Raw genomic sequence first — 72089 nt, 5'->3', positions numbered from 1 at the left:
TCTCAGTCCTTAAATATTCTATGAATATAAACTTAAGCAGTTCTTTACAGCTTTAGAAGCAGCCTAACAATCGCTCTAAGATTAAAGACATACATCAGGTACATTTGTATAGTTTGACTTAACTTAAATAACTAAATAAATAAATAACTTAAATTAAATCTAAAAGTACTAAGTATCTATTTATATGTAATTCTCATTTGTATCGCATTTTTAATTAATATGTAATTTTTAATCCTTACTATTTTCAAAAAGTATTTTTATATGTCTCTTCCAATTACCATTGGATATGTTATTTTTTCTTATACTTTTATAACAGAATAATGTTGAAGGTTTCACCGATACATAATTAGGTGGATGAACCACAAAACAGTGGCTCCAAATATTCCAATGCTCATTACTGTCCTAAAATATATCACTTCATTTAATTAAATTACAAATGAGGGAAAGAATATGTACATATAAAGTAAACATCAACTGTGGGTTTATAAATCAAAAAAAATTCAACCAATATGAGATTTTTATTTCTTTTTAAGACTTACCTGTATTCCAAAAAGTTTTTAATTTGTTTTCCATTTTTATGGTGAACTGTCTTTTTGTTTACATCCTTAAAATTAAAAAACGTTCACTGACTCATCATTTCAATTACTATTTCGTTATAGACATTATATCACAAAGTCTTCAAAATAATTTGAGCTTTGAATTATTTCCGTCAAAGATAAAATGAACGGACTATTTTGCTTAATTCTGGAAACTGCAAGCCAAGAAGATGAGCATGAAAGAAAAAATCCTTTGATATATTACAATAGTATACTATCGTATCGAATGAAATACATACAGACTTGTGGATTTTCATTTTACTTTAACTCGTTTAACTAAGATTTCTCTTATAAAAGCTAAAGATAAACAATCTTTTAGAATCTGGCCTTTGTGAGGGATTGACTGAGCCCTGCACAACTGCAGCACTCTTAAATTTTATCCTTCTTGCGTCTGTCTATACATTTTAAGGCAGACAAATAAACCAACTTACGTACAAATTAAAACATCAAATTTGAAGATTGCAGCAAAATGCAAAGTAAAGAATAGAAAGTGAAATTCAAACAAAAATTCCGACATCAGTGCACTTGAATCATTGCAAAAATTTACAAAATTAAATTTACAACGTTTACTTTAAAATTAAGAACTAAAATCGTGCAATTGCTAGGGTGCCTGCCTGTCGGGCAGGAACTAGCAATGATGGATTTTCATAAGACCGCTAAATTATTTAGTTTAAACCAAGGGTCGAACTCTGTTGTTGCTGACGTTTATATTGATGGCTTTTTAGAAATTTAGCGAAACCAATTTAGTTTGATTGCAGTTTAAAAGCAATTTCCATTGAAACTAAAACTATTCTATTAACTTAATGAAAAATTTATTAACTTCAGTAACACAGCAACTTTGCCGGTAAAAGGAAAAAGTCACAACTTGCAAAAAGGATTTATATTAAATTGATTTTTATGATTTTGATTGAAGCAATTGAAATTGAATTTCATTTAAGTTTGTTTTCAATAAGCAAAGTGCAACTAATTCAAATTTTTCATAATAGAAAAAATCCCATCAATTTTTATACGAAACGTTATGATCCTCCTTCTCTTCTGTAAGAAAATTAGACGCATTTGTTCGGTATGTAAAAGTCAACTGCCTATTTTCAGGCGCAAAATTAACTGAGTCAACTTCAACTGATGATGTGACATTATCTGCCTCACTGTTTGCTTCATCTGCACTGCATGTGCTGTGCCAACACATATGGGCTGTCATAACATAACTACTCAATTTTTTTAAGCTTTTCCCCCTTCTCCTACAATCACGCGCACACATACACGCACAGTCGCTTTATGAAAGTAACGACAAATGGTGGTGTATGTACGTTTAAGTATGTTAGTGTGTGTTTATCTGTATGTTGGATCTGCATTATGACAACAACACATTTAAGGTTACAAGTAGTTTGCTGTTAACGCACTTCAGACGTTGTCGGAGTTTACCGTTGTCAATGCATAACTCATCTGTTCAGAGTCAGTTCATCAGTAGTTGGTGTTAGGCCTATGCATAACCAGTTACAGCGCTTACTAGGAGCTAACTGGGGCCCTTGCTAAAATTATAGACTTGCACTGAGGCAAACTAGGCGCAGTCAACACTGCAGTTGAGCGTAATGAGACAATGACAAATGATGGTACAAAAATGTACAGCTTCAGCTTCTTCCGCGATGCCGTCGCTGATAAGCAGTATTGTTGCATGACTGGTTGGTTGCTGGTATAGATGGTTGGTTGGTTTGTTGGATGACTGGATGAATGGATGGATGAGTGATTACATAGTTGTATGTATGTATGAAGTTGCTGTCTCTCGTTGACTGAACGAGCTTCAAAGTGTGACAAAAGGGTTTTAACTGATTTATCACTCTCGTCGAGAACTTAGAGAAACTTTTAATAAGTTTCCATATCAGTATTTATTTTGAGTTGTGAAGTATTTGTGATGGAAAATTTTTACAAGTATGAAAGATGAAGTAACATGTATAGTAGATTCATTAAAAATTAAAATATTAAAAAAAATAATTTATTAAATTTAAAAAACAATGTAATTTATTATATTTAAAAAACAAAAACAATTTTAAGTATATATAAAAATTTTAAATACACATTTAAGAAATTCTTAAACTTTTTCATTCTGAAGAGTTTTAATAATACAAATGGAGGGTTTTAAGAGAGGTTAAAATGAATAAAAATGTGACAAAATTGGAAAAATCATATGGAAAGCTGCAGAAATTTAAAACTTAACAGTTATTTTGAACATATATTAACATATATTATTATTATATTATTATATTATACATATATATTAACATATATTATTAAAAAAGTAAAGTAAACTTGTTTAAATATAATCTTTTCTTTTTTTCAGGTAAGAAAATTTTTGTTGAATATAATCTGTCATGATCGCTAAATATCTTGGAGTGCTTAAATAAGGTACAAAAAATAAATATATTTTTACTTGGATGTTTATAATCTTTATACCGTTTTGGATTGAATGTTCTTATAAGTGATTTCGATTAGGATCTCTCTGGTAGGTTATACCAATATAATTTTTTTTCACCCTTTCTTTCTAAATGGGTGAAAAAAAAATACCTAAGTAGCGTGGCTACCTCTTTCCTATCAAGGTTGTCTACAACTGCATTGCCGAAAATTCCAGCTTGACCCGGAACGCATACAGACTTGTCTACAATTTATACTTGGTATATAATTAAGTTTTTTCCTAGTATTTCTGAGTTTTTAATTAAGGCCTATTACCATTTATTCGATCAGCTTCTTCCTATTTTTAAAAAATTTTATTTACTAAGAACGCAGCTGAGCAATCAAAAAGTTGAGAAATACTAAATATTCTATGTAATTGTAATAAATCGATATTTTTGAAAATCTGTATAAGTGAAGACTCTATCATTGAACAAACGTTCTTATAATAACATATGATGGAAAATTTTTTTGGCAGGTGGCAATTTGTTTTGCAGTCAGAAAGGTTTCTTTTCTTTGCCAGCATTACTATAATATGTAGAAAATACCTATTATTAAAATGTGCTTGAATTTTTCGTAAGGCTTTTATAATACGATCTTGTTGAACACTTTGTTGTCACATAGTAATAGCTCAATTCCTCGTCAGAATTTTACAGTCAGAGAGGTTTCCTTTCTTTGCCAGCATTAATATATCAGTATAATATTTAGCTTTGAACAAATATCTATGTCTGAAACATGCTATTTATTGTTAAGCTCTTATAATACAATCTTGTTAAGAAGTTTAGTACTATGTGGAAACAACTCAATTCATCTTCAGTGCTCTAGGTATAGTTAGATAGATTTTATTCTTTGTCAGATTTAGTATATAAGTATAGAATTTTGTATAATTGTCTGTTATTAACCGAACTCTTTATTAGTGTATGGCTCTTATAATACGATATTGTGGAAAAATTTTTAGAACATGCCGATAAGTTTAACGTCAGTGTTTATATTCGGAGCGGTTTCCTTACTTTACCAGTGACAGTATGTTACTATACAACATATCTTTGGGCAAATATCTACTTTTAAAACTTGCTGTTTATTATCATAAGACTCTTATGATAGGATCTTGTTAAAATATTTTGATAGAATATGGCAATAGAATATGGAATATGGCGATTCCTCGTCAGTATTAGTATATCAGTATAGAATCTGTCTTTCGATAAGTATGTATTATTATAACTTTCTGTTTATTACCGTTGGGCTGTTATAGTATGATATTGTGGAAAATTTTTCTGGCATTTGGCAAAAACTCTCTTCCATGTTAATATTTTATAGTCAGAAAAGTTTTCTTTTTTTTCGACAAGCTTTAAAATTACTGACTCGTTCCAGCTCTATGCAATCACAATTTATAATTAATGAAATGTGAATTCAGTGAGTATAATTACAGTCATATTTGATTCCATTTTTAGTTTAAACTTCTACATTTTTTATGTCTTAATAAGCTAGAAATTTATCTATTTTATTGCGAGGAACGCGTTTTGAGACCATAGAGGCCATAAGGTAAAAATCGCCACACGAAAATTTATATATACGCCAAACAAAAACTAATCGTACGATATGCGTTAAACTTTGACAGAATGTCTATAAAAGTGTTGCCAGCGTGAAAATAAAAAAAACCTACCGATTGGATAAGCACAGAAATTCAAAAATTAAAAATTAAAGTTCTTCTTTGATCAGCTGGTACAAAGCTTTATTAAAATAAGAAATAATATTAGATGTCTTATGTCTAATTAAACAAAGGTAGTTTTAGTGCTTTAACAGAAATAGATGTAATAATATTTAATACTCAATGAATAGCCTCTGGCTGAATATTTCAATCTATCTGATTATTTTCTACTTAATTGCTAAAACTTAGCAACTAGCAGTTACAGTTGTTAAGTCAGTAGCTTAGCAACAATAAAATAATTTTTCCACTTTCTGACCTGCTGTACTTAAAAGCGAAAACATTAATTTAATTATCAAATCATCATTTTGTCTGCAAAATATTTCAAATAACTTTTGCCTTAATTTATAGTTTATTTAATTTTAAACGGTCTATAAGTGGGCATGAAAAAGTTTTCAAACTTCAAATACGTTAATTGAAAAGTTAATGAAGTCAGTCAGAAGGATTTAACTTTGGCATATAATTTTCTGTTTGAATAATTATTGAAGTAAAAAATAAGAACATTATAACTATTTTGCCATTAACTTTACGACCTTTGTAGAAGCGGTAGGAATTGAATGGGTGGCTAAGAGGCTGAGAGGCTGAACCGAAAACATTACGTTGATTTTCAGTATTTGCATGTCAAAATTTAAATAAATTAAATTATAATAATTTTCTTAATTTCACTAATTTGTTTGCATTTGCAATTCAGTGCGTTTTATGAAGTAGAGAGATATTTAAAGCACACAACAACAAACTTAAATTGCGGATTATACTTGGACAACGTAAAGAGCCAACAGACTTTCATAATTTATATGTTTTGAGCATAAGTACACTAGAAAGCTTATTTCTGTGTCTACTTTTTCAATTTGTTTTAATTTTTTCGCAGGATTCCATAAGTTCAAAACTAAATTTAACTAAAAAGTGTACAAAAAAAAAAAAATTCTACTACAACTGAAATCATAATGAAGCGCAAAGTAGCACAAAAGTGGCATTACCTCAACTTGTTAAGGAAAATTAGCCCAATGCCTTGGCAAACAGCAATACAAGTCATGTTACATTTAACGCTCTCTGGCAGCACCGATAGCAGTCAAATACGTACTATACGCAATAGCTTAGTTTTTATAGTGAATTGCCGCCGCCTGCTCCTTTTCACTTTTTGGCAAATTAAAACGAATTTCATTATTAAGTATTTTAGCAAATGGCTGGAAAAAGTTGCACATTTTCAAGAAAATTTTCGACACGCAATAAAAGTGTCGCCCTTATTAATTTGCGCAACGTGGCACTAAAACTTTTTCACAAGAAAAACAACAACAAAAACTCGAAAATGTCAAAATACAAAAAAAAAAAAATTCTATATTTTAAGTTATGAAAATTGGTACTAAAAATAATTTAATAAAACCAGCAATGCGCGTCACTTGAGCACTTCCATTTCATGACGTTTCCACAAGCGCAACAATTCAATTTTTCTCAATTAAATAAATTTTTCCATTTTCTCATTATTGTTGTTGTTTTTTGTTATACCATTTCCTGCCCTAACACAACACAGTCAGTCAGCACGCCAACAAAAAAATAACAACTTTTACTTAATTGCATTACATTTTTGTATATAGCGTGGACAAACTTTTTTATCCTTAAAAATACTCATATAAACTTTAAATCCCCTAAAGAAACCTACAAAATCACCTAACAAACGTGCCTATGCAATTGTTTTTCGCTTTGCCGCCGCTCTTATTTGGTGTGGCTAGTACGCGTCCATTGGCTACGAACTACGCTTGCAAAGCACGCATACAAAATAAAAACAAACGTGAATTGGGTTATTGGCAACACTGTTATTCTAGTTGCCAGAGTTGACAAAAAGCACAAGACTATGATAGAATAAAAACAAAAACAACATTTCATAACATAGAACGACAGCAGTTACCCTTTGATGCCAAACTCTTTCTCTTCTACAGAAAACTACAAAAAAAATAAACTTCACTCAAAGCCAGGTAATCGCACTTGCAATCATTGCCTTGTGTTAAGTATTCCTTTCACCTCTACACTTTTTTGTTGTATTTGGTAACACTACCACCACCACCACTACTACCAATACTACTACTACCGCTGCTACTACTAAAACTCTCATCTCATACTTATTCGTATGTTGTAATTTAGCGACAGCTGACCAAAGCGCCTCCACTCTTTATTGTCGCTTTAAATATATAATTGTTCTTGTTCTTCTCTTGATTGGGAGCACGTATACATTTGTTGTTGCTCTTTTGCTTTTTCCGTGTTTTTTTGTTAGTGTTTTGTATGGTTTGAAAAATGCTCTTCTTCAGCACTTTCGGCAAATTAAATGCTTTTTTTAGTGTTTCCAATTTTTTTAGTGGATTTTAGTTGTAATAAAGTTTGTAAAATTTATTGCTTTGGATATTCAATTCGCTTTAGTTTTTAATTTACAAAAATAAAGTTAAATTCATTACATTAAGGAACCGTTGCATCCACAAGAACATATAAAAAAAAATAGTTAATCAATTTTAGATAACATACATATATGTTCAGTTTGTAAAAATGTTCTTAAATGAAAAAATTATACATTGTACTTTAGGTTCTTATAATGATTGCAGAGATCTACTAGAACCTAATAGCTGATTAGTACAATTTAAATCTTTTCGAAAGTAACATGTTCTGCAAATTAAGGTCCTTTAGTTGAGTAAGATACTCCTGAATATGATTGGATTATTATTCAATTCTGGAATAATATTTATATTTGTTTATTTAAAACATCGCTTTTCAACATAAGGGCTAGAATATTTCCGAAGTAAGACATGTCCATCAGTACACCAACCGGTACTATAAGGAAAACTGTTTCTAGTAAGAGAATTTCACTTGCGGCACGCGACTTTAGGGGTTCGGCTTCTAAACGAGTAAAGATTGGCTTCTTAAAATGTCAGAATATAAGAATGTTAGAATATTTCTGAAGTTAGGCATGCCCATCGAAAGAGGCGACGAAGTCCCACTAAACATTAACCTGTAGTGTTTGTAATATTGCTGATAGTGAGTGAGTTTAACTTCCGACACTCGACTATATGTGTAAATGTACTGTCACAGGGGTTAGGGCTCACAGTTTCAGCTATTTGAACCAATAAATGTGGGCTTCTTGAGAATAATAACGTGAAGCTTTGGTCCGTATATAATTTGTTTGGATTGCAAGTTCCAAGCTTACAACTGGTGCCAGTCAATTTAGAAGCGGTGACAAATCGTGTTTTTCTACAAGTAGTCGAGGCTGCACAAACTTTCAATGCTCTAGTTCCAGGTTTTTAAATATTAATGATAGCCTTTTTTAAAAATGTGTAAATGTGCTGTCACAGGGGTTAGGGCTCACAGTTTCAGCTATTTGAACCAATAAATGTGGGCTTTTTGAGAAGTATAACGTGGAGCTTTGGTCCGTATATAATTTGTTTGGATTGCAAGTTCCAAGCTTACAACTCGTGCCAGTCAATTTAGAAGCGGTGACAAATAGTGTTTTTCTACAAGTAGTCGAGGCTGCAAAAACTTGTAATGCTCAAGTTACAGGTTTTTAAATATTAATGATAGCCTTTTTTCAAAATGAAAATTGTATAAATTTCATAAAGCCTCACTTTTATTTTAAATTAATCAGAAATTTGTTTGTATTCTATACATTGTCTGTAATGTGAAATTCTTCGTACTTGACTACTTTTGAAATTCAATTTGTATATTTCACAATAATTGTTTGCATAAAATTTTAAGAAATGAAATTTGATTTCTACAATAAATAAAAAGCAACTTCACCGGCAACAAAAGCGAAAGGAACTAAAATGTTACAACTTCAATAGTTTTCACTTCAACGAAAGTAGTTTTTATAAATTTTTGATTTCAATATTGTTTCACATCAAGTAGGAAAATTTTTACAAAAAGGAAACAATTTTAGTTGAATTTATGTTATCCTTACTATATTCTGACAATATTCACACAACAATTTAGATACTCAAATACGGAAGCTTCAAGTTCTACACGAAAAAAATTGTAGAATCCGATAAGTTTGGTTGTGAAAATAAAAATAAATAAAATGAAATAAAATAAAATTATAAAATGGAAAAAAAGGATATCGAGTGAAGTAAAAAAAAATTATATTTCTTTAACAAGTTGGAGAAATATGAAAAATAAACTTTTCAAGTTGTTGCTTGCTTATTGCACAAATTCACTACTTCAGACGATTGCAGATACGAATGTGCTTATGTTTTTTAAATGGCAACATGGATATACAAATTGACGCAGATACTCGTCCTCATACGCATCTGAAACATTTGCAACTTTTGACTGAAAGTATCTGTAATTATGAACATGTGCTACACAGTGCTACACAGTCAAAAGATTGCGTCTGCGAATATAAAGTACAACAAATAAACGCATCCTTAAGATGTTTGCATATTTGGATTTTGTTGTTATTGTTTTTAATAAGAGTGGCGCACAGAGAAAGTTCCAAAAGAATTATTTGTAAAATAAAAAATAAAAAACACCAGTGCAAACGATAAGTGTTATAATGCTAAAGCAAAATAACGTGATAATGCGCTGCAAATGACCTAAAAAGGATATTTGCTTCGAACCAGATTCTCTTCATAAAAAATACAAACAGTAATTTAGGATGAAGGCAATCTAACAAATAATTCTTGACGGCACTATGAATACGTCAAAAAATAAAATAAATCTATTGAACCGCCTTTTGTTTGTGTTTGGTATACCTAACTTCATCTGAATGGAATGAGAAGAGTTAGAAATCTGTTAGGACTTTTCTCATTTATAAAAAAATATTGTTAATGGCATAAGATCTGAATAGGATGAGAAGAGTTAGAAATCTGTTAGGACTTTATTCATTAATATAGAAAATGGTCAATGGCATAAAATCTGAATGGGATGAGAAGAGTTAGAAAACTGTTATAACTTTTCTTATTTATAAAAAAATATTGTTAATGGCATAAGATCTGAATAGGCTAAAGGAGAGTTAGAAATCTGATAGGACTTTTTTCATTAATAAAAAAAATTGTCAAAGACGTAAGATCTGAATGGGATGAGAAGAGTTAGAAATATGTTAGGACTTTTCTAATTATTAAAAAAATATTGTCAATGGCATAAGATCTGAATGAGATGATAAGAGTTAGGACTTTCTCATTAAAAAAAATATTGTATAAGCATATAATCTTGAAGAGATGATAAGAGGTTACAAATCTGTAAAGTTTTCTTATAAAGCAAAAACTTCGTCAATGGCATAGAGGTTCAGAAAGAATTACCCTAATTCTTACGATCCGATTGTTTGAGCGGTAGCATTCATTTTCATAGGATTAGGATATTGAACGTCTAAGAAACATTTAGTCTACATATTGTGTGAAGAAAATGTCCTAAATTATTGTAAGTGGTTTTTCGAAAGTCGTGAACACTTTTAATTATTTAGTCGAAGTAGCGTCGTGCACTCGATCTAAAAAATTATGTCCACTTTGTCGGGTTAGAGATTTCTCCAAGTCCGAGTGTCTTTAATGAAAGAGCAGTATGGATCGATCTGCCCTATTGAATCTTATGAGCCATGAAAGTCCCTCCAAATGAGGTGTCAATACCCTGCATTTGTGATCTTGAAAATAATTCTGGTATTTAATTATTATTTTTGAAACTAAAATTAACAGAGATTGAATTATTATTATTGTTACTAAATTATTTAATAAAAAAAATTAGTTCAATTTGTTAAAAATAATAAAAAATTTTTGTTGTTGCAATTCACTACCGTTCGATAAAAACCTCTCTATTGAAAAGAAAAGGTCTTATTTTGAATTTAATTTCTTTCGTCAAAACGTTCGTCAAAAATCAATACAATAAAAAATAAAGAAAAATCATAAATAAATTAAAATTTATTTTATTTCCTTCAAAGTATATCCCATCAATTGCAGCGAGTGACCAAATCTTTCATGCTAATGAGAGTTCTTGAATTAGTCGCAGACTTCAATCTCTTTAACGAATATATCTTTATAACCATTATCGTTATAATGATATATTGAAATAAAAGGGGAAATATTAGATCTAGAACCAAAAAAAATTAAGCAGAAAAATCTATTTATTTACAAAGATGAAACGCACAAGTGAAAAGTCTCCAAACAAACAGAAGGTTAACTATTGTAACATTAATATAAATTTACATTATTACAAACATTATTATGTTGGGGCTAGTTGAATCAGTGCACTTTAGCACTTTTACTCGCTACTAACTGCGAGATTTCTGCATAACCTCTCTCTACGCCTTGACTGGATTATTGTTTATCACTTCATCAGACTAAGCAATAATTAACCTCAGATCTGCATACCTCCCTGAGGAACCTGTAACGATTCTGAGATTCGGTAACTCAATTTAAAAAATATATTATATATGTACAAAAAAATGTACTAATTAATGAAATCAATTTTATTTCAATTTAATTTTAACGCATTAACAAATATATGTTATGGTCCAAAAATATTTAATAGTCCACTTATGCTCTCTTTAATTCTTCCTGGACGTATTCATCAAATAACTTCTGCGTAGATACGGTGTCAAATTCTACATCAGCGTTCCATTCTCCAGTATCACGTGCGGTACAAATGATTTGTATCAGTTTAAAGACATCCTCACTGTACTTATCTTCCATAACTTGAATTTGTTCATCTGTTTTATGCAAGTACTCTTCTATCTCTTTTAATAACAATTTATTATTATTATCTAATATGAGATTATTTATTTTAATCAATTTATATATCCACTCCTCGTATATTTTCATTTTAGTTTTCTCACTAACATTCGCATCATCTAAACGATTTTTCAAGATTTGATGTAGATGAGAAGTTAGCAAGGGTACTTCAACAGAGTGTTCCTCTTTCAAGATATTTTCATTCACTTCGGCAATACGTCTGCGTTTTTTAATAGGTTCAATGTTTTCCGAGCAGCAAGCCTGCTCTAATACACCTGGTTCTGTACTGGTAACATCAATTTTAACTGCAATAGTGATGACACTGTTATGTTCTGCATTCAACTGAACTGTGTGAGCTTGTTCATTCATTGTTAATTTTTTTTTAAAAAGTTTTTACTAAATCCCGTGGGTCTCGAAATAGGAATTAAGTTTTCTAGTTTGGAAAAATTTTTAGAATGTATTTTACAATGTCAATAGAACCTAATCTATTAAAACAAATCATGTTACTATAATTTGCAGTCAGTTTTTATAATGAACTGTCAACACATAGTAGAATGTAAATATGTAATAATTTTTTAACAGATTTATGAGCATAAATAATAATTTACGTTTTATAGAGACTATAGGTTGAAAAAAGTCCTCTAATGTCAGATTCGCAGCCTGTTGTGCTGGCGACCAGATCTTGCAGTTCCATTTTTGTACATGTAATTTGTGTTTACTTCATCAGAAGCACTATATCTTCCACACACGCTAACAATCATGTTATGTGATTAATCGCGAAGTTGTAGCAGGCAGAATACGGGGTCCAATGTACAAGAGTATAAACCAGTGCTATAGAAATTAAAAATCATGACTGTGAAAAACGGACAATTAATACTTCCAGTAAAATATGTTTAAGGTCAGAGCATTGGCCAATATATCCGTTGCTTGCCCAATATTAATATGTGAACTATGTCGTGTTGACAACTTTTTGTGAGGAAGCCAGATCGAGCGCATTATTATCCTACCCGCGTTGAGTTTATTGAAGAAGTGTTTTTATTTGTTATATTTTATAAATGAGAGAGTAAAGAATGGTCGCATATGACACATGAAGTAAATAGTAAAAAACGTAGTAAATATATTTTTGTAATAATAGAAATTTTATTTAAGATTATTTGTATGACAATTAAGTGATGATCAATATTATTTTTAAGATAGTCTATCGTTTTATTATGCAAGATAACAATAGTTTTGGAATTTTATATTTGTACCGTAATTCAATTTTGAAACAAGTCTTAAAATTTTAAATTATTTTGATTATTCCATCATTACTTAATGATAAATTCATTATTTATAGTATTGCACAAAGCAGATTTTAGTTATGAAAGGTATGTAGTAGCGCCTTCATCTTAAAAAGTAAGTTTGGATGTAATCCTTGTGTTATATTTTGAAGTATTATTTTTATGTTTCGCGTCTATTATTCAAATAAAATTGGGTAATGGGTAATGTGGTGTTCTTTACTTTGTTCTTTATAACTATGGCGTTTTTACTATAAATATCAGCTTGACTGTACTATTCCTGAAAAAAATTAATTTGATGTATTTAATATATATATTTGAATATGTTATATGAACTACTCTTACCGTCCACTGCGATGCATGGGCTTGTATTACACATCTTGGGTTCTGTAAGTAAATTGTGTATACATAATTTATTATGAGTAACAAAAAATATTTAAAACTTTAAGAAACTAACGCTGAACTTATAGCCGCAAATCGGGCATCGTTTTTCCAATAAATTCCGGTTTGCATAATTCTTGTATTCTTGTAGACATTGACGGCAATAGCTATGACCGCACGCCAAATGTGTTGGGAATATTTTTTCACCTAAGCAAATAGTACAATGTTCAGTGCTAATCATTTTTATATAAGTTATTGATTCTGGATAGCCAAGAGTTTGTTATAGCCAAATCTAATTATTATTGAAGACAATTTTTTGTTCTTGAAATAGTATTAAACTTTATTTATTAAACTTGGACATTTTGAATATTGAAGTAAAATTCATATTTAAACTATTATATATAAAAAAAGTAATTGCTTCGATAACTTAATAATATCAATATCATTATTATGGCCCACTTTGTGGTTTGTAACATTTAATAACAGGACGAGTTCCACTATTAGTGATCTTTAAACTTGTCAAAAACTTCTTTTGAAGAATTTTGTAAGAGCTTCATGGTATGATTCCAGTGTTGTCTAGCGTTGGTAGCTGCCTATGAAAGCTTAAGACCACGGTGTCTTAAGCCATAGCGAGTTCCACTATTAATGATCTTTAAACTTGTCAAAAACTTCTTTTGAAGAATTTTGCAAAAGCTTCATGGTATGAATCCAGTGTTGTTTAGCGTGGGTACCTGTATATGGAGGTTTAAGACCACGGTGTTCTAAAAAACTTACGTATCAAAATAATGCGCAAATAAACACTCCATTGGAAATTTTAGGGAATTTCCTTCGACACTAACTGAAGTAATGTATTTGGCATAACATCCTTTTGGTAAGGAGCAAGGCCCATTCTACATCTGCTGATCTTTGTGTCACAGCACCAGGTGTGAAAACACAACTCCATGCTTAATGATTATAAATAAATAATGATTATATAAATTCTATCCGTGTAAGTTTAGGTATTAACCACAGCCATCACTATACTATCAACCTCAGTATGTCAGAACAGAGGAAACTGTGAGCACCTGACACCCGTGGTATTAGATTTACACCTCCGGTCGGGTGTTGCAATTAGTGACCCTGATTTACTACCATTCAGACTCCAATAATATTCTAAGCCCTTTACTCTTACATAAACTTAGCTGAAATCAATAAGAACTTTCACAAGCATTAAAGGACATATGAAAACCTCTATAGACCTCTCTACAGTCAAATAACAATTTTATTGTCTCTGTTAAATATGTGAAACTTCAAAGCATACTCTAAGTAAAAAAGAATGAAATTCAACACTATATTTAAAACTGCTTCACGAGGGATTCATAAGTGATTCATAAATCTACTCAAATTTAATAAGAGAGTGTAAGTGCTTAAAATGACTAACTTGAGAAACAAAACAAGGGAGAATTATTGTTCTTTTATTATAGAATAGCTATTATTCTGACTAGTACTATAATATTCGATGAATATTACTGTAGATTTCTTAATTAATCATAAAATAAATATAACTTAATTAAAATGATTCAATAAAAATTGCCCGAATACACATATTCTTTAAATAATATACAGTTTTTTATATATATTTTTTAAACAATCCTACAACTAGTTTTCAAAAATATTTATCTAAAAATAAAAATTTGACTATAATTAACATGAGTATAATTTTTATAAGTATTTAGGTCGTTTGCACAGGTGCAAACATGCTGTTAAAAATATTATCATATATTGGCTTGGATATAAGCATTTTTAATTTAATATTATAAATACTTTCAAATATTTAGCTAGATCTAGTAACACTTTTTTAGTTTAACAGATGATACATCCACTGATTACATTATACGATGTCAGATTCTCCTTTTTCGATTTTAATTTTTAATTTTACTATTTAAAGTTAAGAGGTAGTTTTTTTCTACTGCTCATTTTAAAAATATTTGGAAAACTTTCTTTTTTTTTGGAGAGGTACGGAAGGAAGTTTGTGGAAGGATGTCTAACGTAAAACTGTTTATCTATTTATTTGTAGCAAGAGTGGGAAAGTCACGAAACTCGTATCTGTTAAAATACAAAAAAAATTTTTGTTAATACAATAAATCTTCTATTTTTGAACTTTAACCCTTTATTTTCTTAAACTCACGTGTTTGATAAATATTTTTTTGGTACTGATGCGTCATGTAAAAGTAACTATAAAGCAAGATATCATGAAATTTTCGAAAATGTTTCATATATTTCAAAATTCTTTTTTAGTAAAATGAAAAAAGCAAAACAGGGTTGTAGTTTATCCACTCCACTTCTACCGTAGATGTAGTTTAATTAGCCTACCACCATAGCACCACTGTCTGATAATAATGCCAATTCCAATATAGCATACTATTAAAAACGTTTCGGTTTGCTTGAACTAATGGATCACCTTTGCCACCCATTCTTTTTCAATGTCATCATCATTTACTATCAGTTTAAAAAAAAAATTAAATAAAATTCCACATTTGTCATATTAAATGGAAGAAACACATGTAAATGAACACTCATAGTTCCACCTTTAAATTCTTTAAAATTCCAAAACTGTAATTTATCTTAATTACTGCAAAGCTTTTTAATATTTTTATATACAAAAATATATATGTATATAAACATTTATGTACAAATATTTTTTTTTTTTTTGGTTAATCCATAATGGAAACAACTGCTTTGTTCATTGCACATTTGTGTTACTCACAAACTATAAAGCTTTCAACAGATTGAATAGCTTTTGTATTATTATTAGTCCATGACGAATTTTTGAATGTGAACAAAAAAAAATTTTCTTTTTATTTTCTTTTATTTTATTTTATCTTCATTTCAATATATGAAAATGAAAGCATCGAATGTGTATGTCTCCCACATTGTGGACACATTATCTCATTTTTTATCGTCAGACTATATAAAAATCCAAACCGAAGTAGTAATTTAGTTGGTTTAAGTATGCTTTCTAATGCACTATGCTCAATTGGATATAATAATAATAATAATATTACTATTATATTGTAATATAATATAAAAAAAATAAATAATATTAACATAATATAATATAAAATACATTTGAAAGAAAAATAGTTCGCCAAATCTACGGGCCAATCCAAATTGATGCAGACGCTTTTCAAAGACGACCAAATAATGAAATTGAAGAAACAATGCTTAGAAATGAAAATATAGTGAGATGCATTAAGTGGCATATTTAACGCAAAGTGCAGAGGTAAGCCAAGAAGAAGATGGGATGAGAACGTGTATGGTGATGCAAGAACGATTGGAGTACTGAACTGGAAGAGAGTATCAGAAGATAGGGACAGATGGAGGCAGATCGTGAGGGAGGCCAAATTTCATACTGGACTGTAGTACCAAATAAGAAAAAAGAAGAATAATATAAAATAAATAATAATAATATAATATAACATAAAATTAATTATAGTGATATAATATAAATATGTTGAAATAATTTTGGCAGCCCAAGCTAGTCTTATCTCTTTTTATATTTATTATTATATTTCTATAATATAATACTACTAATCACATCTTTTCACAATATACTATTTTCTTTTATAATATTATTAAAGTTAAAATAATTATAATGATAATTACGTACTTTTTTATATAAATATTAAAGTTATTCTTGTATTGTGATGTAAGTAAATTCAAACTAGTTTTTTATTATAACATTTCCCAGAAAAATTTTTTAAAAAAGAATTCTTCCATTTTTTGAGTGCTGTTAGTTGTCAATTATTTTTTATATTGGTGTTAAATTTGAATGCATTTAGTTAGTATGTTGTCAGTTTATTTCTAAATATTGAATTCAGCTCACTTGAGCTTTGACTGCATGTACGAATGAAGTAAAAGGCTTTAAGCCTCGAAGTGAATTGTGAATATAAAATATAAAATCTTAATGCTATTATTACACGAAATTGAAAACTTATTATTGTTAATACTGTTGAAAATTGTATTTAAATTATATACAAAAATAATTAATATATAATAATGTATGAGTCATGTATAATATATATAAGTATGCTAGTTCAAATTATAATGAGGTTATTTTCAGTATTTATTATGAAGTGCGTGATTTTATCACAAATCAATTTTATTGAAAATCTGTAAACGTAAACAGGTATAATGTTAGAAAATGTTGCCAGGCCATACAATAATAGCTTAATCCATTTCTAGAACCAAGTTTTCTAATGAACTATGCTACACGATAACTATAAAACGCAAAGCACAGAACAATTCTTCATTAATTAAAATTAAGTGATTTTTGGAGTTCAATCCCTCAAAATAAGGATGTAGTTCTTACACTTACATACTTGTGAACAAAATTTTTTAAGGCACTTGCCCAGATAAAACTTTCTGACCCTTTCATTAACCCTTCTAGAACTAGGACGAATCCAAACTGACAGTATTATATTCATTGCAACTGCTCATTGCTTAATAGGTTAGTATCCGCAGTGACTTGGAATTTTAGCAGATCAACTTAAAAGTTTTAAGAAAGAAACTTAATTGTTAACATTAGGAAAGAAAAAGTAGTCATATATTATTAACATGTTGAAAAATTTGGTACTTTAGGAATAGATAATATTTCTCGACAATATCTTATTATTGTATATTAATATTATTAACTCAACAATATTTTATTATAGTGGCGGTCACTATAAATGTTAATTTGAAGCACTGTCAATGGACTTATGGATCAATGGTGAACGGGATTTGTGTCACCACAAACACATTTTGTGATTTCTATAGTTTTCTTTGATACTAAATCGAATTTACTTACTCGTTGTTGGCACATAATGAATATATAAAAAACAAAAAAAAAATGGAAGTTACATAATATAAAAGATATAAATAATAACAGACAAGAACGGATAAAGGAAATCAGCGGAAATATAAAAGAAAATTAAATTAAAAAACTTAAACCAGGTCTCAATTTTTTTTTTAATCTCTTACTCTCATAGAACTCTCTTGCAACTTTGTCGACACTTATTTTGTGTTGTGACCACACTATTACTTGTATTTCGAATTTGGTAATTATTATACCAACCAATAAGTTATTTAACCAAATCCTGTAATCGTATATTGCTTGGATATATCAACGAAAATATCAAACATATTTTTTCATCATTATAAGAAAAAAAAGGTTTCAGCGGGAAACCTTTTTGTCTGTATTTCGAAGAGCTGAGGGGTTTCTGTTCGGTTGTGATTGGTTTATTGCATAAAAGATCTACCATGGTCGCAGTTCTCAGTGCGGTTAGTAGCCAGTACTCCATTTATTTATTTATATACTTCTATTCACTCCGTTTAATACTTTATAAATATAAACTCATTAATTTTTCACATTAAATATTTTATATTGACACTTTGATATCCGCATATATACGATAACTTTGTTAAAAATTTTTAATAGAATTTTATAGATAAATTTCGAATTAAATCAAATATTTAATATTTATTTGTTAGTGTAGGGTATTACGTTGTCGAAAAATGTGGTGAGTTAATCTGAGCGATTTATGTAGAATTTTCATCAAACGGCTGACAATGTACGACGACTAAAATCTGTTTGAATAATAATGAGAGCATTAAATGCGGAAAAACTTGCATATTTCCACTCTCGTGTATATTTTTAAATACTTAATATTAATTTTTTTTCTTTTAATTTAATATTCAAGCATATTATTTGTGAAAAATAAATAAATTTTAGTTTAAAATTAATTTTTAAGTGTGACAGTAGTGATTTTAGAACAAGTTAGAAGGTGCGATATATATATTAAATGTGTTGTCCTCATTTAAATAATAAAAAAACAATTATTTAAAATAATTTTTTTATTATTCTACATTAAGTAAAATAATAAAATATAAAAAAAAAATATTAATTATTGAAAAGATATATAATTGTACATATACATATATACGTATGAGTAAGAATAACTGCATGTTATTGTAGTACTTTGTGTATATAATTAATAACAGTCATATAAGAAAATCTCAAGTGCTATAAAGTTATACATTTTATATGGAAATATTTTGTGCAAGGAAAATAATATTAAAATAAATTTATATATTTTTAATGTAAAAATTTGTCTGATCTTTTGCCCACATTTCTCCAGACAATTTATGTGATTCTGTCTGAAAATATTTATGTGGCCTTCATCTTTAAATGTACATCTAACATTTTGATATATTTAAAAGTGTGTCATATTTAAGTGCTCTATTTAAAAAGAAATATATTATGTATATTATTGTATATATATATTGTATATATATTATGTATATATATTATTGTATATATATTATGTATATATAAAATGATACATAAAGTTAGATATTCTAATTACTGGAAAATATAATAATGTTCTCTACGTAGAGAACCGACCTTTTTTGTAAACGAAGCGATATAAATCAAATATAAATATTTAAATGTTGACATTCACAAAAATATATATCATATGTATATATACATAGCATTTTATATATGTAAATAATTATGTATTCGTATATATGTATATAAACACTTTGTTTATGAACTTGGAAAAGATTATACATATTGTTTTAAAAAGAACAAAAATATGTTGATGTAACAAGGGACCGTAACAGTTCTTAAAAAAATAAAAATTATATTATAATATAATTGTTATATATAATATATTATATTATAAAATATTATATTTTTTAAAAATATATATTATTATGTGCATTTTACTTTTCCACGCACAAATGAATCATGCACTGTGCTTTTTATTTTAAAATGCACAAAGAATTATTATTTTTGCCTTAAATATATAAAAAAAATTAAGTATTATTCAAAATAAAAATATAACTGATACGATGGACGTTTCTTTTTTTTAAAACTGATAAAAAATAAAAGTCCAACTTCTTTTAAAAATTGGTGTCTCGTACCTACATTGTAAAGTTTTATTCTTCATACGATATGAAATGCCATCTTAAATAGTTATCTCTCTTGTGCATCAATCCCGGGTGAATTTCTAACATATGTTTTGAGATCCCACCATTTTCTCTTCTTTACAAAAGCAACATGCTTCATTAGATTAAGTACGCAGTTTTGTAAAGGAAGAATGTGATCTACAGTGTTCTGTCAAAGTTACTATTAATTAATTAATATTCTTAAATTATTTCTACTTGGTTGCATACAATTTTGAAACGTTTTGATTTAAAAGTTTCTATATGAGATTTCGTTTATAACAGCCCTGGTAAATTATCTATTTAATATGATAGTAAACATTTTTTAAATGCGTTCAAAAATATAACTGAACATTTTATTCAACCAAATAACTATAGTTTCAATCTCACCAAAAATATATTAATATTACTCCCTAGATGACATATAATTCCTCCATTAAGTTTCCTTAAAGTGTTCTTTTAGTGTCCTATCAAAAAAATCCTGTGTAGATGCCGTTTCAAATTTTACATCTATAATCCATTCTCCAGTGTTCCGAGCAGAACGTATTATCTGAATGAGTTTAAGTATATCCTTATAATGTTTCTCTTCCATACCTTTAATTTGATCACCTGTTTTTTGCAATCGATCTTCTAACTCTTTGGATATCAAATCTTTATTATTATCCAAAAGAACTTCATTTATTTTACTAAGCTTATCTATCCACTCTTTATATACAAAAAGTCTAGAATTATCATTAAGGCTTGTTTCATCTATACGACTTTTATATATTTGATTTAAACGGTTACTAAGTAAGCGGACTTCATTTAAACCCTCTTCAATTGATGTCTCTTCACAATCTTCGGAAATACGTTTACGCTTTCCACAGTGTACTGATGGGTTATATGCAGATTGACTGGGCTGTTCTGATGTGTTTGTTTTTGTATTAGTAACGCCTATTTTAACTTCAACTGTGATTATACTATTTTTTTTCGGATCCAACGTTACTATATGTACTTGATCACTCATTGTAAATTTTTTGAAATTACTTGAAAGTGGATTTAGAAATATGTTATTCTGTTTTGAAACTCGCAGACAAAAAAATTTTAATATTTTAGAAACTTAAGTTCTTAAAAAATTTAAATTTTTTGTATAAAATTTTTTTTTTTGACAAGTATCTTAAAGCTAGTTGAGTCAGTGCACTTTAGCACTTTTACTCTCTATTAACGGTGAGGTTTCTTGATAACCCCTTTCTACGCTTTGACTAGATTATTGTTTATCACCTCATCTGATTAAACAATAACTGAACTCGGATTTGCATACGTTCCCGAGAAGTCTGTAACCATTCTAAGATTTGATAACGAGGTGTTGGTAGGCCTGTCCATTTTTATAAATAGTTTCAGTGTTTAATATTTTCGACACAATAACTGACCTCAGATTTGCATACGTCCCCGAGTAGTCGATAACCATTCTAAGATAAGTTAACGAGTGTTGGTAGACCTGACCATTTTTGTAAATAGTTTCAATGTTTAATGTTTTCTAATTTTATGTAAAATTGAAAAACCTTTCTTAAAGTCCTCAAATAGGTATTTTTTTTGCTGGCGATTTCTTTGTTTAAGCCTAATCGCTTGTAGTGAAGCTATTCTTTCAGATTAGGATCCAGAATCTGATGAATGGACTGGATGGAGTGTACACTTGTGCATTGCCTTGATGTTAGAGCACTTTTTTCTTTAGCAAATGCAGTTTTAGCCTTTCATGGTAAAAGATGTAAATGATACCGCGTGAATTCCAACATGAATTCCAACCAACAGATCCAATTTAGTATGCTTTCACTAAGAGTCGCTATCTGGTTTGACTGTTTGTTGGCCTCTGTTCTTGTTACTCATATAAAGATAATAATAATTACATTTTATTTTAAATAGGTAAAAAAAATTTATAGTCTAACAACTTAACATTTAATTACACACGCCTATATGTTTAGGTGTGTTCACAGTTTTACTCGAACCATTAGAAAGTAGTTTGAATCACTTTCATATATTTAAATATTAGCACGCAAAATTACTAATTAACTTGTCTTATTTTCAGTATTTAAATTTTAAATACATTGCAGTTAATAAAATTAATGATTTGATGAAGTATGATTTCATACACTAGAAAAACTATTAACAAACTATTTGGTTGAAATGTGATAATACTTCTGACCGCCAATTTTTACTTATATTTTTTTATAATTTTTTTACATAAACGAAATAATGAAAGTATAAAAGTCTTTTAATTTTAAATTAAAAAATATATAAAACTTAAATTTTTCTTCTTTGTTAAAGAAAAAATAAAAAAAAGCAGTTTTTACTTCATCTCAAATATCTACGTACACTAATTAGAAGCTCGTATAAAAGGCAAACTGGAAACAAGGAAACAGTATGACTTCCTTGTTACTATGCGTTCTCTATTATTTCTTTATCTTCTAAGGTCCGTAAATGTACATCTCAAAGTATTCAGGCTATGTGGATGAAATGCGGCAAGCCTTAAAAAGAATTTAAGTATCACCTTTGCTGGGACAAGATTATATACTTCGTGCTGCCTGCATACAAGATGCAGTAGTTTTTCTTATAGTTTTTCTTATCTTTTTATATACCTATGTAGGGAAATGTGAATGAAAGGGTTGAGGTCAGTTGTTTCTCTTGTTAACAAAAACGTAATAAAAAACTCAAAAATTTTTTTTTTGCATTGTAGAAGGCTTAATATTTAGTTTTACTATTCAAATAATTCTTAAATAAAAACACTGCAAATATAAATGTTAATAACTTTTTGTCTTTATTTGTGCTTAAATACAAAGAAAAAATTAAACTTAAAAAAATAATCCCCAATGCACATCTGCCGTATTTTAATCACGTAGTGAGATGATTAAGAACCCGGTAATAACTGGTTGTACAGCGCAAAATAAATGAAAGAAGAAAAAAAGAAGCTCGCCTACTCTAAGAATAGATCAATTACAATCTTTGTTTTGTTTCAGGATAGCTTTATAGACACATACAGCAAAAGATTGGAAGAAAATTATTTCTATTTCAAATAATAAATTAAATCTTTATTAAATACCATAAATAATTAAAACATAACTATAATTAATGATTTCGTTCTAATATGATTTCGTTAACTCCAAATTATCTAAAGTCCAAACTCGAACATACAAGTCAAATACGGTTTTGAGTCAGTTGTTTAATCAACACTGATTCTCAGCTTCAAATTTGACAGGGTACGAGTGCAACCCTGGGTATTTGCAGTCTCAAACAAGCATTTACGACTAATTAAATATGAAAAATAGTTCCGAAATAACCACTAATGATGAATAGTAAGCAAAACTCTAAAAACCTATATGGTCAGCCGAAAACTTAATTAATTAAAAATAATAGAAAAAATTTTGTTGTTGCAATTAATGATTTTAACATCAGTTATGACGGTAGTGACTGTTTTATTCAAAAGAAATTATTATATTTAATAGAGAGGTTTCGAACAGTAGTATATATAATATACTTATGACATATTTAATGATTAAAATTTATATATTTGTAATCATTTAATCTTCAATATATTGATGTCAATGATTAATATTGCTAATAATGTTGTTAATATATTATTAGTAATAATTGAATTAACATTATTGTAATATAAATGATTAAAATAGATATATTTGTAATCATTTAATATTTAATGTATTGATGTAAATTGTTAATATTATTAACAATATTATTAATATATTATTATTATTAATAATTGAAATAATATTTTTAAAATATTAATATATTATTAGTAATAATTGAATTAATATTATTGTAATATAAATGAATAAAATAGATATATTTGTAATCATTTAATATTTAATGTATTGATGTAAATTTATTAATATTATTAACAATATTATTAATATATATTATTAATAATTGAATTAAATATTTATTATATTAATATATTATTATTTAAAATTGAATTAATATCATTATAAAATTATTTTTAATATTTGGTTTAATATACAATTATGTTAAACAGCTAATATAAATATATTCATAAACATTAAATATTTATATAGTATAATTGTAATTCTAATACTAAATATTTATTTAATCAAAGAATTTTAAAGCTTTTAAATATGCAGTGTCTTTGACATTTTACGAATACCCTGCAAAGCATGTCATCTAATTTTTTAAATTAAAAAGAAACCTTTTAATTTGTTTTATCCGCGAATATAATATATATTCTACTACCACAGATTCACACATAAACTTGCAATTATGTGGTAATTAAAATACTTTTTGACAAAAATATGAAAGTATCCGTCATTTAATAATTTTATTTAAAAACACAATTATTCTGAATACATCAAAGGTTTTTTTTTTAATAAGAGGCAAATTACATGTATACAATTTTTTTATGCCTTTCTTCCTTAGTAAAATATTTCTAAAATATTTTAGTTTCACTGAATATTTGAAAAATAAGATAACGTAGAATGAAGACGTGTCACAAAAAGACTACATTTAGCAACAAATGCTTCTAATTAAGCAACAATCAGAAAATGTTACATTAACATAAAAAAAGATACTCATAAGCACACGAACACTAATTGAAACAGAATCTTCTACTCTCAGGATGTTGTGCTTAAGATTTGTAAACAAAATTAAATTGCAAAAGTCAAAGGTTCCATATAGATACTAGATACTAGAACAAGTAGCATGCATACTGTTAGCTCACATAGGCTCATATTTCATTACACTTATGCATAGTCACAGATATATTGACAACGTGTACCGGAAATGCATACAAAAACATAAATGGTGCAGACGAAAAACAACAACAGGAACAAGAGCAACAACAACAACAACAAAACCTGCAACTGCAATTGCATACGCCGCACTGCAGGTTACTTATTTTCTGCTTAGCATATTACAATACTAAGCCAGGTAAGTCCTGCGAAGGCAATTAACTTGCACATGTTATGTTAAGGTAACAACAACACAACAGCAGGAGCAGCAGCAAGCAAGTAGCGACAAAAAATTGTCATTTGTGTTATGATTAAAAAAAAAAGAAAGAGAGAAATGTAAAAAAATTCTAGAAAATAGTTAAAAATATTAAAATAGTTACAAAGCAAACAGTCTAGCAACAACAACAAAAACAACAATAATGAGAAAGTGTAACAAAAATACTTTAACGACAAACAGGAAAATGCAGCGGAAAAGTCGTCTAGGCAAAGTAACCCACACACGTGGAAGCACAGATACATTTAGACTGTCTAACTGCTCTCCTTACCTAACAAGGATTGTGCAAGTTGTTAAATGACTTTCGAGAAAATGTGTGGAAATTTTGCTGAAATTGAAGCACAGTTTAAAATGTCGCTCGCTTATGTTGTGCTTGTTATCGCGTGTTACTCTTACATATGCTGCAGGATATGTTTTAATGCAACCACAGCGGCAACAACGCCAACAACAACGTCAGCAACATAAGCAGAAACTACAGCAACAGAGTTGCTCATTAAAATATTTATTTTACTATTTTATATGCCTTTCGGATAGTTATGCATATGACTTATATTTGTATCTACTAAAGTTGAGTAAAGCTGACTACATGCACAAAGGAAAGCTGTGAAGAGGGTCGGGTCGGGTCGGTCGACTTAGGCAAGGAAGCACTTATTCGCTTTAGGAGATGGAAGTGTGAAAATGATAAATTATTGCTTCATATAAACGTTTAAATCGTACTGGTATATAAATCTCAGTTAAAATTTAAATTAAACAATTGACATTTTTATACATACATTGAATACAAACAGTTAGTGCTACACTAATAAAATATCCAATATATCAAAAAGTTTTAATGGCCAATATATATTTTCCTTATCACAATTAATCAAGCTTTTATCAGAGAATTTTAGCTTTCTTATCTTTCTTATCTTATTAAAGAGTAACTTTTTTCTACCACTCAAAACTAAACTAAGCTTCACCGATTAGTAAACACAGTCAAATACCTACCATATATACGAGAGCTGATTTTTAAAACTTGGCGTCTAATAATGGAAAAACAACATTTAATCAAGGAAAATGACTTTATTGTTAATGTTAATTTTTTATTTAAAAAAACTATTTACTATTTAAAAGTTAGAAGGGTTCGAATAGAAATGAAAGACAACAGCAAAAATTTTAGTTCCAGGCAAGTTATATACAGACTTTAAACTAATTAAAACAGTCAAATATTTTCTAAGACCATTGATGATGAGTTCTTGGCAATAATCGAAACAGCGTTGCATGGTCAGCCAAATTTCAATAAATTTACTAAAGCTAAAAATTTTTGTTCTTGTCTTTCATTTCTATTAGAACCTTTCTAACTTTGATTTTATTGTTTTTCAAGATATTCTTTGTGATAATCCATACATTTTTGCATTTGATTGAACTAATTTTCGAAACAGTTTTGCCACTCTTGATTTGTTATCTCCAAAATCAGGGTTTTAAACGTCTCAACAGTCTGTTCGGGCCCTGAAGAAAGCTCCCAAAGCATTTTTTTCTTAATGTTTTGAAACAAAAAGAAATCACTATGTGTGAAGTCGGAAATGTAAGATATATGACACATCAATTTGACATTTTGAGTGCTTAAAAAATTGCTTTGTTTAAGCTAATATGTGACAACTCGCATTGGCGTGGTAAAGGAAGACTTTCCTTCAAATTCAGTTAGTTGTTTTCAATTTTTCGTAGACTTGCGGTAAACAAATGTTTGTGTATCACACAGAATTGAATTTTGTTTTGGATATAGTTTGAAAATATTTTGGAAATAGTTTGTGATCAAAAAAAATCTTTGAGAGAGTTGAAAGAGATATAAGCTAACAAAAATATTAGAAGCTTTCGGATTTGATTAAGTATTACAATAGTTGCAATATATTTTTTCTGTTCCCTACGCTAATATTACCACTTAATGCAAGAGTTACCAGTCACTTGTGATCAGAATAAAATAATGAATGTAGGAATTGAAGCCTGTACCCTAAAATGCCGATAAAAAGTAGAGGGGGATTAAGTGAAACGCTGATATAGTGGATTATACCCAATAAAGCCAACTTTTAAATACAACAAAAGAAAGTGTATCTTCTGTTTTTGAAATTAATACAATTTCACCACTTCACTGAAAGCATTTCATCTCAATTGCAGTAATCTTGCTAGAGATCTTGATAGAGATAAGAATGATTCTCATTTTAAGTATAACACGGCTCTAAAAAACAACTTGCAGGAGTTTAAATTTATATCTAAGTCATCCAAAAAAAATACTACATACATTCGATCAAGAAGTGATAGTTGTTAATTATAGTTAATAACTATAGTTCATTGTTGTCCAAAAAATTTACTTTTAGTGATATTCCTCTTCAGAAAGCATTAAACGGAAGTCTGCAATGTCAGTTGTTGCCATAAAAACAAAAAAAATCGCAGAAACAGTTATAGGACTTATCGATATCAGTCGATAAAATACAGTTGAAAATTAGTTCAAGTGTTGGCTTACTTGTATTACTCTCAATAAGGTTTACTTAAAAAATAACTAAATAAATTTTGATTGAACTATAATTTTAAGTACCTTCAATTATCTGTTATGGTGAAACTTTTGCTTAATTTATGTACCTTGATTACAGAAATATATGGTACCACATAAGAGATATTAGATATTTGAGGATACTCCAACATAAAAAGTTACTTATAGTATTTCTCCAAATCATGTTTAAATTATAATATTAATCATGTATTACCTACAGAGTTTTAATTCCTCATCCGATAAGAGTTGACCATAGGTACTTCTTTCGCTTGTACATCAGTGCCGTCCAAACTTTCAACACATGTTTTTAAGTCTCATTTTATCTTAACAAAATCTGCAAGTTTCATTGGAGTAAGTTCTCGGTTTTGTAAAATGAAAGTTTAATCTTCAGTGTCCTGTTAGAATTTCTATGATGGGTTTTAAATGATTTTTTCTTAGTTGCAAAAATCTTTAAATCGTTCTAGATTCATAAGTTGTTGTCGATTGTGATAGTACTAGTAGATTATTTCAGAACAGCTTCTTTTGTTTTTCTGCTTATTTTAAAATTGATGTGTAGAAAGTGCCTTCTCCCAAACCACACAATAGTTTCGGTCTTACAAACAGCCAGACTACCCTTTTTCTGACAAGTTCTTCTACAATTTCGTTGCCGGAAATTCCAGCATAACCCGGAACACATACAATCCATATGTGCTTGTTTTGGTCAAGGATATACAGCTTCTTTCGTGCTTATTTTAATTAATCTATGAGAATGAATTTAAAGAAGAATAATTTAGTGGATTTAACAATATTTATTAAAATTATTAATAAAGCAAACATATGTAAAATAATTAAAAGAATGCAAATAATTTTATATTTCAATGAAATGTTCAGTAAACACAGTCGTATGTGAAAGTATGCCAGAATGCACTATCAACTGGCAAGGATATTTATATTGCTTGCTTGCAGCACATATTCCAGTTGCAATGTGCATTTAATGCAATTACATAATTTTAAGGACGTGCTTGCAAGTTTTGAGCTTATCAAATTCATTTTATTGTAAAATTCAATTAAAATTTATCACTTTACCAATTAAATTAATTCACTTGTCAATAATTAAACAACAGGTGGCTGCCTGTCCATTGACTGATATGCAGTTGCAACAATTACTGCATGCGCTGTACAGTACACTTGAAAATGTAAGCTAAACGTTGTGCTTCATGAAGCAATTTTGCCTTTCCACACACTGCCTCGACGTGTCATAACATTTGCAAATGCAAGTGCATATGTGCAACAATAATAATTCAATAAAGTTCATGTTTTAATAAAACTGCACTGAATTACACAGTTTCGAATGCAACTAAATAAATGTTCACATGCAAAATAAAATTATTACCATTGTGGTAAAGAGTAGGTTATGTGTTATAAAGCTTTATTTTCAACTAGTTCTGTTTACATTTAATTATTTTTCTTATATCCTGGCTGAGCTATGTGATTTGGGATATTATTATTTGCTTCTAATAACAATATTGCGAAACAGTTTTAGCATTAAAGTTCATATTTTATGTTCATATGACAAAGTCTACATATATATTATGTTGTAGATAGAAGTAATTGAGTCAATAATAGAAGTGGTTGATTTCTATAGTATTTCTAACAAATTATTTGTACTCTGCTGTCAATGGAACAGATCACTGTAACTATAGTAAATCTTTTGTACTATCAAAAGATAGATACACCAACTGAACAGAAAGAAAACCAAAAAAACTGACTTTGAGAATTTCAGAACATCAACATAGAATAATATTTTCTGATCCAGAATTTTCTTTCTGGCTTAGTTGATAGCCAAAATCACTGCCGTTAAAAATTTCCTAACATAAGAAGTGATATTATTTTCCAATCTAGTAGTTTCTCTGCGACATAGTTTATATCCGGTTAGTAACAATGAATGGAGCTGGAGTTCTCGTAACTTTCTTTGTAGAATCAATGAGCCTGTCTCTTCAGACTGGCACAGACTGGAAAATGACATTATTTTCGAATCTAGTAGTTTCTCTGCAACAAAGTTTATATCCGGATAGTAACAATGAATGGGACTGGCGTTTTCGTAACTTTTTTTGTAAAATCAATGGGCCTGTCTCTTTTGACTGGCCCATTTTGTTGAAATGGCCATAAAAGCCATCATGACTTATCAGATTATCTACCAACAATTCTAGGAATGCTTTGCAGGTTTTGGGATCCAATAAAACCTACTGTTGCTTACAATCAATTTTAGATATCAATGTGGATCAATATATTTCACTCTAAGGTCTCGATATAAGCAACCAATGAATTTTCTGAATTGAATTAATGACATAGTATAATAAAATATAATTTAATTCTTTGAGTATCTTTTTTGTAAAAGAATAAATACAACATTTTTATATAATCTAAGCATATAGACACATACTCTGATACATTTTTTATACACATGTTATTATACGTTTTCTATGTTTATACTTGGACTTATTGAACCTCTTATAAAAAAAAGCGTGTCTTTATACAATTTTTGTATGGATTTTGTATAAAAGATTGCATTTATTGCAGCATATTTATGGAGTGTAGTAGAATAGTCTAAATATTACACTATGTACTTGTATTTTATACGTATTTCGCTTTTGTTAAAATATTTTATTTTATTAAAAAAATTATTTTTTAAGTAATTTTGTATATTTATTTTAATTTTGACATTTTATTAAAATAAACAATTCAGTTTTTGTATATAAAAATATATGTAAATAAAATTCCAATATGAAGAATATAATTTGAAAATTTTTTAAACAGAAACCCTAAATAGTTGTGGGTCTCAATATAAACGAAATTTATCTATTCTTAACAAAATGAACAGAAACAGACCCATTTTTCGCCTAACACCTGCAACAATTTTTTTAAATCCAAATATAGATGTTGAAACTGAAAATGTAACTCCTAATGCTGAAATCACTACTAATCCTGGAAATTGCTCTCCAACTGACATAATCCAGGACACCCAACAGCTGACCAGTACCGATAACAACGAAGAAGACGAGAATACTTCGAACATTCATAAAAGTGAGACACAAAAAGAAATCGAAGATTTATATGATGAAACAGATTTACTTGATAAGTTAAATCAAATATACGAGCGACGTCTTGTTGAAAATGTAGACGACGGATCTGTTAAGGTTACACTAGCGACTTATGAGGAATGGGTCAATTCTCTTATAAAAATAAATAAAGATATTTTAGACAATACAGCAGAATTAGAGTCGGGAGTGGCGGAAATTTTAATAAAAGAGAAAGAGTGCAGAAGAGAAAGGAAACAAAATGAAAAAACACTTCATAAGAAATACTATAATGACATATATAAATTAATTCGAATCTATCGCAATGCAAAGGAAACTAGCGTTTGGAAATTTGACGTACATTTTGAAACAATTGATAAGCTGGAATTTTTGAAAGGTTTCATTCAGCAACAAAAAACAGAAGAATAAAATTTATTTAAATATATAAAATTAACTACTATTAGCAATTTGTATAAATTGTTTTTATATTTATATAAGAAAAAAAAAATTTTTAAATTTGCGGTTATATGAATAGACTTCGTTCAGAGTAACATAATATAGTTATCTCCAAATATTATCATATTGCTTCATCTACTATTTACTACAGTCAATATATCTACTTTATATTTATAAAATATATATAAATTGTATAAGTTCGTTACTTATACACATACCGAGGAGCTCAGAAGAGTTCGATTAGTTAGTAATAGGGAATGAATTTTTGGCAAATCAAAAAGTGCCACCCGATATGTGATAATTTTGCAATATTTTATTTAAAGCATCAAGCAATCCAAATGAAAGACAAAAAACGGAAAATTAATAAAAAAAAAATTTCAACTAAGTCCAAAGTTTATAACAATCAAGGGTTGACCCACGATTGCTCTATCGTCAATTGTTAGCAATCATCTTGATTACCCGTAGATATCAGTATATTGAATTCTTCGTGCGTGTGTGCTTTGCTAAATATTTTCTGTTGAATCCTGTTGGAAATGCAATGACCCTGTTTAATCTTAGATTCACAATTACGACCCGAAAACACATCAGCTATCGATCCATCGTCATAGTGTGGAGCCCAGAGATCCCAATACACTAGACAAAGCCTAGCAGGAGAGGATTAAGCAATCAAAGTAAAGATGTCAATTTACTTCATCGAGAAAAAATTGTAGCTGTTATTCCTCTGAAGACTGATAAACATTTTACTGCTAAATGGTGCAACGAAACCAATTTACAAATTTTCGAAAACTTCATAGATGACCGAGAAAAAATATGCGTTTATACCTTCTTCATTACGATAACTCGCCAAAACACACTGCTGAATAAGAAGACGAGTTCATTGCGCTTTCAAGGTTTTAAAAAATTCTTCCCGCACTATATTCTCCGGACCAAGCACCATGTGATTTCTGTTTAAAAAAAAAATAAAAAAAATTTCAGAAAAGGGTGTTCTGCAATAATGAGGTGCTTTCACTGCAAGAAAAAAGGGAACAACTTTATTATGCTTTCATAGGAATCGTTTAAGAACCATATTCTCTAGACATCACAGCCAGTAAATTTTGTTTCTGTAAAAAATTAGAGAAAAGGGTGTTTCGCCATAATCAGGAGCTCTCACTGCTGAAAAGGAAAAACTTTATTATGCTTCCATATCACTGGAGATTCGTTTAAGAGCATATTCTTTGAACCTGACACCAAAAATGAAAAAATTTTTTGTCTTTGGCAATAATGAGATGCCGACACTGCGAAACAATCAAACAATTTTATCGTGTTCCTAACAGATTGAAGAAATTCGTCAAGTTTTTAGGATTCAGTGTCGTGTATTTTATCGTTATTCCCAAAATTATAAAATAACATTAAGAAAAAAATAACATGTTCGGCAATAATGAAGTGCTAAAGAATGTAATTACATTCAAATTTACCACAGATACTACCTCATGAAATTTGGTTTATGGAAAGATTATGAAACTGGGTACATCCAGTTCAAATGTATAGGTATATATTATAGATTTATGTATAGATAGACTTGAAAAACGTTAAGATATTAATGAAAACTATGCAGGAAAAAAATCAAATATGATAAAGATTAAAGTTATATTAAAGTTATATGTTATAATTATTAAGTTAAAAAAATAATTTGTTTTTTATCACATTTATTATTATTTTTTTGTAAACAAATAAACCAATTTTTGTTACTGGTCTCGTTGTACATCTTGTATTATTATGATTAATATTGCATTAAACTGATATTAAAAATTATTTAACTAATCTCTTTGCTTTTCTTTTATTTTCAGAACGAACTCACCAACGATAATCGAAAAACGAAATAAAACCTAGTAATAAAAATTAGATATCATTTTGCATATAAGGGATTCTATCACACTATCTAAAGGAAATCTTTGAGTAACGCTAAATAACGAAATAATTTTGCAATTTCTTGCTTCTTTTCAAAATATTTCACACAATAAAACAGAATTTCGTTTAAAAAAGAAAAAAGAAATCCAACTTAAGCTTTTTAAAATAATAGCCAGAAAAGGTTACTCATTTAAGCATATATCATTCTAGCAGCCTGCCTTGTGCCATATACCGAGCATAAATATATACTATATCCTAGCATTTTCATTTGTGCCGCATTAGCGTTGAGTATAGCCCAACTTTCACCAAAACACTCTTTTTTTCTGTAGCTAAATTTCTGTAGATTTTGTGCTAACAACACAAAAGCAACACTTGCCAACTAATAAGACAACAACAACACAAACACTCAAACACACGCACACTTAAGAAATTTAATTAAAAATGGCCGCTGTTCAACGTAAACTCGTGCATAAACAATTCAACTCACCCATGGGCTTATATTCCCAGCAAAACGTCAAGGAAACATTGGATCGCGAGCTGAAGGCTTTCGGCGCTGACGGGTAAGTGTGTTTTTATTTAATGAGCGAGTACTGTAGTTTATATGCATTTACTTAAGTTTATCTAAGTGTTATGAAAATTAACGAATTATGACACAAATTTGAGCATTCATCTCCATTACGCTAATTTGCGATGAATTATGCATGCCACACCTACAAAAACATAGACCAAATTGTCTTATTAATTAAAGTGAGATAAGAAAAATATTGTCGGGCATAAAGATAAAACAGTGTTGGAAAATAGTGGTTAAAGATGTTGGTTTATGCTAATTAAAATATCTGTATAAGAATTGAATTAATGAGCATTGTTTATGAAAGATAGCATTATTTTATAGTAATAAACGGAATATACTCTGGAATACTTATTCATCGCCACTGAAATACTACACTGAAATGTTTGAGTGGTAATACATTTGTATACAAAAATGATAAATAAGCACTGAAACAATTTATTTTACAAATTGCATTCAACTATTGCAAAAAAAAAAGGAATCTCAAACAATGCAAAAATCAAGCAATCACGAAACTTTACATTCGTATAAGAAAAAAAACTAACAGAAAAAAGCAATCCTGATGGCATAAAGGAATAACTAACGATGTGAAAAACGAAACTGCAAATAAATTGACCATTGAATTTGTTTTCATTTAAAATGATTTTTATCTTCCTTTCTTTACAAATTTTTTCCTATTATTTTCCTAGTAACTTACACCACATAACAGTGGCGTACCTAATCCGGCCAAAGAATTAATATAACAAATTTGGAAAAACCAGCAGAAATTTTTTTAAAATATATAAAAAAAATATTTATATAAAAACTATATATATAGTGTCCTGCTGATAACTTTAGACTAAAGTCGAAATATCGATTAACTAAAAATTATTCTAAAATAAAAGGTGGTTTCTTTTTCTTAATTTTTATTTTTAACAACAATAAAAAATTTAACAAATTATCCTGCAAAAACACTATAATAAAAAATATATAATAAATGTATTATATAGTAATTTATGTATATGTGTATCGGCAGACGATTAAAATGCCATAGCTATAAGCTTTATCTATACGTACCTATTATAAATTTCTTTGTAATACTCGTACAACAAATTTAAAATCAAATAAAATACAGGTAAGTACTAAATACTAAAAAAAACTCCATATATATATATATATTTGTATTTGTATATATAAATATATATATGCAAAATATACAGATTATATATATAATGTAGTATGCGTGTACACATAGGATATGAACGTAGTGAAATTAGTTTGAGACATAAGAAACGTCAAGTTGTTAGAAAATATTCTGTTTTATTATTCTAATATTCTGAAAATTCTATTATTTTCATGATATATCCACTTTTTGTAAAAATGTGTTTTTAAATTATTTATTAAAATTGAATTTTGGATTGAAACTGATATATTCTGTCTCTAGGTATAGTACGATTGTGAATACTATGTATGCTTGTGAAATAAGCAAATTTAAGAGCCTGTCTTAGCAATGGCAGCCAAAATTATGAATCGAACGATATACATTTAAATATAGAATTTTATTATTTAAATTATAACATAAATTTATAACTAAAATTGTTGTGATGATGGGCGTCTATATGCTGTTAAGTTTCTAAAGAGTAACAAAACCTTTTAATACTATGTGTATCGTACAGACAGCTATAATTATAAGCTTTATTATATAATATACTTGTTATAAATTTCTGTGTTATATAGCAAATATATAGCAAACTTTGAAGTAAATATCTTCAGAGCAAGTATATAGTAAGCCTATAGTTCACCAAGTTATTTTAGCTGAAAGGAGAATTTTAAGATAATTTTCGGTACAATTTAAGAGAAAAATATAGTCTGAAAGGATACGAGTAACAATAGACTAGGATAGGATAACAATAGACTCTAAATAAATAATAGACAGTCACACTCGAATGAAACCCAAAACAACCACTCTTCCTTGAAAAGTTTCTTCCTGAATATATGTAGTAAACTATATTAACGGTTTATTGAAACACATTTATTTTGATTTTATTTTCTTGATGTTTTTGTTTACGTTTTTTTTATTTTTTCTTATTTTTTCTTATTTTTTTTTTAATTTTTGGTTTTTAATTTTTTTTTGTGTATTTTTTTTTCTTGTATATATATTTTTTGATGTTTTCTTATATGCATTCTTACTAAATTTTTATTTAGTTTTATGTTTTTGCCGAGAGTAACGCGACTTAATGAAAAAAAAAATTATATAAAAGTTACGGGTCAAATAGCAAAAAAAGACAAGAACAAAAATTTAGTTAATTTATTAAAACTTGGCTAACCATACAACGCTGTTTCAAGTATTGGCAAGTACTCATTATCGGTGGTCTTAGAAAATATTTGAATTTCTTTTTAATTAGTTTATAATCCATATATAATTTATTTGGACTGTAATTGCCAGGCTTAAACTGGTACATGTCAATTATTTAAATGTCAAATTATTTAATTTTTTTTTATTTTTGTTTGTTTTATTTATTTATTTTTTTTAATTATCTTATTTTTTTAGTATTTTTTCTTTTTTATTTTTATTATTTTTTTTTTAATATTTATATTTTTTTTTTAATTATTTATTTTTGTAGTAATTTTTTTTTAATTTTAATAATTTTTATATATATTTTTTTTAATTATCTTATTTTTTTAGTATTTTTTTTATTTTAGTATTTTTTTTAATTTTTATTATTTTTTTTTTATTTTTATTATTATTTTTTTTTTATTTTTATTATTATTTTTTTTTATTTTTATTATTATTTTTTTTTATTATTATTTGAGTTTTATTATTATTTTTATTATTATTTCTTTTATTTTTACTATTATTATTTTTTTATTTTCATTTTTAGAAAAATGTGTATCGTGTGTTGATATGTGTAGTGGAATAAATTTTTTTTTTGGATTTCTGTACGATTTCAAAGATACAATACCCTTATACATATTACAGTATTTTTTTATATACAATAGCCATATTCAAGTATAAATATGTATGCTGCATAATACGGTATATAGTGTATAACATTTTAAAATTGTTGGTATTAAAAAATGTTCATACGTCTATTTCAAAATTAGATAGGAATTCTTGTTTATTTGTATTTGTTTTATATTTTCTCTAAGGAGCTTTGCATTTTGATGCCTGGGTCGAAACCACATAACCAATGCATCAAAATATACTGTAATAAAATTGACAATTTCGGTATCTACTCTGATTTGGTTTTACCATTCTGTTTAATGACCATAATTATGCCTAAAGTTCTAGTCAATCGCTGAACTGAAAGAGTATACTCCTACCAACCACAACATAATACAAAATTGTCTTGCATTCAACTGATTTTTAATGCAGCTCCATAAACCAACGTAAGTCTTGCTGTGTGAAGTGAGTATTTACTTCTTATCTACCTTAGCTGAAAGTATAAAATAGGTAGTAAAACAACCTTTGTTTTACTATCAATCCATGGAGTTCAAAGAATGTTTTAAATAAAACCATAATTGCTTTTCGTTTCCCCAACGCACGCCACTGTGACTCAAGCCAACTTTCAATATTTGTAAGAGAATTCCGCTTGTATTTGCGATTTGTATCGATGAAGTTGTCTGCATATGTTTATTTATCTATGCCAACGAGTGAAAGTGCATACGTAATGTATACATGAGGATATATAGAACCTATATATATGTGTGAATATACGCAAAGGAACCGTGCATTTGTCTTATGTCCTTTCATGAAACATTACAAATAATTTTCATTGCAATTGTTTTTGTGTTTGTGTGTTTATTTGTTTATTTATTTATTTGTTGTTTGTTATTTGTTATTTGTTATTTCTTGTTTGTTTTTACTCTTATCACAATCATTTTTTATAAAGGAACTTAAGTAAAACAAAGATAAATAGGAAAAAGAAATCACACCAACGAACACATTATACGAGCGAGTATCAGAGATACAAAATTTCAATGTAAAATGTGAAATGGGAAATATTTGAGAAGCAGCAATCAATTGAATTGATTTTCAAGTTGTCCTTGCATTTGTTGCTGTTGCCTGATACATGCTATTACTATTGCAACAATTGCAATGGCAGCAGCAGCAGCAGCAGCAACAACAGCAACAGCAGCAATAGCAGCGACAGTCGCAGTCGAAGCAGTACAATAACAACGTTATACTTTCACAAATAGATTTCGAGGATAGCATCTTTAAGGCGAAAGAGTCTTTTATCAAGTTGTCCTCAAATTGTGCTATTTTCTCAAGTTGAAGATTGTGGCATGAATTGATGTTGATGATGATGATAATGGTGGCCATTACCATTACCAAGTTGCCTTTCAAGTTGCCCTTGCCGTCATTGCAATGATTGTTGTCATTGAAGTGAAGTTGCTTTAAATTCCTGTATTTGGTTTGTGTTGCATTTATTGTGCATACTTGACCTACTCGAATTGCATTCCAATCTTCTTTCCATTGATGTGGCCGTCACTTCAACTTCAAATTCCACTTCCACTGAATACTGTAAGATGTAATTGATTTGTTTATGCGTTGGTCGTCGCTGCAGCCAACTCAAAGTGATTTCCAGTTTGCGGCTTCTTTAGGTCTTTGCCAGTTTGTAAAATGAGCAAGCCATAAAGTTTCAGTTTCCTTTATCATTTTTGTATTCATTCTTCCCATTTTGTGTTTTTTTTTTTCTTTTTTCTAGCTGATCCTTTTTAGCATGTTGGGATCAAAAAGTTGATTTAGAAGTTGGTTTACTTATTGAAAAAGTTTTTAAGTGAAAACAAGCTTCTGAAAAAACCTCTATAAGAATTCATAAAAAATGAACAAAAAACTGAACTTCAGAAAAAACCAAAGATAACAAACAACACAGTTAGTTCGCTACAAAGACAGATAAAGAAGCTAAAGTTTGAGTTGCACAAAAAAAAGAAAGAAATTATTTCTAGCAGTCAAAAGGATTAAATTGAGAATTAAAGGAAATGAGTAAATTACTCTGGAGAGAAAACGAAACTTTTACGTGATTAAATCTCAACAAAGTCAAAGAAAGTGCAAGAAATTGAATTAAATAAATTTTTTCCTTCATAAACTTTTTTAAAATGTAGTTTTTATTTTGACTTCTATTTGAGAAAGTATCCTTGCGGTGCGGTGCGTAAGCGAATAATGAAAAATACTAATAAATAAATAATTTTGTTGTATTTTTAAACGATTTGATAATTAAAAGTGTTTTCTTCTGATAGCAATAATTAATATTTCAGTGACTAAATACAGTGTATTAATTTTGATGTGACATCTGTCACAAGCAAAAAGTTTTTGGAGGACATAATTTCATTAAATGAATTAGTAAGTTTTTTATTCACATTTATTATAATAATATATTTCAGTTGTGTAATTAAATTGCAAAAAAAGTATTGTCTAACTTAATAAATACAATGTTAATAAAGTTGTCATGCTCAAATTAAACAATAAGAACTTTATTTGTGTATGGTATAAAGTTGGTAGTATCAGAGATAACACTAAATATATAGTCTATAAATACAAAAAAAAAATATAATAAATATAGTACGTCCAAACCTATACAAATGTTAGCGTCAGAAATTGATATAAATAACCAAAAGTGATCATTAATCAGCGGATGGACTGTGACTGATCTTACTGTGACTGGCCTGACTGTGACTGACACCTATACCAAATCTACTAAGCAGTAGATTTTAAATAATAAATATTTTTGAATATGACTGATAGAGTTAGAATCTGTTTACAGATAAATATATTATTGGTGATTACAGATATAGTAAATACACAATACAAAAGATTTCACAATAAAAACAATACTTCCATATAAAATATGGAATTTATATATAAAATTTTTTATATATTTTTGATTGTTATGTCAATTAAGACAGCAGTAACTATTTTACTTCATAGAAATTATTGTATTTAAAAATAGGATTCGAACAGTAGTGAATTGCAGCAACAAAAATTTTTATTTATTTTTAATTAATTGAATTTTTGACTAACCATACAGTTGTTTTGAGTGATTCATCAATGATCTTGAAATCATTTCTAATATTTATTTATTCGTAAATAATTTTTTTGAGACAACAGGTAGCAAGGATTGAGTTCGTACCCTGCAAAATTTGAAACGCAGAGTCAGTGTTTATAACCCTACTGATCCAAAGCCGTATTTAAACTTCAAATTTTTTTTAATATGCTCTGAAAGTTCATTAACAAATTCACTTGCTGTGTTATATTAAAACGAAGTCATAATTCATTTGTAGAATAATTGAATTAATTATAGTTATTTTTAGTTATAATTTTTAATTTAAACTAAAAATAGTAGGATACGTAATCTCTTACTGCTCTTAAAGATTAAAAATCCTTTCTTTTAAAATATGAAAATTTTTATTTGATTGATTTTAAACTAAATTTATCAACATTTTCTATTGTATTAAGTGAATTGCAATTTAAATAAATATCTCTTAAAAACTTGTCAAATCAATTGTTGTCAAAAATATCAAGTATTTTTGATGCATCCTTTTAAATTGTCAATATCCTATGATGCAATTAAAATTCCTTACTTTGTAGCTCTCAATTCATATAAATTTGTGAGAATTTAATTAATTAAAATTGATTTTAAATTTAAATTTAATTATTTTCTGATTCTGATGCTTAGAATTCTTAGCACAGCTTGAACTTTATTTCAAAATAAATTTCATAAATGTCACAATATTAAAAAGTATTCAGCCATAGTTCAGATGCCAAGATGCATCAACAAATTTCTACTACAGCAACAACAATATAAACAATGAAAGCAATTATTACTACTAGGAGGACTACTAGGAGAAAAACACCGAGAAGAAGAAGAAGAAGACGAAGCAGAAGATCATCAACAATAACAGTACCGGCTAACATAACAAAAGTTTATTGCCATAATGAAAAGCTTTGAAAAGCAGAGAGAAAACCCACAAAGTCAAATGAATGCAAATAAATAATTCCAACATTAGGACAAGTTCATGTTGAGGCACTTAATGTGAGCAGCAAACATGCACGGCAATGGAACTAATAGTAAAATTCCGAACTACAACAACAACAATAACAACTACCACAATTTCAATAGTTACAACAACTGCAATTTGAGCTACTTTTGAATTCTCAAATAGGAGTAAGAAGTGCACACCACAAACATACAAAAGGGAAACGGAAGTACCTAAGCTGTTCTTAATGAAACTAATTCCAGGCAAGGAGAAAATTGTTTACGGGTCTTTCTGGTAGGACAAAAGGCTATATTTGAAGATTGAAAATACTTTTGACTACTATTATTTGCTTGTCTTATTGTTTTAAAATTGATTTTTTTTCCCAGTTTTGAAATTATTTTCAAATTTGTCCCAATGAATATTTTTTATTTGCAATTTTAGTTGACAATTTTAAATGAGGTAGAAGTAGCGTCAGAAATTTAGTAAAACATAAAATTTACAGATTAATTAAGAGATTTTTCCCTTCATGTATAAAATTAGTTTTTTTTTATTACGAAGTGTGAAGCAATCGAAAGTGAAGTCTATGTGAGAACTGAACCCACTAAAATCACACCAATGTCCGATGTATGTATGATATCTTGGAATCACCGATTTGGTGTGTCATCACGAAGCCGTCCAGAGCACGAAGTCAAGTCTGTATTTTTTTGACGTCATTTTGTCCATTAACTAAATTTTTCCGCCTTGATTTTTTCATGTATTATCGTTTTAGTTGTAAATGAAACTAGTCATATCTCTACATAATGATAACCTATTTTATTGGATGGGTAGGACATATGAGCCATTTTGTTACGATACAGTCGCATATGAGATGCATAACAGACATTTTAAACACAGATCTTCTAGAAAAAATGTACTTTATCCAGTGCACTCTATAAGGAAATACTTTTGGAAGATCTGCAATTGAAATGTCCGCTAAAATCCATATTGATATACCTTAAACTTACTTAGGGTCAAGTGTTAGCGACAATGATATGGAAAATATTTAAGGTGATTTTAAATTTTTACATCAGAGAGATAGTGAAAAGACAACTAATATAATAATTATAAGTTTGTTTCTTTATTCTATGAAAAACTGAACGTAACTATACTTTAGCATTATGATAACCTACATTATTGTGTCCTGTTGTTGTGTCCAAATAGAGCATATGCATCACTTTGTTACCACACAGTAGGATATGAGAACCTTAGAGGCATGTTATGATTGCAGTCTCGTCATAACTTGTTGTTGCTTTCAATGCAATACGAAATGAAATGTCAGTATCAATTTTTCATTTTCCATTGTAAGCAACAATCATTCCGTGACGTGACTGCAATCATAACATGCCCTTAGCCAACATCTCAAATATAGATCTTCTAAAAATAATTTACTTTAACAGCTGCGCAATTCAAAAAATTACTTTTTAAAGATCTACCTTTGATTCCTCCGCCATAATCTATAATAAGATGGTTTAATCTTCCTAAGCACCATGTTATACACAAGCAGTCATATGACGAATACTCACGACAATATCACGTTTATTTTGATCATGACCATATATAACTATTATCGTGTTATAGTTGTCGATTTCGTACTTTTGCTATTATTCTGATAACTGTTTGTTGTACCTAAATTTAAAAAGTAATATATTTTTTGTGGATATTTATATTTAAATATACATATTTGTTATGTTATACTTAGGGCCTGTAAAACATGGCCCTGAAATCTACGCATTTGAATAAGCTGCACTCAATTGTTTTCTTTTATATTTCTTCTGTGTATCTTTTACATACCTAGATAAAGAGGATAGCTTTATATAAGCTTATCGATGGTTGCTAAGGGTCACTACGGCCACTAATGTAGCCACTGTCCACTCAATCTAATTCAAAGGTATTTTAATTTTTGATAAATTGCAGTTTGTTTTAAATAATTTCGACTTTTCATATCTCTTTATAGTTGCCTTGTTAAAGTGCAGCAGATCATGATCCTGAATATAGGCTCTGTAAGTCGTACCATAAGAACTTAAGTCCGAAAAATACAGGTTTTGATTGATTGTGCATTTCGCTTTGATTCAAGTTCAAATGGTACGTATCGACTAACTGAGCCTTAGAACTGAAGTCAATAACTTCTATGACTAGGGCACAGATATTCCTTTTCTTTCTTTATCTATGGTATTATGTTCTTTGTCTTATTTATTGAAAGAATCTTTCATCCACGGTATGCTATTTCAAGATAATTTATATTAAAAACTCTTTAAGTTCCATTCTGCAAGAGCTTCTCACACCTCAGATCGGCTTTTTGCTGAAAAATCTACTGTACTTATACATATAATAAATACGAATATTTCTATACATATTTTGTGAACTACATTGTGTAAACTACAGTATATTTTCATAACTTTCAAGTAGTACTTCCTGATTCAATTATCGAATATCATTTTAAACAGCTTCTCCTAAACTTTTTAGAGTTAAACACTTATCAATTATTGAACTTTCGTAAAGCATTACAAATCTTATCATAAAGACAATCTTAAATATTTTATCTTATTTCTATCTAATTCTTGTATCTCGTCCACATAATATCGTGGCTCATTTACTTTTACAAAACACTAAGGAATTTTTATTGTCAGCAACTCTTAGTTTGTCTAATATTTTCTATTTGTTTATTTTATTTAAATGAAATGCAAATGACTATTTTGTTCTGCGTTTCTAACTCGGTTCCGTTTTGTCTTGCTCTATACAGTAATGTTCAGTGCACTGCAGAGCAATAGAGCAATCCATTGGTGCACATTTAAAGTTTTGGCTCACACACTTCTTGTCACAGTAAATAAAGTCGCATTGGGGGATAGATTTTAATTCAGTTCATGTTTTATATTACACAAGGATAAAACAGAATATTTAAGACAATTTAGTAGAAAATGATAAGAATTTTAAAGCATTCATAATACTTCTGCAATGAAAAGAAGAAAAATATTGTATGTTAATGATGAATAGAAATCATTTTAAAAAAATTAATCAAATAAATTACTATATAATAGTAAAATATAGTATATATAGTATAAGGAATTTATTGTATTAATCGTTGATCAAAGAGTGACAGATGACGATTCCTAATATTGCTCAGTATAAGAAAAAACTATTATTACTATTATTAATTACAATTAATACTAAATTTGTTTGAAAAATACATTTTATTAATGATTGTTTTCTTTTTTATTTAAGACTTAATATTTTTTTTAATTTTTTTTAAATTTTTCCACGAAAACTACAAATTGAAAATCATATACACACAGACAATCCTTAAACAAAAAAGACATAAAACATAACTAGACAAAAGGCATACATTCCTTGGAGAATAAAATGAACTAAAAGAAATTATTAAGGGAACAATTTTGTTTATTGATTGTAGATTGCTCCCACATCAATCTCAATATGTGTCTTATACATTGTGTACACACATTATTGTAAAAAAGCCAAAAAGTAATCGAGCCCACAGTGCGTATGAGTAATTTAATATATGCATTAAACATCAGGCAGCATCATAAAAATGTGTCCTTGTAAATGATATGAATTTGTCCTTTTATGTTTGCTTGATTTTTATAAATTGTCAAATATTTGTAAATACCATTGTTTAGCTATGAGGGGATGTTGGAGGGGATGTACGCAGATAGTTTGGTTTGCTGCTCTTTCATGCATATAAAAATGTTTTGAAATTAACAAAACGAAAAAGTGAACCACATAAAACACTAACAAAATGTGGGTAAATTTATCATTTTCGTGCTCTATAAATCCAGAAATTCAGGGTCGTATAACTACAATTGTTCATTTGTAGACCAATGGTGTAATATGCTGCTGTTAAGTACATATTTTATTTTTATAAGGTTCAAGTCAATTTAAGCATTTGACTTCACATTTGTTTGCTATTTGTTTTTTTTTTATTTTGGTGTATGCACGTACCGCAACTTTTTGACCTTCTTACACTGAGTTAAGTATCTGAAGAGCAATTCGCAAATCATTGCCTGAAATTATATATAATTTTTAATACCATAAAATTTTTATAACTTAGACAATAAAACTGACTTAACTGATAATAAATATAAAAGTCACATTGACTATAAAAAGGGAAGCTGATTTGGCTGGCAGTAAATTTACAAAGAATGACAACTATTTGACAGTCAACAAGTTACGAAATTAAAAAGATTAGACGACACAGTTTTGTGATATAAACCATTAAATAAAAACTTTGTCAATTTTATCTGCAAATATTTTATTATAATTTGAAGGAACTGAAGAAGAAATTGGAACATTTGTTAAGTATAATATATGACTGTAAGTGATTAATGTGGACGTATCTTTTAGTAAAAAGTGTTTGATTAACCAGAAAGTAAGCAATAATTCAATAATAAATATATATATTTGATTTTTTGAACAATATAAATTAATTCTAATTCCAACATCAAGTTGGAAAAAAAATCTATCTAAAATGACTTATCGGTTATCGACCTATCGCACCCTAGCCTGATGATGGAGCTGCCACCTGAGCCAACAGGCTGGCTAAATTGCCTTAATAGATAGACAATTTTAGTATGGCAAAAAGCACGCCGTTACGAAAATTATTCACAGACAAATTCGGACACCCTCGGCTTTTACATTTTCAGATGAAGAGCTTATGCCGGCTGTGTCTCGGCTCGCCGTCGATAATCAGTGGTAACAGTCCCGCCACGAGAAGACTTATCGATTAAGGAGAAGCTAGGTGATAGTATATTACTCTGACCATATTTTACTTCCAGAGACACTTAACCGTTCGTGAGACCAAATTCAGTTCACCTTCTCAATAATATTGACGAAATCATTTTTAATAATTTTTTTGCCATCCTATATTTTAGAGATTTTTTTCACTTTATTAACAATTAAGAGCATCACTTTTTGTAGTTTGTGATTAGAAAAATATTAATGGAAAAACTATTTTAAGATATATATTTTTTAGATGTAGTCCATAAAAATTGTCACTAATTAAATTTTTTTATATCCTATATTTTAGCGTTTTCTTCTTACTTCACCAATATTAAAGTGAATCACTTTTTATAGTTCACCTTGACTATAATATTAACAAGAGAACTTTTTTTGAAATACATAATATTCAAATGTAGATATTCAAAATTGCCCCTAGTTCCATTTTTCGCATCACTTATTACAATAATTATTATTGTAGCTCATTTTTACAATAATATTAACGAAAAGAACATTTTGAGAAGTATCCTTGCGATGAACACAATAAAAAATGTCATTAATCACCTTTTTCACACCCTATATTTCAGCATTTTTTTCTGACTTCACTAACATTAAAGGAAATTACTTAGAAATTTTGATCAATAGACATAAAAAATTTAAAAAATATAAAGTATCTAGCATGATTTATATAAATCGATTCAAAAACTCTTTAATAAACAATTTCATTTAGTTTCGAGAATATATTCATTATTTCCGTTCTAATCACTTAGCTTCATTGAGAGGAAATACTCAGCTTGTACTAAAATATTTAAGTTGCAACTGGGCTAACGAAATCGAAGATAGTAGAAGAATGTAGAGAAGCTATCGACGAGCTAAATTGGTTGGCTGACATCACCCTTAACTGGGTCCCTGGATATATAATAGAAACATCGAAGGGAACGAGAAGGCTGGGGTGCTTCCCTGGATGCGTCCCTGGCGGTACCACTTTATATTACCAAAGATACCATTAAGAAAAGAATTTACTTCCACTTTCTTCAACTTGCCAATAACAAATAGAATATACTTAAGTCAAATACTACTTCCTGGTTAATATGGCCCACATATAATAAAATTAAATTTAAAGTGTCTATCATGATTCATTTATATATTAAAGGGATTCAAAAACTCTTTAATAAAAAATTCCATTTAGTTTCTAGAACATATTCATTATATCCATTCTAATCACTTACCTTCATTGAGAAGAAATACTCAGCTTAAACTAAAATATTTCGCATTGCAACTGAGCTGACTTTACCCTTATTGAATTTTCTAATTTGTGTAAAATTTTATAAAGTATCTTTTACAGTTACACAAATATTTATTTAACCATAATATATCTTAACCGAAATTATGCAAAATATACAATATTTACATTTATATATATATAAAGCCAAATAATAACAATGGAAGATACTTGCTTTTTAGAAACAATAATTGAAATCTGATATTAAAATATCCATAAAATATTTTATCGCAAGTCAGAGTTAACGAAAAATTATTTTTATAAGAGTAAAATTGATACTCACATGAAATCATTGGAACTAAAGAGAAATGCACATATATACAATCTGGAAAATATTATTTGAACAAAGGAAAATAATCTGTACAAATGACATTGTCTCTGAATGGCAAAAATAACAGCAGGAGCAAAAGCAGGAGCATCATCATTAGAAAATGATATCCTGATGATTTTATGTTTCCTACATTTGCGCTTTTTACGCGGGTCCTGATTTGGCTTTGTGATATAAAATATTTTAACATTTCTATTGTAGTTGAGTATTTGTTCCGATATTACTTAAATATTTGCACCATTTGTATAATGAATTCTTTGACAAAGCGAACAGAAAATATAAATAATTGCAATCTAACACCGATGTGACCCTCTTTCGGATATGAATACTCGTGGAAAAGGGAGTTCAAAGTGTAATTGATATTTTGGCGAAATTGCGAAAGCGTACAAGGACTAAAGTCTTACTGAAATAACTAAGAACTTTGTTGTCAAAATGCATACAACTAAATAACAAATATTCAACAATTTAATATTATAATAATATTTATTAGTAAGGAAAATCATCTATTAAGTCAGTGTATAAATATTATGATTATTTTTATTCTTAATCTCTTTTAATAAAACAATAATGACATTAGTTAAAAACGTCTAAAAGATTATTTTGATATGTATTCACAACGTTTATTTAATTCAATCATTGCCCTCCATTAATTTTATGGACGAAGTAATTGCTGTTGTCAGAGATAAACTATTCTTTGACGACGGCCATCAAATCAAACTATAATTTATTTACACACTAGTTTCTCATGAACCTATTCATGATCAATCACTGCTTTTTATTTACTTCTGATTTCATTGACGTAAAAGTAACTATTCTTTGAGGTAATGTCTTTTTGACGACGACCACCCAATCATCATAAACTTCATTTAGCTAGTAAATTTTCACATACACTCAGAATTTAGTTGCTTTAACCAGATTTTAACAAAATCCCAGGTCAAAATATTCTTACTCGACGCACCATGTTGATTCAATCATACCACATGTTAGTTTTAATATCTTCTTTACCACTAAAATTTCTCTAACAAAATGATCCGGTCAATTTTATTGGTATGTAGTTAGAGCATATTTTTCTGAGTGTAACTAGTGTTGATCAATACTACTTTCCATTCGTTTTTGATACCATTGACTTAAAAGTCCATTTTTTGAAATCCATTTTTTCAATATCTACCAAGTCATCGGCAACTTTCGTCACGAACTAAGTTTTCATCAATTGATTGAAATGAGAGTTCATACTTTTATAGGTAAATATAGCGGAAAAATTTGATAACGTGACGTTCAACATATGGATGAATATTATTATTAGAGAAGATGATATGTTTCTTTTTAGTATCGTTTTTTTTTGATTATAAAGTTTTGTAAAACCAGTCAAGCTGTGGATATACGACATTGTAGATATCAGAGAAAATCCTGATTAAATCTTCTTTGGTATATCTTTTATTGTCTCTTATCGTTTTTTGTCGGATCTCACCACTGCTAATGGCCTTCGTCGGTATTCCATCAATAATTATTTGAGGTGATTTTCCAGTAAATAATTTTATTTCTATACCACCAAGCATATTATGTGGGATTGTTACTATGGGTATCGTTTTATATAGCTTTTTAAGTAAACGAAGTAGTGGAATAAAAATCTATTCTAATTTCATGTTTTTGAAAAGATGCAACACTTTATGCTGTAATAAAATTTTCCAAGAATGGAGCTCCCCTCCCTAATCTAAACCGATAAATATTCGAGGAAGTTTCGATTTTGCTGTTATTGAAGACTTTATGGAAATCTTATTCAACAAATTTTTAAACGTTCAGATAAAATTTTCATTGTAAATTTTCTTTCATGTTTGTTAAATGTATCTGAAACTCAATATTTGGTGATCCAATTCTTTTATCTTTATTTGCGGCGTTTTTATTGTCTAAGTAGAAATTTTGGGTTTTGTGACAAGAAGTCTTATGCCAACAAGAAGGGAAGTGATAGTGAGGACAGTTTCATACTTAAATATATTATTTTTCAGTTAAATAAATATTTGAACTGACCATTTTGCTATTGTGGATACTGCCATTAGCATTAGCAGTGGTCTTTTGGATCATTGTATTGGTTTATTTGTCCATCCATTGTTTTTGGGGTGCAAGTGACAAGAATTAAACTGTGACATCATACTCTTTATAACCTACACTTTATATGCACTATTCAAAGTTAAAATTTTATAAATTTTAGATATATATTCCTCAAAAACGTTTGCGCTTGATATGCTATTTTTATAACTAACACATAAACCACAGCTATATATATTTACGTTATTATTGCTTGATGGTTTCTTGCTTGATGTTTTGATCCTTGAAATATATTCAGTCAATTTATATATTTTTTCTTTGATTAAATATATTCATTATATTTATTTATTTATAAATTGACTTAAAATATATCAAAGCTCAAGCAATAATAATGGTAATTTTTTTTTTTTTTTGAGAACTTTTTGAGATTTTCAATATAACGTTCTAATAGTTCATCGGGGTTCCTGAAAAATGGTTCCTTAAGAATTATTGCTTTGTTATAAGGCATGGCCAGCTTCACATTAGGGGACATTATTAATTACAATTTTAAATATCTGTGCTTGCGTGTCGATTAAGCAATGACAGATTACAAAGGATATAATATCCCCAATATTATTTTTAATTAATATATTCTCAATTCTAAATAAAATTATAGATAGCCAAAATTTTTGTTCCATTAATTTAAATTATTTGAAACAAATATATTTACATTTTGTTACAAAATTTGAATTTGTTTTTCATTTATTTTAGAAATGTACTATTTTTACCTTATGAACTTTTAATTGTTTTAATAAAATTTTATTATAGCCTTCAATATTCATATAATGTAAAAATTTTATAAAACATTGCATACTAACTCAAAATAGTTTAGACTTTAGACAATTTCGTTGCATTAATCATAATTTAAAATATGTGCATTTTCTGCAGACCCAGACGAAGTCACGTTCAGTTAACATATTCCATGTATTATACAAATGCCTCAAGTACGTCAGCCAAGCCAGAGTAGAAATAAAATTCACAAATTTAAGCAAAACTTACTTGCATGAAGTGGCCTACAGCACTTAGACGTAAAGTTATACTTTTTATCTGGTCGTTCCTCTTGGAAATGCATGAGTTGAGTTTTGGACATGTTGGACAACACACAGAAGTTTGGTGCATTGTGCCACTTTGGAATGCAGCCCCACTTTTTGTTTTCAAATTGTTTCAAATTTATTTTGCATATACTTAAAATCCTGGTACATCTGAAGATATATGTTTTCCGATATCTGAGCCGAGGCATATGCTTGCTTGTTGTGTAAATGCTTTAAGCATGTAGCATGTGTTATTAAGTTTTACTTGCATTTGATTATAAGCTCATTTGGCAATCCTTAGTGTTTTTACTTCGCTCTGCTCTGCACAGATTTTGAAATTTATTTCTTTTAACATATATTGTTTTGTAAATAAATCAAAGTATATTTACAAAAACAAAAAAAATGTAAATAAATTTAAAAAAAATATATCGAAATCCTGAACGTGTATTTTTGATACACGTGCCTGCCTTAAAAATATATATTAAAAAAATATGTAATTTTAATTCAAAAAAAGTTAAAATAAATAATGGAAAATTTACTTACTTTCACAAAAACAAAACAAAAAAAAAAACAAAAAAATTTGTTTTTTTAAAAAACATCCCAGAGATTGAAAAGGTATTATTTTGCTTTTAAGTAAATATAAAAATGATTTAAAATAATGTATTTTATCAGAAAATTGTCACAATTTGTAATCTATGCAGGCTTAAAAGCAAATGTGAACATAAAAAAGCATGAGAAATTAAATCATTTTATTAAATTTAATAAATTTAAATATCACATGTATTTTATTACAAAATATACATGTTGTTCTGTATTAAATATTAAACAATATTTATATTTTTTGAATTAAATATTACAAATTAAATTATGTTTAATGCTGCAAGAATACATAATTATAACATTGAGAAAAAATACCATATTACCATAATACCATACTAAATACATACTGAAACAATCCAATTACTTAAATAGGTTAGGTTGATATATCTTTCAGTAGTTCCTGTGTATTTGATTATTGCATTTTCTATAAGTCTACTTTTAAATATCAGATATAATTACTTAAATTAGGTTTACTTGTAGTAACTTTAAAACAGTAAAGCTTTATTATGGTACATATAGTGTAAGACAGTAATAAGGCAAGAGTTAAAGAGCAGCAGTTGTTTTATTATTAGGAGAATATAGCACCTCTATAATAGGATTAGTTTAGAAAGATAATTGTAAGAAATCAGTAAAAAATACTAAAATGTGAAATGCTGTGAATAGCTAAAAAGAACAAACGAGGTAAAACTGAGTATAATAGGACTTGAAAGCATTAATGTGAATGGTTGGTTGCAGTGGCAGACCATCAGTTAACTTACATGGAAGTTAACGATTTTTATCCCATTTTGCTACCAAATTCCTCGCAAGAGCCATTAAGATAGGAAAAGGTCATTCATCTTTGCAGATGAAAAGTCTAATGAACAGTCTATCAAAGAAGTACCTTCCTAAAAACCTATTTTTTCTGGACGCTATGTTAAAGCCTGACATTCTCAGAGAAAGTATTTTATGGTTTCTTTTTTCCTGCTGGTTCCCACAACTTCTGCAGTGAGAATTATGAGGAAAGCGTAGTTTTTCTGCTTAGTTTCCAATACACCAATGAACAGAAAGAACTGTAGTAAGCCCTGCAGTGCTCTCAGGATCTCTTTTGATGGTTGGTCTCTTGGGTAACATAAATCGGTATTGCCAGGGACACACCCAGAGAAGCACTAGAGCGGGCTAAACTTCGGTTTTTTCATTCACTTCGATATTTTTATGTCCAGGGACCCAGGTAAGGTTGATGTCAGCCAACGGGTTTAGCTCTTCGATTGCCTCTACATTCCTTTACTCTCTTTGATTTTGTGATGAACACTTCAAGAGCTTTGATTGGTGACTGGCTGTCAATGAAAATGACAACACTACCTCTATCCTTGATTTGATTTACAATTTACTGACATGCTTTCCTAATTACTATGAATATGACTGCAAGAAATAAAGATGACGGGGGAAAATATTCATCAAGTTTTGGATACGCTTATTAATAAATTTGGTTGTTGATAAATATTTTAATATATTAACCATATGTAGCTAGCTGTTGAAAACTAAGAACATTTATTAGTAAATGAGTGAAAAAATATTAACTTTGAAATAAAAACTCACTTCTTATTTTGTCAACATAAATATTAATTCGCTTACTAAAAACTTTTATTAAATTAAATTACAATATAAATTCATGTACTTTAATGACAAAAAATTTTTATTTTATCTTAAAGTTTTTCATGGTCGAAATATTGAAATTGTTAATAAATTTTATTGAAATACAGGATTAAATAGAACTAATGTGTTGTGTTTTAAATAAAAATGAAATTGATTTAATAGTTCACAAAAAGTTTTTAAAATAACACTTTTTTATTTCTGTGATTTATATTATTTAAGTATGTATATTTCTGAGTAAAGGATATGGCATGCAACCAGTCCATTGTTTCCATTGCATCAAGTACTTCAATTTCTTTTATTCAGCCATTTCCACATTTTTGTAATAATTTTATAGATTCTATACAATATTTTTTCCTTAACTTTTCAATTTAAACAATACCTAACGATGATTTTTCTTGCTTAATACTCGTATTCTTGCTCAGAAACTCGTATTACACAAATAATTATAGAAAATTATCGAAATTATAAATTTACCTAAAATTGGTTTATTGTGCAATATTCAGAAAATTCAAACTAAATGGAAATTGTTTATTTGTTATTTTTCATTGTTCCACTGATATGCACAGAAAATCCTTTGATAGGTGCCAGCCTGTGCCAGCACAGAAATGATTGAAGTAATTATAATATTTCACTTTATAGAAACTGTTAAGACTAGTATTGTGCTTGATATGCTAAGGGAAGGAGTTCTAAGACTAACTTAATACGAATAAAGTCCCTGCATAATTGTGCAGTTATTAACGCACCGGTAAAAAGGATACAATAAAAGTCATGAATATACAAAAATATTAATAAAAAAAATAGTAGAAAAATACGGCAAAAATCAAACAAATCGAAATTTAATTATAACAAAAGTTAACAGCAACAACAGTAAAACAGTAAAAACAACAGTAACAATAACAGCAACGTTAACAGTAAGCATAACAGTAGCAGTAACAGTGGCAGCAACAAGCAATAACATTAAGCCGCATTAAGCCACGTTAATGGCAACGGCTGTAATGTAATTAGATAAACATTTGCAGGCAAGTTAGCTGATTGCGTTGTTGGCTTATTAAATGAGTACGAAAAAGGATATTCGAATGCCATTAACTTAAGAAATTTTTGCTTTTATTTCTTTATTAATTTTTACTTCGTCTTAGACTATACTATCTACATTCTATTTGACTTGAATTTAGTGTTGTTTTTGTTGTTGTACCAAATGTTATTAGCAAACTTTCCAAACATGGCTGAGGCAGTGGAAAAACAAATAAACCAACAAATGTACAGAGTTGAATGCAGACTTCATTTGCATACAAATAGTTAGTAGAAATGGGAGAAATTATTTAAACTGCCATTTATACAAGAAATGGAAGAAAGTTGAATTATATAAAAACTTACTCGCTTACTCATTTATACTCGACTCGCTTACTTACTTAGAGAGTTATAAGAGATTGCAGCGAATAAAAGTTTCGCAACATTATGCTTAATTAAAACTGACCCACCAAAGGAATACTAACTGCTGCCATAAACATGAAAAGGATCTCACCAAACCAAAGCAGGCAAGTTAGTTAGTTATTGTACTTGCTTAGCTACAGATTGGCAACATGAGCAAGGATTTTAAATACTGTTGCATTTTTTCTCATTTTCTCCGTTTTTAATTTCATATATTTTTGTGTTATACTTATTATTTTATTTTTATTTTTTTTAAGATTTTTCAACGAAAGATAAAGTTTTGAACTGCATTTAACAATTTTTTACTATTTAGCCACAAGTTCGTGGCATATTATTAACACCCGCCCATTGCTATGTTATGCAGCGTGCACAACGCAGACCAGAGTTACCCAGTTTAACACTTAAGTTTGTAAAGTCGCAAATGTGCTTAATTAAACAATAAAATCATAAAATTATAAAATTATCGCACTTTCTTTGCACTAAAATAAGCTGGCCGACACTGGCGCGAATACCAAATCCAGTCATTGTCATTGCCATTGCTCCTTTCAGGATTTCTGCAAGTGCATTGAGTCGAACTCATACTCATACTCTCGCTCGTACAAAGCTGCAGTGAAATAACGTCTTGGATTGTGGTTTTCATATCCAAAATTGTCATTCCTTTTTATTACAAATATTTTTATGCTATTTTCTTTTGTTTTTTTTTTTTTATTTTTTTTAATTTTATTTTTGTCGGTGCAGTGTGGCAATGCGGCGTTGACGATTGCAACTTTGTGACTTTTGCGGTTTTGGGATTGTGTTAATGACAGCGGTTGCGGCCAGCAATTCCGTTCTTCCTTACACACTCGCATATTTTATTCTCGAAGATATATTTTCGCTGGAATGCTATTTAAGGCAAATGGGAACTGCAGCAACTGAAAAATTTAAATATTTTGACAGCAAAGTTGAATTCGTTTTATTGGCTAATAAAAATTTTCACTACTAAGCGCTAAGATTATAATTACTTTGCTTAATTAACAAAAATGTGTTTAATTATGATCATTGTGATTATTGAAATATGAGTATATATTAAAGAAGCTAATAAATGCAGTTAGTTTTATTATAACAACTTACTTTGTATTTCAGTAACCTACGGAAGCAAAATTCTTGAGATTATATATTTTGTCGTTTTAAAGTAAGAGTAAACGATATACGCTCCTAATAGAGATTTATATCAAACTTTTATATTAGAATATTACTAATACTTTATCATTACGTTTTAAGATTAGGTGTTTGAGATTTATATTAAACTTTTATATTAGAATATTACTATTTTTATTTTAGAATAGAGCAGAGCTACACAAATCATTGCCGTAAATTTGTAACCAAAATAAATATAAAATATAATATAATTGATATATACTAAAAATAAAAGAAAAACCAATAATACCACTACAAGGTTAGTTATGGTTGTACCGGCGATCCGAAGACCTCCACTTAGGCCTATTAGCCCATTGTGTTACCGCATTACCGGAAACTTAAAAAAAATTAGCTTCAACATTTAGCAAAGCCTAAAAAGCTATTTAATAAAAGATCTTGCAATTGACTAAGTTACACAAAAAAAGAATGATAAGGCAGCGACGAGCATGCACCCGGCAAGTACAAAGCAGATGAAAGGCACTTTCATCGACCTCTCCATGACTGCGATAAGAATAATTGAAAGCGAAGATTCAATTTTCTAACATGGTTTGCGAATCTCCTATGATCTGAGAGTAAATCTACCACAAGACTGATATCTCCACGGGGCATCGCGATGGAAGCATTGGATTTCTTTCTTATAGAACATCGCCAACTTGCATTTATATACCTACATATCGCTGTTAACGATATAAATTCAATAAATTTTTGTTGTTGTCTTTTCATTGCTATTCGAATTCGTCTTACTTTTAAATAGTTTCTTTTCGTCATAAAGACGCGTCACTCTCGGCAAGAAAAAGTTAAAATTAAAACAAAACAAATAAACAAATAGGGGAAAAAATTACTTTAAGTCAATAATGAATTGGTTATTTAGAACATATGACAATTTTGTTTACAAGCGATAGAGTTTGAATTTTTTAAGCATTAAATGGTAGACTAGAAAAGTAAATAGCAAGGAGAAGAGAAGTTTTCGTTTCCTCCTGAAAATTTTTTTTATTTATGGTATTGAGAGTGGAATCTGTAGTACTGACAGAAATCCAGAATATTTTTACGTGATTAACTGTCCTGAAGACTTAACACCACGGTGCTCTTAACACACGTGTCGGTATATTGCGCCGATAAACGCTGGATTGGAATTCCTAAGAAGGCCGCCGGTACCAATTGAAACTAAACATTTGGATATAGTTTCCTCCTTGGTGGGAAACGAGGCCTGCCTAACTTCTCTTTTAATACATTGAATGAAAGAAAATGAGTACAGTCATTCTTCCCGCGTAAGTTTGGATATCAACCACAGCCATTATGACTCTGTGTCAACCATCACTTCGCCAGGACAGCCGAAGCTTCAGGCATCTAAACCCTGGTGTACCAGTGTTTACACCTTCATTCGGGTTGTCGTAAGTGCAGTGTCACTTACTACCATGCACACTTCAAAACAGTGTCGACATAGCGTCGGGATTTTAGACAACTCTTACGACAGACATGTCTACCTCAGGAAGATTTTAACTCATTTCCCGCAGAGGGTCGACAGTACTGACAATATGTAGTGTCTAATTCACCACCTATTGTCATCCAAAAATCTAATGAAGGGGAAAGTGATTCAATATCTAAACAAGTAGTGATCAGTCAAATGATGTGAGCATTGTTTATACGTTTTTTAATGTACGCTAGCATCAATGTGGACTAAGACATAAATGTATTTTTTCTTAATAATTATAAAAATCATTTTGGACAGGTACTTACTCTGAGAAGATTGAAAAAGACTGACAGACGTTTGGAAAAAAATGTGTTAGGACATGTATATCCACGTATTATAAATACTTTCTGTATAACTACAAAAAAAAAACCAATTATATAATTTTATAAAGATTAGAACATTATTAACATAAAATACTTAATTAAATAGCCAACAAAATTTTAGTTAACAACTTAAAATCACAAGTCGCTAGACAAATGAAAAATATATTTGATTAACGTTTAAATATACTGCAAAGTTTGTCTGATACTATTTATCGGGCAGCCAGTTTAACAGTGTTGTATTGACCTACAACCAAAAAAACTGGTGATTAATTTAAGGACAATACAATTTACTATGCCACATTATTCATTAATTAAAATTTTGTTCTATTTATTTTTTTTCAAAGAAATTAAGCCTAAATAAATAGTCTTTATATTTTTCTAACTTAAGAAGACCGTGCTTCCTATTTTTGTTCCTTTTTTCAGAAAATACGAATATTTCATGTAAATGTAAACTACCTTATCCTTAACACACCTAGTCATGCCATTTGACTTCCGTTTCCGCTGCGATACGTCCCCTGCTACTTATTATTACCACATAAAGCTCAAGTTATGAATTGGTTTTTATTGGATTTAGTTGATCTAGAGTATTGATATGAAATAGCGTAGTGAAATGACGCTTAAAGATTTCAAATCACTTTCAAAATGCGTTCACAGGACAAAGAATTTCCTTTTGCCTTGTATAAATTACAACAACTGCAAGGAGCAAAGTAATAAAGCAATTATAAATACTCGCTTTATTCATTTGTAGAACGTAAGCGATTAGAACAATAGCCAACAATTGCTTTTGTAATTGTTATTGTTGTACTTCATTTTTGTATTGTACTTTTATTGCCATATTCCGATAGCACCCTGTATTGAGCGGAAACGGAAATAATTATTGTAGCATAAAAGTGGCAGGAATTACAAACAAACGTTTCATTTTGGTTGGTTTTTGACTGATTATTTTTTATTATGTAAATTTGAAATATATTTTATTTATTGGGATTAATTGGGAGTTTCAATTGCAAACGTCAAAATATATATATATATATATTTTCCATCAAATTTTGTTTTCTCTTTTAGTTACTAAATTTTCGTATCATAATGTTTTGGATTACTTACAATAGAACTGTAGGATAACAATAGTTCTAAATTTGCATAGTGTATTTACCATTCAGTCCATCCATTTACCATTCAATAGGTCGTTTCAGTCTCTTCAATAGCCTCCTATTTGGTAATAGAGAACTTTTGGAGATAAGAGATTGTCAATATTTAGAAGTTCTAACGATAGAGGAAGAAAACAAAATCTTGGCATGCAGAGAACGTAGTCTTAACATAAGACTAATAACAGAAACGACACTATACTGAACAATTATCTTAAAAATCAATCAAACTATAGATAATAATGCTTCCCAGATATACTAAAAAAAATCCAATTATTATTTACAGGTAATGACAATTCCTAGAAAAGACTTTAACTTACATTAATTTTCATCAATATATATTCAAATTCAGGAACAAATGTGTGTTATATATTATTTAAGGTGACTTATATCTACTAAATATTGAAAATAAAAACAAAGCCACTCATACAAGTCCTCAAAACGTCTATAATGTTTTTCCTCGAAATCACACAATTTTATAAAGATATAAAATGATAAAATAGAAATAAAGTTTACGAAATCCGATAAAGCAGCCATCGTTATCTGTATCAGATTACTGAAAAATGCCCTTCGAGATATTTAAATCGCTTCAGCTACTATCCTAGGCAAAGATATAGAATGAAAGATAGATATAAAATCAGGAAAATCCAATAAATCAATCATTGTTATCTGTACAAAACTATGGACAGCAATTTACGATACATTGAAGTCACTTTAGCTACTGTCTTAAACACAGTCATAGAATCAAATAAATATAATGATTTCTAGAAAGATGAACAGTTAGGCAACAAAATATTCTACAATTTTTTCTTATTCAGTAAACTGGCTTGATGAAATGTGAAACCAAGTGAAGCTTCAGCGTAATAGCATATTTTCCCATTGGTAGACCCAATTTACTAAAACATATGCTACTCAAGTCTCTAATTCATCAGAAGGTATCATACAGTGAGATTTGTTATCTAATGGATACCTAAAAACTGTGCACATATTCAAATATTGTTCCAGAAACATGAAGAAATATCTATTAAACTCTTCTTAATTTGCATCTATTAAGTCCACCTCTAGCGTTACTTTTTATTATAACTGGATTTTAATGTGATAAGTCACTCATATATAATTAAACCATAATATCATCAATTATTGTAGAAGAAAAAGTAACTTAATATAGAAGGGTTCGAACACTAATGAAGCATAAACAACAAAAATTGTAGTTATTTTATTGAAGTTTGGCTAACCAAACAAAGCTGTTTCAAGCATTGCCAAGTACTCAACATCAGTGATCTTTAGGAAATATTCAAATTTTTATTTAATTATTTTATTTTAATTTTGTACATTTTCTTTGAAAAGTAATTTAGTTAAGTCATCACACAATTATCGAGATAGTCCTAAATCTCCATGCATTTTTTGCAAGACTGTACATTAAAGAGCTTCAAACTGTTGTTTATAGTTTAATTTGTGTTCAATTTTTGCTTTTGTTAAATTTATTTTAATATTATATATTCTTTTCTCGTCCTTGCATATGTTAAAAATTAGCAATGAGCATAAATTAATTTTTATATTAAAATAAGAAAATATCTTAAAACAATAACACATTAGTTACTGTTATTATGTGCAACATGCTCTGGAAACTATTTTAGCAAAAATATTGCAACGTTTAATAGTTACCAACTCACTCGGTCGGATATATAAATTCATGGATTCATAATTGAAATACATAAACTTTGTCTGTGCTGTGCTGATGTTCATTTTTATATTGGAAATCATTTTCTTTATCACAATTTTCAATTTCACTTTTTTCTCTAACAATTTCGTGCTAATATTATTTTTTATGTATTTTTATTTTATGCTGCATTCGTAGCATTTGTAGCATTCGTAGCAGTGGCCATGTCCATGTAACGTGCACCGGAAATACCTCCTATTTATTGTTTTCCGATAATAGCCGCACGTCGTGAGCGGGCGCCCCAAGAGTTGTTAAGGATAATGGCTAAATAATGTGTCTATGTTACATAAATTTTGCATTTTTGTTGCGTATGCGTGGCATTATTATGGCTATTTAAGAAAATTGTTATCGTTACTTTATTGGTAATTTAATAGTTCAATACAGTTCAGTTAATTCCAGTTCACTACGCTTAGATACATTTACCTCGCCTACTGCGCTACCTTCTTCCTAGTACCACCTTCCTTTACACTGAAGTTGTCCTCATTCGTCGCAACTTTTGTACGAATGTTTTTTTTATTTGTTTTTGTAGAAAATTGCGCAGATGAAGTTTTGGAAATTGTTTTGCCCTATTTAGATTTTTTTTTATTTGTTTCTAACGCTTAATCGCTACAAAGCTAGTATCAAAAAAGTATATATAAAATGAAACCAAAATAAAAAAAAAGAAAAAATGAATTGCCAAATTAAGTGAAATTACACAAAAAAGCCAAAAGTTTGTTGCCGAGTTTGTTATGCTCCCTAAAGTATGCAATTTATTTCATTTTTAATGCAATACAAAAAACCTCTGCAGAATATTTTGTTGTAATTTTTTTTATTATAATTCCAAGTGAAATTTTTAATATTTAATGAATGATATTTGAAACAATATCAATATTGTGTGAAATATTAATTTATTTCATTTGAAATATTTAACCGGTTTATGAGATTTAAAGTCATTTAATATGCACAAAAAAAATTTAAAAGTTTTTAATCTCATTGGAGCAATTTTAATAAATGATTCGTGAAAATAAAAATGAAAAAATTTGTAAAAAAAAATTATTTTTTATTCAAAAATTTATTAAACATGATGTTTATTTAGACAAAAAATTTTATTGTTTCATTTTAACTTAAGATATGGGATCATGAAACCAAGAGTTTATTGTTCGCGTTTTTACCCCAGATGGGATTAAAATGTATTAGTGTGATATTGCTATATATGAGTGCAAAAATGACAGGAAAGATTATTATTAGATCACCAAAACATTTCAGTGTGAATAAATTTTTGAAGCTACCAACCATAACATGTTATAACAAAATTGACAATAATGCAAGGTTCCGACTTTCATAACGCAAATATGGCGTAAAATATATATATAATGTGGGATTTTGGGACAGCGCACCGTTCGACAACTGGCGCCATTGAAGTGAAGGATTAGCCGAAGTAGACCACAAAACGACTTAGGTCCTTTTTCGTCCTTCAATTCTCGGATGTCCTTATTGAGTTAAAGCTAGAGTGGCATCCGTTCGCATAACTACATCGCTTGTTAATGCAAGCAGCTCATTAAGCATATTGCGTAGAAAAAAAAACTTCTCTGCGTAGCTCATTTTATTTATTATTTGTTATTTTTATACTATATGTTTATATTATTTTTACGAATAAACTATATGTCTTGACGTGTGTTAAAGTAGTTTCTAATAATTGAATACGTATACGATTGAGAAATAAATGCAAAACTACCTTTTATCTCAGATGATATTTTGGATTTTATATAAATTTTTTGACAACGGAGTGTAACACATATTATAAAATTTAAACTGGCTAGCTTCTTATTTATTACTTTTAATTATTTTAAGCAGATTAAAACGAATTAAACGGATTAATTATAACTAATAGAATATTATAATCTACTGATAGTGCAAAAAAATTTTTTATGTTGATCTTCTTTTGTTCATAATAATTTCAAATATGATAAAAAACTAGTAGAAAATATTTAATATAATTAATTGAATTTTATTTAATTAGTTTATAGTCCGTATATAATTTGTTTAGACTGCAAGTGCCAGGCTTAGAACTTAGAATTTAGAAACGATGACTAATCGTGTTTCTCCACAGGTGGCCAAGGTTGCACAAACTTCAATGCTTAAGTGCCTAGTTTATTATAATTTTTTTATTTTTTAAGTGAGACAACAAAATTTTTATTGCTGTCTTTTTATTTTAATTCGAACCCTTCTACAATTATTATTTATTATATGTTGTAAGATTTAAAATTATATGTTTTATTTGTTTAAAATTTGTGGTTAGTTTTAGATGTACTATATAATTATAATATTAGTTTTTTATTTAATATACAATCTAAAATTCATACCGCAATTAATTAATTTTATTTCTCTTTTAATTTCAGGTATGTAAATCGAAATTGTACAAATTCAGAACACAAAACAACCAAAATGCAAATAAAATAGCCACGTAATGTAACCAAAAATTTGTAAATGCGATGCTAAGTAAATTAGCCTTAAAATCAATGCGTTGCCGAAATCATGTTTAATTGAGTCAATATTGTTAAGTGAGCACATTTTAAAGCCATCAAATGCAAAACTCTCTGACATTGTTACAATATCGCATAACCTTTCACTTACCAAATAAACAAACAACAGTCAGCGAACCAAAAGTGAACTGTTAACCAACAGACAAACAACAAAAAACAAACACCAACAACAACAACAACAGTAACAACACAATATGTTCAAATAATGGGTTCAACTGTTAGAGACCAAGGTACAAGGTACCAAGTACAATGAGCAATGGCGGCAGCAGGAGCAGCAGTAACAATAACAACAAATAGCTCAATAAATGTACCCAAATTGTACCTGCTCCAATAGGCGGCATTCATGCTAGGTACTGACTTCAACTAATACTCCTGGCACATTGGACAATGTGCGCACTACACGACAAGCCCATTGACGCTTACCAGCTCCATGTGAGCTTCAATGTTAATGTGCGGTTTTCAAGTCAAATGTCGTTAATTACAAAATTATTTCAAAATACACTAACTGCAATAATTATAATGGCGATCCCGACGTGCAGTCATCTAAGGATATTAGTTACTTGTAGGTAACCGGAAACGGTTATGCCAATGCTAAGAGCTCACAAACTAAGCATCTAAAGCCAAATATTACACTATGTGTGTGTGTATGTACAGACATAATAAACATATAGAATAATATGCCAAGACATATACATGTACATATATATGTGTAGGTAAATGAGCACGACATTTACGTTTGTATGCGTATTTCTAATTGCTTCAGTGCAAAAATTTGTTGGCAGCAGCAAGCTAACATTCCTAATAAAAATACTCACACTTATATATTACCTACCCTGTACATATACAAATATACGTCTATGTATGAATTGACATATATTTGTGTATGTGTGTGTATTAATTCTGAATATCGCTGATACGCACTGACACACCAATGCATAATACATTACTGATGGCGGTAGTGTGTGTTGTTGGTAATGTTGCTCCTTTGAATGTTGTTGGCATTTGGAAATTCATTCATTATCTGTGATTGGTCAAATTAATCTTGCAGAAAATCACTCAATTATTTATGTTTATAATTAGGGTAATTTACCAGAGACTACGGCTTTTGTTTGGGTTGCCGACATTGTTAACATTGTTGTCATACTCGTTCGCCGTTGTTGCTGTTGCCATAATCGTTGGTATTGTTGCCATTGTTCTTAGGTCGGGCAACTGTAATTGGTTGTTGTTATTACTGTTGTAGTTGTTGTTGCTGTTGTTGCTGCTGTTGCTGTTGTAGTTATTGTTGTTGTTGGCGCTGATGTTTTTGGTGGTAGTGTATATGGTTACAGCAATAATCATTATGATAATTGATTGCAAATGGCAAATTTGATTTCGTAGTTATGATTTTATGCGAATTATTTTACTATTTGTGGCTAAGGATAATAAAATTGGAACAAAATTAGTCTGCAATTTATAAATTAAAAATTAAATAATTATTTTTTTTTTTTTTTTGAAGTTATATTTTCTATTATTCAGAAAATAGATAACAATTTGGAGCACGTAATCAATCCTTATGCAAATTATGATAATGCAAGAGGCAATTTGTTTTATAGCTCATATTTATAAAATATAATAAATACATATTTAGTAATTTGATATAAATATTATGTTATATATATGGTTTCAAATAATTTATAATATTTCATAATTGAAAATAATACCTAAAAATCTATTTATTAAGAATTTTAAATATGAGACACAAAAAGAATATTTATATGTTATCATACTAACTCACCTAAATGGCCATGTATGCGCCTCAACTTGACCACTCCACCGAAGATATCGATACATACCTACATATAGTAATGATAAATTCCATATATATATATTTAGTTATTTGATTTAAATTATATGGTTTTAAATAATTTATAATATTTAATTTATAATAATACCTAAAAAATCTATTTATTAAGAATTTTATATATCAAGCACAAAATGAATATTTATATGTTATCACACTTACTCACTTAAATTGCTATAACAACCCGCTACCGGATTTCAGCTTGACGCAGCATGTCCTCCAAGAGCCTCTGCTTCGTGCACGCCATCTTCAGTACCGTACATTAAGCGGGGTTAATGCCTTCTCAGCTTTATCACTCTACTAGAGATACGAACTACCGCTACGTCTTTCTTTTCTAACCGCATCACTTTAAACACATTTTTTCTGGAACATTGTTTTCCATACTCCCGAAATGATGAAACTAGCAAAGCCACTGTATGTTAACTCATTGAACTATATCAATGTGGCGGTAAAACTCGTAGAGTTCATGGTTTATTCCATTGTGTTAGTTATCGTCGACTCATGGAAAACCAAAGATCTTACGCAGAACTTTTCTCTCGAAAATTTCCAGTGTAGCGTTATCATTCTGTGATAGATGCTATTATCATATAAAAGTAAAATTTATGTTTGACAAAAACTTAATTCATATAATGAGATACAGATTTTTTATCATATTTTATAAAACATTTCATAATATATTATTATTTAATATTGTATTATTATTATTCTTATAATAATATAATAATGCTGGCAATACCATTAATATATTTAAAATATGCTGGTGTATTTTTATTTCATGACGTCATTAGGCTCGCACTGTAGTGCAGTGTGATTTTTCTCGCTATTACAAAAGTGGAATGTGTGCCGGTGGAGTACATTTATGACTTCATCATGCTTGCTCTGCGGTGCAGTGTTAAAGGACCAAAAAAATTAAATAAATAATGGGTAAAATTAGTTTTTTTTTCTTGAATGTAAAAAAAAAAGTAGAAGGGTTCGAAAAGTAATGAAGAAACAACAACAAAAATGTAATTAATTTATTTAATTTGACTTGTATGGGCAACAAGCCTGTTTCGAGTATTTCCAAGTACTCGTCATTAGTGATCTTTAAGAAATATTCGAATTTTTATGTAATTTGCTTATAGTCCGTATATAATTTCTTTGGATTGCAAGTACCAGGCTAAGAACTCATGTCTGTCAAATAAGAAACGATGACTAATCGTGTTTTTTTCACAAGTAACATTCAATGCTCAAGCTCCAAGTTTGAGTCGTTTACGTCTTAATTTAACTGAGATGCTGAAAAGAAAGAACTTCTACCCTCTACTCGAATTGCGTCTACTATTTGTTTAAATATCATGAAATCCTATGAGTACATCTAAAGTTAGATCTAATTTATAGTTTCAAAAGGTCTTGTTTACTTTGAACTGCATCTTATAATTTCGTATTAATAATGCATAATATACGTATAAGTCATCTAAAAAGCTTCTACCATCCACATCATGAAAGACTGCTACTTTAATTGTTGTTATATTGTTGTTATTATTTGAAATATCATAGAATTTTGAGAGAAAGTCAGTGAATTTTAATGTTGAATGTTTGTTTTCTACTTAACTTTATAGTTTCTCCATAATAATGCATTTTCATTAAAAACTCTATTCTCTATTTAATTTAACAAATTTTTATTTCACAAGACAATTTGTAACAATTCTGTTTCAAAATATTTTCGTGCTGGTTTCTATCTACATTCGGACCTTGAATTCGTATGCCAAACTGAGAAGCATGTCCACACATGACCTCAGAATATACTGTGTGCCATGACACAAACCAGAATTTAGACAATTCGTAAACAAACCAAAATATAATTACTAATTTAATTTATTTAATTTATTTAATTTGTTATAAACAAACTGCACAAGCATTTGTTGCACACTTTTCATATTAAATTTGTCGTCTACTTGACAGAACAGAGATGAAAATGAAAGAATCTAATTTGAAATTACTCATAAAATGCAGAGGAGATTTCATTAAATTAAATAGAATGGAAATTCAAAGAAATTTTTGCCAAGTATTTACATTATTTTTCTATTGAAAGTTCTTTTACTTTTTTTTTTTGTTTTTGGTATTGTAGATTGCAATGGCAATGGATTGTAGATACAATGGCACAAGGGTTTTATTATTTAAATTTTTAGTCACACAAATGGTAAATAGATTCTTTTTCATATATAAACGTATATTTCTTTTTAGTTTTGTTCAGCCCTTAAACATTTAACCCAACTAAGAAACAAAAGATTTTCAATTTCTATTAAATATTGTACATTTTTATTTTTACCTCATATTGTTTTTTTTTTTGTTTTTGTTTCTATATTCAGACTTATTTTTTATCATATTGTTTGTGAAAAAATTCATTGTTATAGTGCTATAGCAGCAGCAGCAGCAGATATTGTTTTTTTGAATTTGCATTACATTTGTGTGCCAACCAAACCGAACGTTTTGTATCGCATGCCATCCTATCCCATCCCATCCCATCCCATTCCAACCTAACCCAATCGCATCGTATCGCATCCTATTGCAATGCTTTGTGTCCAATTGAATTTGTATGCAATTGTAGAGCATGAACAGCTACTTGGTTTTAGTCAACGGTAAGCGAACCTTGCACCACTCACACAATTCTCTCGAAACCTCACAGCAATATATTCAAAGTGCCAAGATAGCCTTTGCCATGCACACAGGCCAAGGTAATATTAAAAATTGGCAAAAACTCTAACGCAACGGTATGGAGTTACACAAATCCTTTGCTACCATTTGATGGCACTTTCCACTTGCCTGGCATTTGCATTAGAGGAATTTTTGCAATTTGCAAAATAGAGAATTTTGCATTAATTGAAAAATTATTAAATATGCTGAAAGGCATAATATCAGTTATCTACCCAAACGTTTTGTCAGCAAGCTATCCCATTAGCTCTACTCATGCCCTTAAATATAATTTCGCAAAGTGAGAGTACGAGTAATTTTGGAAAATTCAATTTAAATTATTTTATATGAAATTTGAAAAGTTTTTTTTTAGTTTTTGTTTTTGTTGAATCAATAAAATTTTATGCAAAATAATTATAAAAATATTTTTCGTAATTGTTTGCACTTGGCGTTTTGTTGAAATTGAAAAACGCATAAATTGTTTTGTTGGCCCCAATATAGAATTGAATTGATGAGAATCAGAAGACGCGGTTGCATCTGTGATTTGCATTTGACCCAACTACGTAAGCAGTTACATTTGACTAAGCATTCTGCACAGTTGGCACTATTTGACTTTCAATACTACAATTACTGAAAATACTACAGATACACAAATTGCTTAAACATGAGTCATTCAGATTGCAAATCGTTTACACTTGAAATTTGGCATTTGCACATAAAAACGTTGATGCGCTTTGATTCAATTTTGTCTGTAGGAAACATTTACGACTACAACAAACTGCTGCAGCACTTCTTTAGATACAAAAAATAAGCTGATTTTGGATTTGAAGTGGAAAATTGCTTACCGTATTGACATTGAGGCAACCGTACTGAATTTTGTTACTTCATGACAAATAAACATTTAAACATTGTTTGGAAAGAATCATTGATTGTCGAAGTACCTAAAGGTGCTAAAATTTACTTTAAAATCCAACATGAAGAAACTTTAAAACTTAAATTTAAAGTTGAAGATATATTATTTCAATGCTAGAGTTTTTACTAACTATCCTATAGATATTTTTATCACGAAAAGTATATAACCCACGAACTAATGTATTAACTCTAAAGTAGTACAATCAGTTAATTAAAGTAGTACAATTATATAAAATTATTAACACATCGAGAACAAAACAGTTATGCACTATTGTGTTTTAGTATATGTATTGTGTATATATATATATACTGTGTACTATAGGTATTTGTCGCCTTTGTAGTGCACCCAACGAGTACAATACAGATATGCGCTATGGGTTGTCAACAGAATTACTGGACTATCAGTCAATCAATTCATCAATTATCAATAAAGATACAGTTCGTCATCTTTAAAGTAAACTCTAACGAATTTATTACTAAAACGCTCAAATGCCGCTAAAATCTCTAATGTTAACAGTGCATTCCCTTTATAAAATAATCTCTACTGAATCTTCGAAACATAGTCGTTTTTGGTTTGTTCAGCTAAGCCACCATTTATCTCCCACTGTAGTGAGGTTTTCTTTCAATATCAATACCTTAAATGTCTAAACTATTCGTACCACAAATCTAATTTTCTTTCGATCAGAATCATAATGAAGACTATAACTTTCTTATAGATCTTACGACAGGTATGTCTCGGAAATAATCTAACCTCTATCCCGTGTTGTCACCATCATAACAGTTTGCAATAGCTAAAATGTCTAAACTACTCGTATCGCAAATCTAATTTTCTTTCGATCAGAATCATAATGAAGACTATAACTTTCTTATAGATCTTACGACAGGTATGTCTCGGAAATAATCTAACCCCTATCCCGTGTGGTCACCATCATAACAGTTTGCAAACATAGCAATTTCGTTATAATCCCATTTATTTACAAAAACGAAAACTTTATTGAAACTGAAGAAGTATTTGAAATATCGCCCTGAAACACTATTACGTTCACGAAGTACTGAGACTGTTAACAAAAAAATCAGCCGTTATTTAGGCGAAATCTGGAGGCAGTGCTGTTGTCAAAGTCACAGCACTTTAAAATTGCCTATAGTACAATTGCTTGACAACTTCCTCGAGTTAAACCCCGAGTTTTATTCTGCACATAGAATTCTTAGCGGACAAATCGCTTAACCGAAAAAAGTACTTAACATCGTCGCTGTCTGCTCAAGAGAGTCTCACTGCCTATTTATATTTTTATTAAAATATATTTTTTATTTCTTTTATATTTCCTACATATTATATATCTATAAAATAACCCTTTTTGATTCTGAAATTATAAATTTACCCAAAACTAGCTCAATAGTGCATTTCCTTTCCTTTTCTCAAAAGTTTTGCAAGTACAGAAACTCCCTCTGTTCTACTTTCTCTACAATATATTTACAGATTCAACAATAGTATAGGTTTTGTCAGTACAAATCGATTCACGCCTTTCACGTCATTTTTCCGTAGAAGAAAATTCTATTTTCATTGACGTTTAAAGCTTTTGGCACACTTCTGTGCCGCCAGGTTGACTTTTACTCGCATCACACACGACACAAATGCGTACATTGTAAGCAGCTTAGATGAATTTTTTCCAATAAAACAACAATGGCAGATAAGGAAGAACCTACAAAAAAGAGGAGACAAATGGCGCCATTGAAGAAGAAAAATTTAAAAAGATAGCAATTTATGAAAGCCGTCTTTATTTGGAGTAGAAAAACGTAAAATAAAGTTTTTAAAGTTTGGATTAAAAAAATCTTCAATCCAACAGACAGACATTGTCATGGAAAAAAATGTGTTTTTATATTGACAACTTCATGTTATAAATATTAGTACTTAGAAAGGGAAATCATAGTAACATGCATAGTATAAAGTCATAGCATAAAACCCTTTGGACGAGCAGACCTTCTACGTCCGTGGAGGTTATAGTCGAGAACTTGATGACAGATCTCAGAGGGATACTTACGTAGTGTGTGGCTAAATTTATTTCTATTTGCTACATTAAGTCGAAGTTATTGCAAGATCAATGCTGCATCTTTCGTAAAGTTCCTGATTAATTATAATGTCGGGTCACCATATTCTAAGTATGCAGCGTAGTTCACGGTTTATACAGCTTTCAGCTTGCTTATTAATGCGTCTGTATGGAATCATGTTTCGCAACCGTAGGTAAAACATTTGATTTGAATGTGCGCAACTTAATTTTGATGGAAAAAGTGGATAAACGTCATATATTCCGTAGTTTTGCAAAAGCAGTGCTGACTTTACCGATTCATGCCATCATTCATGCGATTCATTTTTGCCACTATCTTGTGCTAAAATCAGACTGCCTAGGTAAATGAAGGAGTCGACATTTTCGATGTAATCTGTATTAAGTTGAAAATTACTTTGATTTACAAGTTTTATTTTCAAAGCTTTTGTCTCTACTAAGTTTATGCATAGATCCAAGCTTGCAGAGTTTACTGGAAGATCTTCCCGCTATACTAAGTTCGCCAAAATATCAGTCATCCATTAAAAGAGACTTCAGATAGTTATTTAGTTAGCATATATATTATTGATCAGTATAACAATATTTTGTGATAAGCAATATGTGGTAATTTGTTGCAGCAATAATATCTCTCAAACACAAAAAGTGAAGTTAATGCACCCTGCCTTGTCCTAGTAAATATTTTTTAATGAGTATAGCAATTTATAACACCAGACGTTATCCTGTATCCATTGTCTGCCCACAATAGTACATTTTTTTTTTAACCCAGATATAAGAACAATATACATTGGAAGGATAACTGTAATTCACATCAAAATTTGTGATTAACTGACTTTGACAGAGCAGACTTATAATTAAGGTCTGATGCGACCTTAAATGGGATTTGGCATCTTGAACTATTATTTGATATATGAATTAATCTAATTTGTTTTTCAAACCCTTTGTAGAGATAATATAATCTCTCTCATAAGTCAACATTTGCCAATATTCCTCTCACTGGACAAAATCTCAGTTTCTGCAGAATCAATTAATATAAAATATAAACATACAAAACATTACGAAGAAAGTTATAATATTTATATAAATCAAAATCAGCAAACCACTCAACTTCCTCCATAACTGACCATTCAACAACTAAAATTTAAGAAGTTCTCAACATTAAATACATCAAAAGCACTCAAAACAAACAAACGCGTTGCCTGCCACATCGAAGCAGTTCCAAAAAATAAAACATAAAAGCCCATTAAAAGTCCACAACGAGACCATTGTCTCAACCAAAAACAACAAAAAAAAGTGGAAGCTGTCCTTCTCACTCACACGCACCCACACATACCCACTCTCTTGTTAACACCACCAACGCTTTAGATGCTACAGTCAGTGTGCTTGCATGCCTTAAGGTTACTGACGCCGTTGGATTTCGGAACGCAATTTCGCACACCATAGACTGACTAAGTGTCAGTCAGTTTTATTCTGTACCGTCCCACCATCGTCTGACATTCTGTCTGACATTGTGCAACACAAACTAAAACTGTTTTTAAAGCACTTAAGTGCTATCGCTGCAGCTGACTGCAAAGTCATTGCAAAAACGTTGACAAACGCTGTCGCTTAACAAAGTTAGACAATAATGACAGTAATGGCGATGCTTTGGACTTTAACTTCCCATAAAATGTAAATTTCAGCTTTTCGCTGATGCAAATAAAAACAAATAAATATAAGAAAAATTTTAATTTTTTTCGTTCATTTTTTTTTGGAAAAATATTTATTTTATATAAAAGTAAACACTATTTTGTATTTGACAAAAATTGTTAATATTTAAAGGGAAATTGCATTGAACAATTTACGTTGACAACTTCCAGCCAAGGTGTGGAGACACTCATGATTGTTACTTGGCGTTCATGCATGCTCACCAACTTGCCACACAGTGAGTGTAGTCCATCCACACGTAGAAAAAATACAACATTAAAAGAAAATTCTTTGCTTTCATTTGTGTGGCAAACACGTTTCATAAATATTTGCCAAGTAGCACACAATATTTGCCTCTCCGTAAGTTCCTTTGCAGTTAATATAAAATTGTTGCAATGAGTAAAACTTGGAACTCTTCTATTTGACTTAAAAAAAAATAGACTTAAATATAAATTGAATATACTAAAAGGGTAAAGGACGAGAAAGGCTTACATAATGTACTTATGTTCTGTTATCACTTCCAGGAATATTTCCATAGAGCTCATTCCTGCTGCTATGTTAGTTACTACTACCGCAAAAATATAATTATATTTTATATGAAAACTTAGTTTCGCTATTGCAGTTCAAAATTGCAGAATAATATTCAAAATAATTACTTCATCTTAACTGCGTTAGAAAACATAATTATAAGAAAGCAAATAATCAAGTCTAAAGAATGGTATAAAGGAATAAAAGTTATGCGTTAAAATTAGAACGACATTTTTTTTTTCATGCGATGGGTGGAAAACATCAACACCCACAGTATGAGACTTAAACCCACTAGAATCAGCTCTTGGGAATAAATGTGATTCTAGTAATTAGGGGAGAGAGTTGAGATCAAGAGGCTTAGTACCTGTTGAAGGCAGAAGGTATAGA

The 72089-nt window shown here is 29.1% G+C and overlaps 2 protein-coding genes across 3 annotated transcripts; one reads left to right on the top strand and one right to left on the bottom strand.

Annotated features, from left to right (window-relative positions):
- Positions 1–12597: 12597 nt before the first annotated feature.
- LOC119672822 (uncharacterized RING finger protein T02C1.1-like) lies at positions 12598–13457 on the bottom strand. The gene is made up of 3 exons (XM_038083966.1): positions 13167–13457; positions 13055–13096; positions 12598–12989 (listed from the first exon to the last, which is right to left on the bottom strand). Exons 1-3 carry the CDS (start codon positions 13329–13331, stop codon positions 12984–12986), a joined length of 213 nt encoding a protein of 70 aa, XP_037939894.1. The 5' UTR covers positions 13332–13457; the 3' UTR covers positions 12598–12983.
- A 16899-nt stretch (positions 13458–30356) lies between these two features.
- LOC119670383 lies at positions 30357–54464 on the top strand. Of its 2 annotated transcripts, XR_005251707.1 has the most exons (4): positions 30357–31066; positions 32926–32967; positions 33316–33546; positions 54400–54464. XR_005251707.1 is itself a non-coding variant. In XM_038080630.1 (3 exons), exons 1-2 carry the CDS (start codon positions 30440–30442, stop codon positions 32959–32961), a joined length of 663 nt encoding a protein of 220 aa, XP_037936558.1. In that variant the 5' UTR covers positions 30357–30439; the 3' UTR covers positions 32962–32967; positions 33316–33551. The 2 variants fall into 2 exon arrangements, 1 of the variants encoding a protein (XP_037936558.1); XM_038080630.1 differs by lacking the exon at positions 54400–54464 and having other exon boundaries at positions 33316–33551.
- Positions 54465–72089: the final 17625 nt, after the last annotated feature.

This window comes from Teleopsis dalmanni, chromosome 1 (assembly GCF_002237135.1).
Source record: "Teleopsis dalmanni isolate 2A chromosome 1, ASM223713v2, whole genome shotgun sequence".
Taxonomy (NCBI): Eukaryota; Metazoa; Arthropoda; class Insecta; order Diptera; family Diopsidae; genus Teleopsis; species Teleopsis dalmanni.
The sequence above is the reverse complement of the archived record's forward strand: the minus strand, read 5'-3'. Positions and strand labels throughout refer to the sequence as shown.

Bases quoted from the DNA above. Each gene is read 5' to 3' on its own strand.
- LOC119672822 (XM_038083966.1), bottom strand. From the start codon at position 13,331: ATGATTAGCACTGAACATTGTACTATTTGCTTAGGTGAAAAAATATTC. The intron at 13,097-13,166 runs GTTAGTTTCTTA...ATTTACTTACAG, and splicing joins TTTGCGGCTATAAGTTCAGC to AACCCAAGATGTGTAATACA.
- LOC119670383 (XM_038080630.1), top strand. From the start codon at position 30,440: ATGAACAGAAACAGACCCATTTTTCGCCTAACACCTGCAACAATTTTT. The intron at 31,067-32,925 runs GAATAAAATTTA...TTTTATTTTCAG, and splicing joins TTCAGCAACAAAAAACAGAA to AACGAACTCACCAACGATAA.